This window comes from Emys orbicularis, chromosome 2 (genome assembly GCF_028017835.1).
Source record: "Emys orbicularis isolate rEmyOrb1 chromosome 2, rEmyOrb1.hap1, whole genome shotgun sequence".
In the NCBI taxonomy this organism is placed as follows: Eukaryota; Metazoa; Chordata; order Testudines; family Emydidae; genus Emys; species Emys orbicularis.
This window is the reverse complement of record NC_088684.1, coordinates 94,957,709-95,029,797: the sequence shown is the minus strand read 5'-3', so window position 1 is coordinate 95,029,797 and position 72,089 is coordinate 94,957,709. Positions and strand designations below refer to the sequence as shown.

Sequence of the window (72,089 nt, the reverse complement as noted above, 5' to 3'; positions counted from 1 at the left end):
CCGCAGGTTGCCCACCACTGGCTGCCCACCACTGGCCTAGCCAGTTATTCCGCAGTTTGCAGTTGTGCATTTGAATTTTCCATCCTTTGAGAAGTATTTTGCACTTCTCTTTATTGAATTTCATCTTGTTGATTTCAGACAAATTCTCCAATTTGTCAAGATCCTTCTGAATTCTAATCCGGTCTTCCAAAGTGCTTGCAACGCCTCCCATCTTAATGCCATCTGCAGATTTTGTACACACACTCTCCACTTCATTATCCAAGTCATTGGCAAAAGTATTGAATAGTATCTGATCCAAGATTGAAGGACTTCATTAGATATTCCTTCCCAGTTTGACAGTGAAAAATTGATAACTGCTCTTTGGGTATACTCTTTCAACTAGATATGCAGCCACCTTAGAGTAATTTCATCTAATTTCCCTAATTTTCTTATGAGAATGTTATGTGGGACTGTGTCAAAAGCCTTACTAAAATCAAGATGGATCACATATACTGCTTTCCCCCTAGCCACTAGGCCAGTAACCCTGTCAAAAAAGGAAATTAGGTTGGTTTGGCATGATTTGCTCTTGACAAATCGAGTCTGGATATTATTTAACCACATTATCCTCTAAGTGTTTACAAATTGATTGTTTAATAACTTGCTGCAGTATTTTTCCATGTATTAAAGTAAGCCTGACTGGTCTATAATTCCCCCAGTCCTCTTTGTTTCCCTTTTTAAAGATAGGAACTATGATTGCTCTTCTCTATTCTTCCAGGACCTCACCTATCCATGAATTCATGAAGATTACTAATGCTTCTGAGATTGCTTCAGCTAGTTCCTTAAGTACCCTAGCTTGAATTTCATAAGGCCCTGCCAATTTATCTAAACAATTAACCAGTTCTTTCCCTATTTTTGCTTGTGTTCCTTCCCCCTTGTTGTTAATATTCATTGTGCTGAGTATCTGGTCACCGTTATCTTTTTTAGTGAAGATTGAAACAAAACATATATGAAACACCACAGCCTTCTTGATGTCATCAGTTATCAGCTCTCTTTCCCCATTAAATAGAGGACCTACACTTTCTTTCCTCTTGCTCCTAAACTATTTAAAAAACTACTTCTTATTGCTTTTTATGTCCCTTTCTAAGTGTAACTTATTTTGTGCCTTAACCTTTCTGACTGTCCCTATATGCTTGTTATTCTTTTGTGCACCTCCTTAGCAATTTGTCCATATTTCCATAGGATCCCTTTTTGACCCTTTCGGATCTTTAAAGACCTCCTCATGGAGCCCTATTGGCCTCTTACTAGCTTTCCTTTTCAGGATAGTTTGCAGTTGCATCTTTAATATTGTCTCCTTTGAAGTTACCGTCTCCTTTGAACTCCTTTTTCCCCTTAGATTTTCTTCCCATGAGTCTTTACCTAACAGATGTCTGAGTTTGTTAATCTGCTTTTTTGAACTCCATTGCCATTATTCTCCTGTTCTTACTTCTTCCTTTCCTTATAGTCATGAAGTCTATCATGTCATGATCATTTCCATGTAAATTGCCTTCCAATTCACTACCAATTCTTCCCTGTTGGTCAGTGTAGCAGTGCAGGACTCACCCCTGCAGCGCCTCAGTTGTGGCTACTGCCAGTCTCTGTTTAGCCCCCGCGCCCTAGGGCAGACTGCAGTCTATCAGCTGATCATCACAGGCAACAAGAGGTTTGGACTGGCTGCCTTTACTCACCCTCTGGCTGCCCCTCTGCAAGCCCAATACCTAGGAGGCCTAGAACTAGGCCCTGCAGCCTGGGGAGTTGCTGGCCTAGGGTGTCCCAGCTCCTAAGGCCTTTCCCCAGCCCTGCTTCCCTCTAGGTTCCCTGGGTGAGTTCCCCAGCAGCCAGGCCTGTCTCCCTCTCAAGTCAGAGTGAGACTGCTCCCTCTGGCTTCACTGGCCTTCTTATAAGGCCCATTTGCTTAGTTTGGGGCGTGGCCCCAGCTGCAGCCACTTCCCCCAATCAGCTGGGGTTTTACTTCCTTGCCCAGCCCTCTTCAGGGCTTTTCCAACCCCTTCAGGGCTGGAGCGGGTGTTCACCCCGCTACAGTCAAAATCAAGTCTAAAATGGCTGTTCCCCTAGTTACTTCCTCCACTTTCTGAAACAAAAAGGTGTCCCCAGTATATTCCAAGAACTTATTGGAAATTTTGTGTTTTGCCCTATTACTTTTCCAACATATGTCTGGCTAGTTAAAGTCCTCCATGATTACCAGGTCTTGATTTTTTGATATTTTTTATTTGTTCTAGAAATGACTCATCCACCTCGTCTTCCTGATTCCATGACATAAACCCTATTTTTTTTACCCCTTTTATCTTTACACAGAGACTAAACAGTTCTGCCTCTCATCTCCTCTGGACCTGAGAACAAGTTTGTATATTCTTGATATAAAATGCGCCACCACCTCTCTTCCTGAACAAGCTATACCCCTCTACACTAATGTTCCAGTCAGGAGAGTTATCCCAAGTTTCTGTGATGCCAATTAAGTCATGGTTTATTTTATGTATTAATACTTTCAGTTCTTCCTGTCTATTCCCCATACTCCTTGCATTTATATAATAGGCATCTTAAGGTGTTCAACAGATTCTGCCACTGATTTCCCTCTTGTTGCTCCTATTATCCTACCGGCATTTTCCAAAATCTCACCCTCTGTTATGGTTGCTTTTTATGTTTACCTGAGGGCTTTTGTTACATGACTATGGAATGTAATATTACTCACATATAAGTGCCTAGATCTGATCTCATATTGGTTTCCCATTGGTAACTCCATCAGAGTTATTCCGGATTTACACCAGTGTAAGTGAGAGAAAAATCATCCCATCATGATTCATCAGATAAGGCAGAAAAGACAGACCTAGCTGAGGATACTAAAGCTTTAGACATCTTTGAGCCTATCTCATTGATTTAAATGTGAGCAATGATTCAGGCATTTATGTTGTTAGTTTTTACATGAGAAGACAAATTTGAATGAAGACAAAAAGGAACCAAACCCTAAAAAAACATAGTGGAATGTCTCAGGAAGTGCTTTCCTGAAAATCATCTGACAAACAGATTCAAGTGTGTTAAGTCACAGAATGTGGCCCTTCACATAGTTCTGCTGACAAGTGGTGTTACAGTACTAAGTCATATCCTGAAGAGTTGACAGTATTCCTGCAGAATTTGTCCAGTGAGTCAAATATTTTGTAATTAGATTTGCCATTTCTCAACAATAGAAATTGGGTACTGAAGGGAGTGATTTTTGATGTTGCCACTGTGGGGTTTTTTTTTTTTAATCATCAAAACATTTATGTTAAGGACATGGTGTCAGGCTTTTTTTTTTAAATACACAATGCACAAACTATCTTCAAAAATATCTAGTTAACAGAATACTTAGAAGAAGCTACAATTCAAATATAACATTTTCTTACTTTAGTTTGTAGATTGTACTTCAAGCATTGACATAATTGAATCTTTAGAGTCCAAGCATCTGTTTGCTAAATTGATTTCTTGATTTGAGATCTCTAAATAAAATTGCTGTATTTACTGAATGACTGTAAAAGTGAATGTAGTTTGTCATAATATTCAATTTGCAGGTAAAGATTTCAATTTTTCTTCAGCTTGGTAGCATCCAGCTGCAATTTGATTTAAATAGGATTTGGTTTTATACTAGTGTAATCTGTGAAGGAGAGCAGGAGATAATTATTTATTAGTCAGTGTTAGAGATAAACGCTATTTTTAATCAGAAGTTTAATCAGATGCATTAAACTTCTTACCCATATTTTAATATCTGCTGGCAAATGCTAAGTAATCCAAGGGGATTTGGGATTGAGCTCTTCTACAGGTATATCATAAACTCTGCATAATCTCCTTTGTGTAACTGCAATGATGTATTGCTCCGATCATGGTGATGGCTTGGAACAACCTTTTAGTTTTCAGGTTTAAACTCCTTAAAACAAGTATTTGAAATCATTGGAGCAACAGTTCTTTAATTACAGTATAAAAATACTCCTGATAATGAGCCAAAAATAGTATTATTTCTTTTTTTATTAAAATCAGACAGTATATATTAAACAATTATATATATATAAAACCCCAAGCAACCTCATTCAAATTAGATTATTTCAATTGCTTATTTCAGTCTGAGGGCCCAGGCTCTCCTCTGCTGCTGCAAGCAGACAGTATGACGCTGGCATTGCTTGGGCTAGGAAATGCAGAAGGAGGGGCAGCCTCCACAGCACTTCCCTAGAACCTGTGTAAGCTCCTCCCTAGTTGTTCCATGCAGAGCCCTACTGGGAATTTCAGTAGACTCCATCATACTCATTCAACTGTCCTCTATTAATTTCTTGTGATCTCTATTCATTTTTTTTAAATAGTCTCTGTTGGTTTCAGTTGAAAGACCAATAGTTCTAGGAACTAACAGGGAAGGATTACGGAAATGTTGGGACCTATTTGGCCTGACCCGAATATAAGCCTGCTTTCAGCCTCACCCCCCTGCAACTCACAGTGTGAGTTGAACTCTCTCTATATCTACTCTATATGCAACCAGGATGCATAGGAACTACTGCTAGAGTAGAAGAACCATTATTGCCATAGAACCCACTGTCTGTGGGGGAAGGACAGCACCCTCACAGAGCCCTTGGATTTGAGGATGGTCCTCTCAATGTCCCTCTCCCACGTACAGAGCCCTCTACTCATGGGGGGTGTGGTATGGATGACATGTCTGTCTGTTTGGATGGGGAAGGCAGTCTTCATAGAGCTCTCTGTTCAGGTGGAGGCTGAAAAGAATGGCAGTGGTGGGCTACTGGACCCTGTTCTCCTGCATGTTGACAGAAAAGCTACAATCGTGGCATCTGCCATTGAGGCAAGCTGGGGAGGAGGGAAGACTGTGGCTCACACTGAGTGACAGGCCAATCTGTAGAGAACACCCAGGATCTGCATTCTCACTTGTCCTCCCCAGAGCCACAGCAATGGCAGTAGAGGCAGTGGCCTTGGCTCGGTGGAAGACAAGCATCAGAGATAGGCTAATGCTCCCATAATTTAGGTGTGAAGCTGATACTGCTTCTGGGCCTAACAACTCTGAGCCTAGGACTTAATCCAGTCTCAGGAACATATAGCCCCAGGAACCAGAAGACCAACAGACCAGTTGCTCTGTACCAAAAAATATGTTGGCCAAAATGAACTGGTAGGAACATGTTGGAAATTATCATTTGGAATTTGGGTTGGAGGGGAGGGGCACAAGGGGCCAGCTACTTTATGCAGCATATTACCATATAGACCAACACCATCGCAAATGACTGAAGCCTGAGAATAAATGTTTCCAAAGTACTTAAATGAATTAGGGGCTTAACTCTTTGAAAGTCAATGGGACTTAGGAACCTAACTGCTTAAGTCAACATTGAAAACAGGGCATAAGTACTTCTGAAAATTTCACTCCCTGCCCCACCACCCTCTCCCGAGCTCTGTGGAATCTCCCTCCTGCAGGAGATACCAGGGAATGAGGGAGAGGTACTGGACAGTATTTTGGAGGGAAGGAGACTCAGTCCTTGCCTGAGGAGGATCTTAGGGACTTGAGCATTTATTGAGTTAAATTGAAGTGTTAACACACCTGGCTATGTGATAGAAATGACAACAAGAGGAATACAATGTAAATGGTTGCACTAAAAGGCAATTGTATTTGATAGTGATTTGCTCCTGACAATATTAGTCTCCCTGAGTCCTGATTCTAGTCCCAAGAAGTGTCCTATGCCTTTCTTTATGTTTTGAAAAAGCAATGGCCAAGCAAGATTTTGAGGAGGAAGTGTCCCCTCTTACAACACCACACTATATTGTCTTTTAGTAGTTTTCCAAATTTGCTTTTCATTCTCAACACTTCCACGTGTAGGATTCAGTAGGAAATGCAGCCTGACAACAAAGATGCTGATTCGTCTATCCTATCTAACATTTAAATCAGGTCCTTTAGCTTTTGCTATTGTGACCAATTCCTTGTGTATTTTTAATGATCTGTTCAGGGAGGAGTAGGTAAGAAGTAATTATCAATAGGCTGCCCTGCAAACATACATTTTGGGACATGGTTAGAAGGGACTAGTAACCCCTTTTCAGGGTTATGTTGTGCCTAGCCTCTTTCTTCCACTCCTCCCCCTAATCATGCACTAAAAAGCAACAGAGGGTCCTGTGGCACCTTTAAGACTAACAGAAGTATTGGGAGCATAAGCTTTCGTGGGTAAGAACCTCACTTCTTCAGATGCAAGGGAAGAAGTGAGGTTCTTACCCATGAAAGCTTATGCTCCCAATACTTCTGTTAGTCTTAAAGGTGCCACAGGACCCTCTGTTGCTTTTTACAGATTCAGACTAACACGGCTACCCCTCTGATACTAATCATGCACTGTGATCCTGTCCCCATGGCTGCTATGCGTGTTCTTGCAGCGGAGTGAAAGAGATGGAAGTCCTGGGCTCCAGCACACTGTAGTTGTTTGCACTATCCTAAGCTGTAGGGCAGTGATTGAATTCTAGGCCTCAGGAATGGTCTACGTTTTGTTATCACATAAGCAGATGCAAATCCAGACAGCTGGAATCAAAGGAGCTACTTCAGATTTGTGCCTATTTAAATAAGGGTTGATTTGGACCCAGATACATTAGTTATAGACCTACATAAATATTATACGTATTCCAGGCCAATGTATATTTTGACATTTGAAATAAAACACATGTTGCACCTAACTAAGATCTCAGAAATTAGATTTATTGGTAGGAAATAAAACATGACAGTAGTTAATGATAACTGTAGGTATACAGAGATTGTGACACAGTCGTCAGACAATCATTCAGATATGGCAGTGTGCATAGGAAACAAATTACATGAATACAGACATCAACATTAGTCATTCTCAGGTTGGCGAAAGGCTTATCCATACTGGTATACCTCTCCATAGAGGTGGCAGGATTCATTCTCTTGAGGAAGAGATGCTTAAAAGTTATCCATACAATAGTTTATTTTTTTTAAAAAGAGAATGTCAAAGTGGAAAACAGGAGAAATGGTGTAAATCTAGAAATATTATGCAAACATTTCATAAGCTAAATGAGATAGGCCTCTTCAGCTTTGTTACAGAAAAAAAAAGGGGGGGAAGATACCTTACATCTTTCAAAAACGTTCCTCTCTGACAACTCACAGGTCAGCCTGATAGCACCCTTTGAATGATGCCCGAATCCACCCATGACAGACATTGTATCACCCTATATTATCCCAGATGATATCAAGCTCTGCAAGGACACAGCACCTGAGTAGAGTAGAAGAAACTGTGTCCTCATTGAAACAAAAGTTGCATTTAGGGAGGGTTAAGTAAACTCCATCTGGCTACACCTAGCTTTTACTCAGCCATTTCAGCTGGTCATAACACAGCAAAGGGCAGACTAAGTGCATGCAGATAAATGAGAGAATACAATGAGACACAACAATATGCCATACAAAATGGCACATTTACCTACTCATTCCGTAGGTCTGCTTATTATAGGGCAGCCCTGGTTGAAACGTATCTCCAATAGCTCTTGCCAGCTCCAGAGGGCAGAATTAAGGTTGTGGGGCAGGCTGGAGTGTAACTTGATTCTGTATTTCCTGGTTTTCAGAGGTTTAAATATATTGATATTCTGGCAGGTACAAGGCATGGCTGGTCAACCTTAACTCTGTGTTAACAAAGTTTTTGGCAGTGAATATTACAATTCACTTGCTCAGACCACCTTACAAATATTAACTAATTAATCCATGGAACACTCTGGGAAGGTAGATATTAGAGCTGTTTGGGAAGTTTAGTCAAAAATTAAATTTCATTAAAAAAAGTTGTAAACTTCTGCAAAATTTCTAATGCATCCCCCCCTTTTTGGGGGGAGGGGGAGGTTAGCTCTAATAAGCATATTAATCACTGACGTGACTTACCTAAGGCCAAAAAGAAAGTTCAGTGGAGCCAAGATTAGAATTAAGGAATTCCTTATTCCCAATGTCATACTCATTCCACTAGATCTAGTGTATTCCTTTTTCTAGTGTAGTATGCACAGTATTATTAAAAGAACTAAAGAGTAAAAAAGTTACATCAGACTATCCTTCACATAGGTTCCAAAAATATAAAGCTATAATTAAAAAGCAGTGAATAATAATAAAGAGGTTCTATCACACCAAGCCTGCAGTAATTGGTCTCTATTTACCATCTCGGTGGAATTCAACAACAGAAGTAGTAAGAATGGGATTATTCATAGACTCCAAGTAACACGCCTGCTCTGTGATGATTCTGCATTTACAATTACATTTAGACCTGTCCGCTAGACAATTTTTAATCCATTTAATGTGTGCTGTGTTCATTTTATCTCTTTCTAGGTTTTCATCAAAATACTATGTGGTACCAAGTCAAACACATTAAAGAAGTCTAAAAATATTACATCAACATTACTACCTTTATCAACCAAACTTGTAATCTCATAAAAAGGTATCAAGTTAGTTTGAAAGATCTATTTTCCATAAACCCTTGTTGATTTGTGTTAGTTGCGTTACCCTCTTAGTTCTTGATTAATCAAGTCCCATATCAGCTGCTCAATTATCTTGCAGGAATCCATGTCAGGCTGACATGCCTTTAATTACCTGGGACATCACATTTACCCTTTTAAAAAATTGTCATAACATTAGCTTTCTTCCAGTCTTCTGGAACTTCCCCCGTGTTGCAAGACATACTGAAAATCAACATTCATGGTCCAGCAAGTTCCTAAACTAGCTCTTTTAAAACTCTTAGATGCAAGTCATCTGGACCTGCTGATTTAAAAGAGTCTAACTTGAGTATCTTCTGTTTAATATTCTTCAGCAATACCAGTGGAATGGAAAGAGTGTTATCATCATATAATGAGACTATATCATCCATTGAAAATACAGTACACAACTATTTAACACTTTTGCCTTTTCTGAATTATTATTGACAACTCTACCAACTCCATTTAGTAATGAACCTATATCTATCTATCTATCTACGCTGGCCATAGATTGCCACTTGTGTCACTTTGCTTCACTTATCAATTTTCTATTATTCCTAACTTGTGATTTACATTCATTTTCATCAACTTCTCCTTTCTCCCATCTGTGTTGAGAGAGAGAGAGAGAGAGAATGCACTGTCTTCATTTTTTCGACTAAACCAGGTCAGTTTTTAAACAGTATGACCTTTTATGGGATTGTGGCTTTTTGGCCATCTAGTAGGGTGACCACCACTTGGCACACAGGAAGAGAATTAATAATTTCACACCTATTATTGCACAAATGTGTTTTTTTCCATCAAAAAAAAAGTTACAAAGAAAAACAACATACCATATACATTAATTATATAGTTTGATCTATATATGAGTCCTCCCTTGGGAATTACAGAAATAATGAAGATAACATTTCAAATAAATTCCATCCTTACTGGTTGAATCCTAAGTAGCTGGTGGTATACAGTAGCACATTTGCAGAGGTAATCTTTTTTCAAAGAAACATATAACAGCTTACATTTTAATATAGTAAAATTATCACTAGCTTATCATATAAAACAGTGTTTCCCAAACTTGTGACGCCGCTTGTTTAGGGAAAGCCCCTGTTTCAGTAAAACATAGAGAAGGGAAAGGACCTCTGGATCTATTTACTAAGGCCGTGTTTCCCAAACGCGGCGGCCAGCACATCCCTCGGCCCGTGCCGCTTCCAGCAGCTCCCACTGGCCTGGAGCAGCGAACAGCGGCCAGTGGGAGCCGTGATCGGCCGGACTTGCGGACGTGGCAGGTAAACAAACTGGCCCGGCCCGCCAGGGGCTTTCCCTAAACAAGCAGCATCCCAAGTTTGTGAAACACGGCCTTAGTAAATAGATCCAGAGGTCCTTTCCCTTCTCTGTGTTTTACTGAAACAGTCTTTTGTTTCTATTTATAGACAGAGCAAACCCCTGTCTTGTTGTAAAAATTCATTTTTTTTTAACTTTAAGTGGTTTTGATTATTTGCAGTTGCCTCTGATGGTTTTCCATTGAAAGTTTTAGTATTGTGCAAGGCGAAACAAATGAGCCTTTCAATGCATCACCAGCTAACCATAGTGGGTAACAACTCCCTTCTGCCTGAATGGGTCATCACTGAGACACTTTATGCCCTGGTGACTATTTTTTACTCCAAGTCCTTTCAATATAAATACTTAAATAATACCCATATATGTATTTCACAATTGTTAGGAATCTTGACAAGTTATGAGCTTTCTGTATATACATTACATTGGGGTTCCCAAACTGTGGTATGTGTACCCTTGGGAGTATGCAAGCCATCTCTGGGGGCACGTGGGATAAATTGTGTAATGGTGAATTCTATGTATTAATTTCTTTCTTTATTGAATGTTCATAATTTTCATAAGCTTTATAACACTTTGGGCATTTGTTATATAAAATACAGTAGATTATTTACTTCAAGATATACCAATGAGAACAGTTACACAGAGACGCTGACATACAGAGCCCTCACCTCCAATCACTGTACAGCGTGGGTTCAGTTGCCCAGCAACTGTTCAGTGTAACTGAGCTCAGAACTTAGGGTTTTCTTTTTGGTTGTATATGTTGCACTATAACTATATCTGTACGTAACAGTGAAATATGGACAGTTGGCTAAAGACAGTTAGTGTTAAGAAGAACACACAAAGTATCAGTCATGAGAAGGGTAAGGGTATGCAGGCAGCTGCTAGCTCTGGAAGGGTGTATGCAATAAGAATAGTTAGGAAACCTCTGCATTACTCTATATAATAAATATCCTGTAAGACGTGTTTAGGGTAGTGAAAGTTTGGTGTAGTGAGTTTGTCAGATCTGACATGAGAGTTGTTTCCAAAGAAGGGGGACCCTTTGCTAAGGAGCCTCTGTGTCACAAACCCCAGGAATATGACTACTGTGCAATATGATGATCATGAAGCAAATTTCTTCCTAATCCATAGCAAGTTAATCATCATGGGCCCCTAAAATTTTTTAGCCTGTCTAGTATTATTGCAGTTGATATTCCTATTATTCTTGTCAATGTAACAGTGCAATCCAACCCAAGTACGGGACAACATGTAGCCGTATTGTCTGAAGAATAGGGCAGAGACCAGACTATTAAATTGAGATGCACAATCTGGTCCCTGTTTCTCTCTTGCTCCATGTGGCTCCATGTGCCAGCCCTTTTGCTTATCCATCCAACCCCTTCCCAACCACAACCCCCACTTGACAATAAATTGGCTTCTGTTTCTTTTTTTTCCTCATAAAAGCGGATCACTTGTGAGTTTAAAAACTACAACCACTCACCCTCAAAAATCTCACAATATTTTTTTTTCATTTCCTTAGTTTTTTTTTTAAACTGAACTAATATTTTTTTACATATTTAGTGAACAGTATGCAACACCTGAAGCCAAGAACAATTTTTATCCCCCTTAAATTGGAGGTTTTCAATGGAAGTAACTGCAGCATACTGTAGATATGATACTATGCCATGAGTATCATAGCCATCATCACAAATAAGAAATACAGGAGAAATGTATTAATTATGTTCTTTCAATTGTCTGTGATTGATGGCTAGCTGTTGAATGCATTCTTAATGGGTGAGCAATAGCAGAGCAACATAGTCTTATTCTGTATAGTTATTAAGTTGATGTGTATACATACAGTGTTTGTCAGATGAGTTTACTAACAAGCTTCTGTTTCCTTCTGCTTGAAATACTAGTTTATAACATGCTTGAAGGAGTCTATTAAACTGGATGGGTAAGGTGGGTAGCATCAGAATAGATGGTTGAAACACAAGCTAATGTGTAGCCAGAAGCAGGCTAAGCCAGAAGTAGCCTAAGCCCAAGCTGAACACCTGTCAGTTGATTTAAGTCATGATTGAAATAATTTTCTTTATGAATTATCTGAAAAGGCCACTTGGTTTTGATTTTGTTCAGCATGTTTTCCCTTTGCTATGAAATACAATACAATGAACGGTATGTGTCAGATTCCAATGGCTTCTTTGCCCAAATTGAGAGAGATTGTAAGTCACACATCACTGAGGGTGAAATTCACCCTCTGTGAAAAAGAACAGCCCAAGGCCTATGCACTACCTAATTCCTCTGTAGCTTTATTTTCAGAGCTAAAGTGTACCTTTCTATGGCCTTCTCACATGCCATGAAATGAATCCTTAGTGAGTGTTAAGGAATATAAGGGGGAAATTTTCAAATGTACAGAGTGGGTAGGCATCCAACTCCCACTGAAAGTTGATGGCAATGGAACACCTAACTTCAATTCCTTCCTTTCAAAATCTCCCCTATGATACTACAGCTTTAATATGGAAGAAACAGAAGAATGTGAACAAATTTAAAAGCTGAAACATACAACTCTTTATACCTTCCTATTAGCACTTTTTCTTTTCTTCTTGTCCCTCAGCATGTAAATTTCTTCAACTTAAATTCCTTTACACCCACCTAAAAATGAGTATATGACACTTTGCATTATAAGTGAGAGACGTTACAGTTTCTCTCCAAGTAATGCAGCCTTGTGAGATTCCATTCCTCCAGGGCAAGTATGTGCCAGGCCAAGTGTCTTTAGTTTGTGTTGGTATTCATTACTATTGTTATTAATATCATCATGGTGAAGGGTAGGTGAATAGATGTTGTGCCTGGGTAGGTAAGGATACATGACAGTTGTTCATGGTTAAAATTTGGATGTATAGCCAGATTTGTCTTCAGTGCTGGCAACCTCCCTTATATTCTAAGAGCGGACTGACATGGAGTCAACTCATAAAACAATTTTTTCTCATACCTAGATAACCCCATCACCCCCCGAGACTGGATTTCCAAGTAAGGCTTTAACAAGTGTATGTGGCCAAGTATTACAGAATCCTTTATTTCACCTCATAAAGGATGACCATTCTCAGTCAAGCATTGCACTTTATTTCAAACTGACTGTTCTGTTAATTCTGTCAATGCAGGAACCACTCACAACAAATGATAATAGCATACATCTTGTGCAAAGACTTGGCTTACCTAAAGAATAATTTGTGTGATCAGTTAAACTGACTGGTAGAACGCAAGGGCTTCTAGGCTGTATTTTCCTTTTGTCTGTTTAATTGAAAACACAAAATGTCAGAGGAGATAGAATCGGATGAGACAGTTAATTTCTATTGATCAGGAAAGAAGAGATGTGCACATTTTAGCTGCTGCTTCTTACCACGCTAGCTCCTTCGGCATTTTCAGCAGGGTGATTTTGTTGTGATAGGAGGGAGGGAATGAGGAGGTTAAAAACAATTGTATGCACTCCTCCATTTTAGCTGTCAGTCATTAGGATCACTGAGGCTACTTATTCACCCTTCAGGCAGTTCTGTGACTGCAGCTCAAAATGAGCCTTGTCTAAGCAGAAATGTACAATTATACCAATCAAATGATTGCCGGCCTACACAATACAATTATCCAGCTTAATTTGCAGGATGAATTAATTGAAGGATGATTTTCTATTTTGCATAGAAGGTCCCTCTGAAGGGATTTCATAAACAGAAAATTGAATGCTTGACTTTTATACCTTTGAATCCCTAATAAAATACTTCTCTTTTTTAATTAGAAGTTGACTTTGTTCTGGTTCTTCTCTTTTAGGAATAGGAGGAATTTTTAATAGTAAAAATGATCTGTTAGATTAACATAGAATCAATATTTGTAAGGGGCTGGGGAAGTGCTACTTTGTAAAAGCTTTTCTTTTTTTTCCCATCCACAGATGAATATTGACTGAAAGGAGGTTTCAGTATGAATTGTTATACTTGGCTATCTCTTCTGCTAACACTTGTTCCGCTATGGCCTTGCCTTCCAAGTATGCAGAACCATAACACCCACAAAATGAACCAACCTTTTGCAACACTTCAGAGAGTGAAACGTGGCTGGGTATGGAGCCAGTTTTTTGTGCTGGAAGAACAGATTTTAACAGAGCCTTTGTCTGTTGGCCAGGTACGTTCTGTGGGAGATACAGTAACATAAAGGGCAATGCTTTGACTTAACAAGTTGATTAACAACTGTTTGCATCACATAAATCTGGCCATGGACAGAGCAATCACCTCCAGAGATTCGGAAGTCTGTGCTCAGAAGCAGGAGGGAAAGTGCACTGGCAAAAAGGTTTGTCAGATGTCTGCACATTTGCCCTTATTATAGTCCTAATCTTACAAACAGGAAGATCATTGGAGGGTCGGAGCCCTACATATGCCAGGCTTTTACCAGTGCTACAATATAAGTCCTTCACCTTCCTCAACACCAAATTCATTATGCAATTAAAAGTAAAATCACACACAGTAGATGTTGACATGAGACTTTAAATTTCCCTTTTATCTTCTGAATGAAAGCTAAGGACTCATTTATCAACATCTGGCAATTTGCTTATGCTATTTTTGGCACTGTATGGAAGCAGCCATACTGAGTGCAATGCAGTTTACAAACAGTATTTAGCATGATTTTCTATTACACTAAGTAGCAGGTGATTTACCCCTCATTAATTTGTAATGAAGCAGATTAATACTAAATCCTTTTACCACTGAGAAGCTATAGGAACCTGCATGGTTCATTAGATTAATGTAGCTTTAGCACAATGAGCAATTATTTTTCAACCTCTTTTAAAATTGTGCATTAAGATAATTTTCTTAATGAGATCTCCCTCTCTGCTTATTTATTTTTATTTATTATTATTATTATTTTATTATTATTATTATTAATTTATTTGCCTTTTTTTAAAAACCAGAAATAATTGTAATCTCTAGATCTGGTGTCCTTTTCTGTAAGGCACTTTCTAGATGAATGAACTGAAATAAGTTTAACCACTAATTAACTAGCACTAAAATTTAATTGGGCCCAAAGGGTGAAGTGCTCAAAATTCATTAATTACTTTTTCACAGCTCTTTCAAAGTAACTACTATGGAAGTATGATGTCTCACTTCTAAAGGAGCAAGTGTAGATACCGCATATGCTTTTGTGGCTAGGAATTTAGTTTCATGCCAAAAAAATGCTATGATTTCCCTGACCCTTAATATAATTCTTATATTCTTTCCTTTTTGTTCTTCACAGTGCTACAGGTAAATTGAAATGGAATTTTAATTGAGGATTATGATTAACTTATTGCTGTTTAAATCAGCCACATTTACTTGTGATTTTCCACCAAGAAGCACATGCTCTGTTGTCAGTAGGGAAGTGACAATCTAAGATCAGCCAGTGACTTTTTAGTAAATAAGGCCCTGCAGGGAACTGCATCAACAAGAGTCCAAAAACAGACTGTCTCTGTTATTAACTGTCACTTGTTCCAGCTCACAGCTCCCTTGCACACTCTGATTGTACAATCAGAGCTTATGTTTCTGTAATTTCAATTTTGAATCAGTCCCTCCTAGATTTCCAAATGTAAATGAATCTGATGAATCTCTTTGCAGTGATCACATTTGTGAAAAGATATGTGTCCATCAACATCACATTTGGAACTATTTGGGGGATGTTCTATGGCTGTTTTATGCAGAGGTCAGACTAGATGATCACAATGGTTCCTTCTGGCCTTCTTGGAATCTATGTATCTATAACCCCAGATATATTCTTAAACCAAGTACATAAAACCTTTTGGGCCTAATTCTCATTTGTAACACAGGACCATTTACTTTGCTGTTATGCCCCTCTGACTTAATATAATTTACACGTACTCTAAAGTCCTTTTACATCACCAGGGTAGCGCAAAGAGATCTTAGTGTAAATAAGAATTAGGTCCTTTTATGTATCTGCAATAAATGTTCAATATAAGAAGTCTCCTATTTTTATGTAATACGGTCATGTCACCTAACACAATCTTTTGGTTACAAGGATGGTAGTACAATATTGGTTAAGGTTGAGACCAGCTGACTGTTTTACAGATGATTTTTCTAAATGGTATAAAATCCACCTGCTTACGTGGTTTGTCTTGAAAATCAGTGTATCCCATGGGCATCTGGGGGTAAGGTTAGTGGTAGAGCTAGTTGGAACATTTTCATTGAAATTTAATTTCATGAAAGCTGAAGAATTTCATTGCGATATTCTGATTTTGATTAAGTATTTGTTGGGAATGTGAGAGGAGAAGAGAGAGAAAGAGTCTCTCACACTCTATAGCTTGGTGGTTACGGTACTAGCCTGGGATGTAAGAAATCTAGGTCCAAGTCTCTATAAGGTTCATACTGATCTGGGATGAAGGATTCTGCTCAGAAACAGGCAGAACAGGCACTTAAAACTGAGTCTCCCATATCTCAAACCATTATCAACAAGATCTGGTTGTGGTCCAAAACCAGACATTTTGAACCAATTACATTTCATAAAAATATTTTTAAAGTTTTGGATTTGTTCCAAGGTGGAATGAAAACAAATTGTGAACCCTCAAAAGTTGCCACAAAACAAAATGTTCATCCTGTGATCATGTCTAGTTAATGGTCTAAATGTGAGGTTATTTAAGCAAGCTACAGCCCCCGCTAAAATAATCATGTGACATCAAAATGTTTTGGTTCTTATAACACATTTTTTGCACACACCTGTAGCTCAAACTATTATGCTGATCTTCTTCACACTGACATCACCTACCCAGGATTGATCTCAGCTAGTGTCTGGCACCTGCTGTCCTTGTGGGGAAGCAATATTTAAAAAGTCATTACAGGTAAAGGTTGGGTGTACACTGTGTCTAAAGCCAAGGTTATGCTCCAGAGTTATTTGTACATGTGCAGCAGTGCTGTTATTCTGTTGCAAGTTAGTGTTTGTAGGTAACCTGATCTCAGAGTAAGTGTGTGGATCAAGGTGACCTGCTGTAGTCATTGAACCTGAGCAACTACCTTGAAACCTATTCCATATGCAAGGCCAGTTAGACCAGCAGAACTGCAGGGTCACAATGTGTGGATGAGATGGTGGTGTTCAGAGAAGGGATTTGCGTTTATTAAGAACTAGGGAACCTTTGGGGAAAAGAGGATCCTATGCAGGAAGGATGGGCTCCACCTAAACCAAAAGGGAACCAGAGTCCTTGAATGTAAATTATAAAAGGTCATAATAGAGTTTTTAAATTAATGGCTGGAGTAAAGCCAATAGGTGCACACAAGCACACATTTTGGACAGAGACATCCGTTAGGGGTTGGCTTATTAAGGGGATACTCTATATCGAAGTAAAGAGAAAGGACAGAAGCTGATAAAGTACAGGAAGGAACCTGAAGAGAAACAGTCACATGAAAAAGAGACCCACTCAGTTATATCACATGAAGGCAGACCACTAGATATTGACATTTTTTTAAGTGCTTATATGCAAATAGTGGAAGACTTAATACCAAAATGGGATAAACTTGAGTGCCTGGTATTAAATGAATATATTGATATAAAAGGCATAATAGAAACTTAGTGGAACAATTGTAATCAATGGGTCACAGTAATTCTAGGATTCAAAATATATAGGAATGACAGAGTAGGGTCGTGCTGGTGGGGGAGTGGCACTATATGTGAAAGAAAGCATTGAGTTAAAAGTTGTAAAACCTTAAATGAATGTGGCTGAAAAAAAAAAAGAAAAATCTGAAAAAGTTAAAATGATTTTTCAATTCAAAAGGGCTTTTCATTTTGAATTTTTCTCGCATTTTATTTTTTAAAGATAAAAAATGTCAAAATGTTTAATTTTGGATCAAACAAAATGTTTAGTTTGACCTTAAACATTTTTTTGAATCTGTTTTGCTGAAAATTAAAAAAAAAAAATGTAGGTTGGCCCAAAACTTTTTCAGGTCAGCCACTGAACTGACAAATTGGTTATTTGCACATATCTACTCACAGCCCTTCAGTTACCGTCTTCCTTCCTCCCCATGGTCATTTCAGCTCTATTGGAGCCATAGAGAGGCAAGGAGAAAGGCCAATCTGATAGCTGAGTTGCAATGAACTGTTCTCAGAAAATGTCCATGTGCACCCCAGAGGTGCACCTCAGTCATACCCTTCTCATTTCCACTGTTTCCCCCCGAAACAAGGGAAATTCACAAAACAAACAAAGCTCTGAAAACCAGAAAATACAGAATTAAGGTTCACATTATTCCCACCTGCTTAACTCTGTCCTCTTTGAGTGATGCCACAATCTGCCCCAACAGACATTGTAGCATTCTATCCTTCCATATGATATGGAACATTGCAGAGCACACAGCATGTGGGTACAGTAGGAGAAACTGTCAGACCACATCCACACTAAGGCAAAAGTCACATTTAAAGCAAGCTTAGTGAAAACCAACTGGCTCTGCCTGGCCTGCACTCGACCACTTCCCTACACTGAACAAACCACCCATTAGTCACCAGATGTTACCACCCTTTGGCCATTGTACTAAGGACTTTCTGGAACATCACCTGCACTTATGTCTGCCTTGTAGTGCACTGTCACATACACAACCAGACTGTTACAAATTCCCATGACTAGAACTCACTATTGTGCTTCTCTGCTTGCACAGCCAACATAACTCACCACTGAAACCAGGGGATTGTGATCCCTTTGGGAACATTTGCTCCTCTCCTCATACCACAACGTGAACTATGTCATCCTGCTGCAAGTAATCCCTGAACCAGTCAAAAGAGCTGTCCCTAACTCAGCAAAAGACAGATCAAGTGCCTGCAGATAAATGAAGAAATACAATTGTGTGGGACACAACACATCACATAAAGTGGCACATTTACTTAGTCATTTCTCATGTCTTCTTATTATAGATAGGGCCCTACTAAATTCACAGCCGTGAAAAACATGTCACGGACCGTGAAATCATACCTTCCCCTCCCATGAAATCTAGCTATTGGAAGGGGGTTAGAGGAGGGCCCCCAGCTCCAACTGCTAGTCCCTTCTGGACTGGGGATGGACAGGACTTACTCTTCCCCTGAACAGATCAGACCCACTTCTGGGTACCTACCCCAGCTGCAGGAACTTGCCAGAGGTGGGTCTGATCATCCCCATGCTGCGGGAGTGCCCCAGCCAGGGGCTCCTAGCTGCTAGTCCCGGCTGGGCTGGGGAGGCACAGGATTTGTTCTTCCCCTGCATGGCTGCTCTTGGGGGGAGATCAGACCCACCTCCAACTCTGGCAACCTCCTGTAGCTGCAGGAAGCTCTGAGGCTGCTTCCCAATCCCAGAACTTCCTGCAGCTGTGGGAGGTACCTGGAGGTGGGTCTGATTTCCCCCCAAGCATGGCCATTCAGGGGAAGAGCAAGTCCTGTGCCTCTTCAGCCTGGCCAGGACTAGCAGCTAGGAGACTCCGGCTGTGGTGCTCGGTGCTCCCAGCAGCATGAGGGAGATCAGACCCACCTCCAGGAACCGCCAGGAAAACTCCGGGGGTGCTGCATTCAGAGACCAGGTTTAAAGTCAGTGCAGAAGTGAGGGTGGCAATCCTGTGATCTCCTCCTTACAACAGCTTTGCAACCCCTCCCATGACATCCTTTTAGGTTGGGACCCCCACGTTACAACACAGTGAAATTTCAAATGTAAACATCTGAAAATGTTAAAATGACTAATTTTCATATCCTATTACTGTGAAATTAACCAGAATGGACCATGAATTTGGTAGGGTCCTAATCATAGGGCACCCCTGGCTGAAACATACTTACAGTATTACCCCAGTGGCTCTTGCCAGATCCAGAGGGGGCAGAGTTTAGGTTGTGAGAAAGGACAAGGCTGGTGTGTACCTTAACTCTGTATCCTGGTTTTTAGAGGTTTAAATATGGGTACACTTGACATTCTGGAATGCTACGAGACATTGCCAGTTAACAGTAACTCTGCGTTAATGACGTTTTTTGGGCTGTGAATACCCACAATTACAGCCTACATGAGGGACTATCTCTCTGCTCATGGTACACCAGGGCCGCCCAGAGGGGCGGGGGGGGGGGGAAGTGGGGCAATCTGCCCCGGGCCCTGCAAGGGCCCCCACGAGAGTTTTTTGGGGCCCCTGGAGCGGGGTCCTTCACTCGCTCCGGGGCCCCTGGAGCTTCTTCCGCTCCGGGTCTTCGGTGGCAATTCGACGGCGGGGGGTCCTTCCGCCCTGGGACCCGCCGCCGAAGTGCCAGGTCTTTGGCGGAAATTCCCCACCCTAGGCCCCCTGAATCCTCTGGGCGGCCCTGTGGTACACTGCCACAGTAGCAGTCAACAGAGGCCCTGATTCAATATCCCCCTTGATAGAAAACAGAGGGGGATGGCTGGCAGTTCATTCTTCACAAGGCCATGATGGAACTCTGACATGCCTTCTTTTCCCTAGTCCCAAATAGCGTGGATCTGCCAACTTTCAGGGAGTGATATAGAGCCCATTTGTTTCACTGGCTTTTACAAGGAAGCAGGGAACAGTGAAGCACTAGCTAATGGGTTGAGATTTGTATTGGAGGGAGCTTCTGCTTGATAGAAGGAATGAAATGACTGAGACTGGATTTTTAATTTTATATAATTGGCAGTGTGCTCAGAGATTGTGTATGGGCACTGTTTATGATTCAAAATCAAAAGGAAATAAATGGAACACTATAAAATAAAAGACATGTTGGAAATTGTTGTTCTCATAATACCATAATTATAGATCTTTGGCATGTTAGAACTGCATAAATGGTGACAAAAGTGCTATTAACTGGTGTTAATACTAAGAAAATAATAATGACAGCATGAACAAATCCGGCTGGACCAAAATGATCTCTGTGGCTCAGCCTGATTAGAGTAAACCTCATCATAAACCTAGTCTTAGCTACAGGAACATAGACCACCACCTTGTAAAGAAATGGGAAACAGCAATCAATTATTTCAAAATAAATAGCACAGAATTACTCCTCCCACCCTCCTCCAAATGGCTTTGTATACATTTACTATTACTGTATAGGTACAGTGCCACTCTTGCTCAGATGTAGATTTACTATTGTTAATAGTATAGTATAAGAGTATAGTATAATAGTATATATTACAATAATATAAGAGTATATAGATAAATATATATAATATATATAGAGAGAAATAGTATATATATATTATATATTTCTCTCTCTATATATATTATATGTTTATCTATGTACTCTTATATTATTGTAATATACATATATATATCTATATATACATGAAAAAAAAAGTTGAACAGTTTTTCACCCCTTCACTATCCTGTTACATAGGTATATAGGCCCTGATTCGGCAAAGCACTCAAACATCAAACGGTGATGTCAACTGAACTTAATCATGTGCTTAAAGTTAAGTAGGTGCTTAAATGTTTAGCTCAATTGTGGCCATAAATCAACAACAACTACTGCATGGTTGGATGGATATATCACAATACCCTGTAGCCTCAGCTTAGTATAAGACCCTAAGAATGCTCACTGTTGACCAGACTCATATAGGTCTGAACAAAAAAAGCTATAATTTTTTTGATTTGTTATCCAGAAAATAAATAGTTATCTTTTTCCCTTGTAGCTGAAGTCTGATTCCGACAAACTTGATGGCACTTTCAAATACATTTTGACGGGGGATGGAGCGGGAAGCATTTTTACTATCGATGAGTATACAGGTACAATTCATGTGACACAGAAGCTTGATCGAGAAGAGAAACCTTTCTACACTCTAAGAGCACAGGCAATTAACAGGAATACCCAGCTGCCCGTTGAACCTGAGTCAGAATTTATCATCAAAGTTCAGGATATCAATGATCAGGAACCAAAGTTCTTGGATGGACCTTATGAAGCCACTGTTCCAGAGATGTCTCCTGAAGGTAAAAGAAAGTCAAGAACCAAACTCTTTTTTCCCACCTTGCTGGACGATTATATTATTTTAAAATATTTATATCCTATTTTATAGAGTGCCTTTCATTCAGAAGGGCTCCAGAGCATTATACCAAAGGGGAGCTCTAACCCTGCAAAGACTTACAATGCAGGCTTAACTTTAATATGTGAGTAGTCCTATTGAACCCATGGGCATGTTTACCTTTAAGCATGTGGGTAGTTCCATGTGCATAAGTCTCTGTAAAATCAGGGTCGAAATGAGCAGATATATAATTATGGATACATCCCTTCATACACCAATGAAACCCAGCCAACTTCTAGGCTTGAAAATAGCAGCTGTTAAATATCAGGATACAGCAACATTACATTTCAAGACAGGCAGAATATTGTATCAAGTTGAGGTTGCAAAGGAGAAGTGAGGGAAACAGAATGTAACATTCAAATTTAAAGTTGGCTAAGACACCACTCCTCTAATCTCTCAAAAAGTGTCACATATCATGTTTACTGGTCACAACCTGTCTGTTCTTCAGGCTTATATCCATGGAAAACTAACACTATACATTTAAACAGCAAGGGTCTATAACCTCTATTGACTCTTCTAAGTACATAAATGTGAGCTCAAACTAAATGAAAATTACTTAATAACCTCTTTCAGGCTACTCTGAGTGTGTATGATGATTAAATCGTAAGCTTTTATTATACTCCATGTAACACACCATGTACTGTAAATGGAACAGAAGAGTGTCATTCACATCATGGGTAGTCAGTATTTTCCCCCTAATTTAGTTCCAGATTTCAAATTTAATAATCTGGTCTTTGTTGGGAATTGTGTGGGGATGCAATAGGGTGGCGTGGAACTGCACTGACCAAAGATACAATTCCTTCTTTCTGGCATGCAGTGAGAGTGTTCACACTTCACCATCCTTTAGACTGGTGACACTTGTTCCCTAATCCTCACCCAGTCAGTTTCCCTCCATTCGGGATGAATTATGCTCTGGAGGTGCAATAAGGGAAACACCCCTGTATTCCTTAAGCATGGAGATGGAAAATTTCCCTGCCCCTTGGATAGGTTGCACTAGAGGAGAGGGGTCTTGAAGGTAATTTGTATTCCCTCTCTGACCCTGCATCCTTATGTTAGGGCCAGACAGAATTTGGACCATGATTTGGAATATGTCTGGAAGGTTGGTACTGAAGGTAACAAGTAAAGATGCCCTCCTTTCAAAAAAGAAAAATTAGGAAAAGAAAGCAACTGGCACAAATGAGCAGGTTATAGATAACTCTCATGTCCAAATTGTCCTGAAAGACAGGAAAAAATGGATCCTTTAAAATTTACTCAACAGATCCCTCTAGTCTCTTTAATTACTACCTTCATCTACTTCAGTTATTTCCATTGCAAATAATACTGAAAAGAAAGTCAAGCATTGTGCCAGTTAAAACTGTGTGAATTAATAAGCTCATTACCTCAATAACATCAGTGATCATAAAAGCTAATAAAAACTATGTATCATTCAGCATTACCCATTTACTGTTAGGGCAGCTTCACTGAATCTGTCACAGCCTCACAGAGAGATGTAAACTACAACTTCCTGTGCTGGTCTGGATCTCAGCTACCAAGCAGGAGAGATTTAGTCCAGAGGCCAGGAGGCAGTGCTTCCCTCATGTAAATATAGTAAAGGGATTCGACCCAGTATTGGGATATATGATTTAGAGTGTGTTCAGGGTGAGTGCACTGTCATTATTCAATATCTTCATTAACGACTTAGATATTGGCATAGAAAGTACGCTTATTAAGTTTGCGGATGATACCAAACTGGGAGCGATTGCAACTGCTTTGGAGGACAGGGTCATAATTCAAAATGATCTGGACAAATTGGAGAAATGGTCTGAGTTAAACAGGATGAAGTTTAACAAAGACAAATGCAAAGTGCTCCACTTAGGAAGAAAAAATCAGTTTCACACATACAGAATGGGAAGAGACTGTCTAGGAAGGAGTATGTCAGAAAGGGATCTAGGGGTTATAGTGGACCACAAGCTAAATATGAGTCAACAGTGTGATGCTGTTGCAAAAAAAGCAAACATGATTCTGGGATGTATTAACAGGTGTGTTGTGAGCAAGACACGAGAAGTCATTCTTCCGCTCTACTCTGCTCTGGTTAGGCCTCAGCTGGAGTATTGTGTCCAGTTCTGGCCACCGCAATTCAAGAAAGATGTGGAGAAATTGAAAAGGGTCCAGAGAAGAGCAACAAGAATGATTAAAGGTCTTGAGAACATGACCTATGAAGGAAGGCTGAAAGAATTGGGTTTGTTTAGTTTGGAAAAGAGAAGACTGAGAGGGGACATGATAGCAGTTTTCAGGTATCTAAAAGGGTGTCATAAGGAGGAGGGAGAAAACTTGTTCACCTTAGCCTCTAAGGATAGAACAAGAAGCAATGGGCTTAAACTGCAGCAAGGGAGGTCTAGGTTGGACATTAGGAAAAAGTTCCTAACTGTCAGGGTGGTTAAACACTGGAATAAATTGCCTAGGGAGGTTGTGGAATCTCCATCTCTGGAGATATTTAAGAGTAGGTTAGATAAATGTCTATCAGGGATGGTCTAGACAGTATTTGGTCCTGCCATGCGGGCAGGGGACTGGACTCGATGACCTCTCGAGGTCCCTTCCAGTCCTAGAATCTATGAATCTATGAATCCCCTCTCTCTAATAAAGTGGGAGGAGAGGAAGTGACAGTTGAAGGGGAAGAGTGGGATGGTGGAGGGACAGAGGCAGGCTGGGGGGAACCTGAGAGAGAGACAGAAACAAAGTCTGTGAGTAAACTGAGAGAAACAGGCTGAGAGGAAGAGCGGCCACATGGACAGAGGGAAACCAGGACTGAGAGAAACCGTGAGTGAGTGGAGAAGCTGAGGTTGAAGTGCAGGAGAGGGTCCCCTGAGTTCAATGCTGGCTGGTCAAGTCAGTGTGTATTTGATGGCATGTTCCTGAGCAACCGTTCCTGTAGGCTCCTGAGCATCGGACCTGGTCATCTCCTTTCATTGATTCATAATGTCCCAGAGATCTGGAACAAGAGAACCAAAGGTCCTTCAGATCCCATGGGTTTGGTTTAATGTGCATCCCCACAAGTAAGCACCACTGGAGTCAAGTCCATCTTTTCAGGAAGTCACGAGAGGCACTTGGGGCTCAAAGATTAACTTGGGTATTAGACAGCACCCAGTGAGATATCTGGGGAGAGGGGAACCTAGAACTAATAATAATAATAATAATAACAATAACAATAACCTATAAGATAATAGCCTGTACATACTGAGATAGATATAGTTTTTTTTCTTTATTTAGAGAGTTATATTTAGTTAAGTACACTTAGTAGTAAGTTAAAGTGTGTGTGTTTATTCAAACAGTTATTTTTATTATATATATTCTTCATATATTTAATGTTATTGTAAGTAGATGGAAAGCAGTTCCATTTGTTTCAATTTAAATAAAATCTCTGTTGTGTTTTTTTTTTGACAACCATCTTATCTATCATTAAATAACCATTTATCATGGTGTAACACCCACACCCTGCCCCCATCTCTCATCTGCTGAATAAATTATACCATCACTATGATGGATCATTACTAAATCATGGTCAGTGATTTTGGGATAGGGTGACCCTTGGATGTATTTCAAATTCTAACATGATAAACTACTCCGAGAGGCCAGTTTACACTCTTTGGGCTTCCCATAGAGCAGGGGTCGGCAACCTCTGGCACGTGGCTCGCCAGGGTAAGCACCCTGGTGGGCCGGGCCAGTTTATTTACCTGCCACATCCGCAGGTTCAGCCGATCGCGGCTCCCACTGGCTGCGGTTCGCTGCTCCAGGCCAATGGGGGCTGCGGGAAGCAGCGCAGGCCGAGGGATGTGCTGGCCGCGGCTTCCCACAGCCCCCATTGGTCTGGAGCAGTGAACCGCGGCCAGTGGGAGCCGCCATCAGCCGAACCTGCGGACGCAGCAGGTAAACAAACTGGCCCGGCCCGCCAGGGTGCTTACCCTGGTGAGCTGCATGCCAGAGGTTGCCGACCCCTGCCATAGATGGAGCATGTTCATTCTACAGCCAGGGATCCATAAGACTGCACTAGCAGATGCCACTTGCAGATCCACTTAATCAGCATATCTACTACCACCATACCCACGTCCTGACAGTGATGACCACTTTGGGGCCTGTTCTGGGCCCTCCACTGCCACAGAATTCTGTCTTGGCAGACATTTTGGCCTTAAAACCCTTCCATTTAGGTTTGCATGGAGACAGGCATAAATCTAGAATTGGCCCTTAGTCTATGTAATTGTTGTTTAGAATTGACTATACACATGATACGAACATTGAATTAACATAAAAATAGGAGCATAAACAGGCATCAGTAACCCATGAAAAATGGTTTTAAAATGTTAACCTTCTAGAAAATACCACAGTGGAAGATGAATTAATAAGGAAATAATGGCTAATCAAAAATGTTTCACTTCCCTCTGTTTTCCGAATTTACATTTATACATTAATATTTTGTGTGTTACTTATATATTTATTTCCATTAATTATGTGACAATTAAATTCTTGTCCATGAAAAGTGCTGACTTGACAGCTCAAGAGATTGTAGGGCAGATCCTCAGCTCAGTGGAGCAGGGCCACTTTACACGATCTGAGTTTTGGATCAATATTTTTCTATGATCCTTCAAAGAGCTACAACATGGGGTGCAGTTGTGAAAGCTTTCTTGCTCTGTCCTGCCTATGAACCTCAACGCTGAGGGTTATAAGGTAGTTACATCTCCACAGGAATAAACTCGGGCCTTGACCTCTTGGCTGAGCCTGCCAACAAGGGTGCCAGTTAGGGCCAATTGTATTGGTGGTGTGTGTGTGTGTGTGTGTGTGTGTGTGTGTGTGTGTGTGTGTGTGTAGACCTGTTCCCTAGGAACTTTTTTGAAACCATCAGCTTATTTCAAATACTCCAGCAAACTGCTTTTAGATGATGCTAAAATAATTAGTGACCGGGGATAGAAATTGACCACGTAAAATGAAAGGCTCAAAGCCCTATATCCAATCCCCTGAGTCATTTATTATATATTTCCATTCTAATATATCACAGAAGTCCAGAATAATATGACTTAAATATTCCATCTGGTTAAAGGTTTCTTTTAATCTAAGATATTCTTCTAAAATCATGTAAGAGGTACTTGTACTTCGACAATTACAGATCTAGTGCCTATATCCTCCCCTTAGCACAGAAAGTACAGAAGTAAAATCCCCCAACCTTACCTGAATGGGTGATCTCTGAGAAGACTCTCTGCATGCTTCCCTCTTGGAGGGACACTTGGTTTACAGAAGTGATAGATTCATGGTCTTCTGATCATCCCGAGTCATGAATATAAATCTAGGTGAAAGCCTGCAGATCTTGAGACACCCATATGAAGCAGCTTTCTCTGGGTGCACCAGGGTGCGGGAACCCCTGCAGCACTGACAACATGGTCATTTCAAAAGTTATACTGCTACAGACAACTCCCATACCCACACTGGCTGAACGTGCCCCTTTACCCACACTCATACTGTCATTAGAACAGAGGCCTGGTCTACACTGGAGGGGAGGAGGGGAAAATCGATCTAAGTTACATGACTTCAGTTATGTGAATAACATGGCTGAAGTCAACGTACTTAGACCTACTCACCACGGTGTCTTCACTATTTATCACGTCTAGACTAGACGCGATAAATCGATCCCTGCTGGATCGATCGCTGCCCGCCGATCCAGCGGGTAGTGTAGACATACTCTTAGAGTGGTGTTAAATACTGGCTACCAGTTGCTGCATTGTGTGTAGAGACTGCACCCTGAATCTGGACAAAGGAAGTAGAGACAGGCCAAAGACCTTAGTTTCTCGGCATCCTAAAACATCAATTCCAGTAGAGGGTCCTCTAACCTACCAGCAGATGGAGACTGGAAACAGCAAAGCTTTGTGACATCAACCCCATGCCAGTTCAGCACACCAGTTCTTTCTTCTCTGCCAGCAGACAGAATTCCCCTTGGCTGAGTTAAGCATGTCCGTTTGCTTGTATCTTCTAGCTTAGGTTACCTTCAGATCTGGGCATCACCTAGTGAGCAATCAGCACTACAAGGCTCCGTGCTCATCTTCTGCCTTTGGGAAAGAGTTCTCTGCTGGCAGACAAGCACAGACCAAGGAAAATAAGGTGACAGCAAGCACTGCATAGTCAAAGACAATAATGCATTGCTTTCCCTAGTGTGCACACAGAATGCCTCTGACCCCCGACACACATTGGAAAATTTAGCTCAAAGTTAGGTTCAAGTACCAATATTTATATTAACATAAATGCAAATTAGTATAAGAGTTAGTATGCTTTCTAAGCTCTCCCTTATCTGCTGCATTTAAATTTTATTAGGATTTTATATGCAAGTGTCATAGTAAATGAAACATGTATCTGTAAATGGACTCTTCTGGGAGTACAAGACTATGGTTTTCCCTTAGGCATTTGGTATGATTTTATATAAAGTGCTTCCCATAGTGCTATTAAACTTCTACAAATGCAGTACATCTTATGGAATGGGTAGGAGTCAGATGCAATGATATATCAGTATGTAACATGTTTTATCTATTTGGGGCCCTAGTTAGAAAAACAAAAGGATATTTCCCATATGACTGTCCTGTAGCTACCTAATATGTTATAACAGGTAAATGACACTGATGTTTGCACCATAGGAGGCTCCAATAATAAAGAGAACAATTTTATTTTTAAAGAGAATGTACCAGAAAGCAGTGTACCCAAGTTAAATGCTAGCGTAGTATCATAAAGAAAGTGTAAATAGATTTATTATCTAGATCTACGTTTGAACACATAAAACACATATTTGGGTCTGAACTGTTTTATGAGTATTGTGTAATCCAACTGTACTGTATTCAAAGACACAAGTATGTGAAAGCTGATGGGTACGTTTGAGTAACTTGCATCTTTGGCATACCAAGGTCAAGTTCATTGTCCTTTCCAAACTTCCATTCCTGCATAAATGATACTTCCGTAAATGGTATCATAATTCTGAACAATACCAATTAGGCCATCAATTATGTCATTTTTCTTCTGGAACTTCAGAAAATGGCTTAAAAATGTGTGAGCCCATTAGTATAAAGTATAACATTTGTATTTGCTGATTTATATTTTTAATTCCAAGCAGGAAGCTGCAAAAATTGTTTATGCTATTGTTTCAGGGATGCTAAGAGCATATTAGCAGTTGCAACTTTTTATTATTCAGGCATAACTGCCCACGTTGACATGTTTAATGAAGCACTATTCCACTGAGGTAACTTCTTGCTTTTGCTAACACAGGTAATACTCAAACAGAAAAATCTTCCATCTGAGGTGAGAAATTCAAAATTGGAAAGGAATCTCTCCTTGGAGAATGTGTAGTGTTGGGCTGCCTAGTACCACATCCATATTTAACCCATGATGTGGAATCTCATTCCTTGGGAGATGTGAGAAGACAATCCCCTCAAAATAAAGCTCACCCCTTTCAAAAATATATTCCAGATTTTAAAATGGAAGTTCTCTTCCATCTGAGGTTCAAGCAGGAGAGGAGCATTTACCCTAACCTTGAGACTGGACTCTCTTTACCAGATTACCACTACTTGCTTACTTCTCCTTTTAGACCCTGCACCAGGGCCTGGCAGAGCCCACCTGTAGGAGCTCCATGCTCATTAACCTTTCCTTGTTTGCTTCTATACCTCAGCAGAGCCAACACAGAACCAGAGGGATTGGACTGGAGCTGCCCAAATGGGCAGCACTACCAATCACAGCTTCAAGTATTCATTTTTTAATAAAATGAGTAGAAAATAAAACATGGCTTTAACTGAATGAGACCCAATAGGCTGTAATCATCATATTGCAGTCACATAAGCAATCTCTTTTTCTGTGTATCTATATCCCTGATCTATTAAATATAATCCCATAAAACAGCACATTTCTGAGCTTTACTGTTTGTATTTTGGTTCCTGTTTCAGAGATGGCATCAATCATACACTGTATCCACTGGATTATCCACAGTGGTAGCTTTTGTCAATATTAATACTCAGTTACTTCAAAAGGGCTGCATTATTTTCATGCTTAACAGTGATTTTCGTATGCCAGGAGTGGTTCAGTGAGACTGATCTCTGGTGACCTTCTGTTTCTAGATCACAGTTTGTTTTGAGTTAACATTTATGTACTTGAGTGTACTTACTCGTCAGTCATATTTGAGAACAGTGTTGCTTCTGAAGTTGTAAGCCTCAGATGTTCGTGGTTGTTGAAGATTAACCTGTCAATTTATCTTTGAAATTTCTTGCCAGCAATAGAGATATATATATATCACCAGTTTGATCAGTGGCAGAGCCAGATTTTGCAACTAGGGGGATAATGGGTTGAAAAAGTGTGGTTGATGCATCCCTTGATTTTGACTGCACCTCCCCTCTGCCTTGCACCATTATAGTGCTCCCCATCTGTTCCCTGCAATGCTTCATGGTTTCCTCCATCCCCTGAGGCCAGGGACACACTCCACATTGAGCCCTTGCAACCCTGCCCCTGGAGCTGCTCAGCTCAATCACAATGGGGCCCCTTGCCTGTCTGCCCATACTCCACACCCCCGGCCCCCCTCCCTTGCCTGGCCCCCCCAGCAGCAGTAGCATGCGCCCAGAGTGGTGGCAGCAGCAGCTGGGGCAGCAAGATCCACAGAGACTGGGTGCGGAGCAGTAGGTGCAGGCTGGCACCAACACAGAGCCGGGTGAGTCACTGCACTTGTAGCCAAAGCCCCACCCTCAGACACAGGTGCTGAACAGCTCGGGGCTGCTCCTGGTAGTACCCGTGATCTTATTCTCTGGGGGTGGGGCGAGAGTGCTTCCCCATCAGGCACAGCCTATTTGGGGGATGCTTCCTGCTCATTGGAGCCCCTGAGAAAGAGGCAGGAGCACTTCCCCACTAGTGCAGTAGAGGGCCATTTTTTGCTGCTCAGAGCCCCAGCCACCCCCTGCACTGGGCAGCCCCACCATCTTCATACCCCGCCATCACCACTGCCACTTATACCATTTCTGCCCATCGGAGGCCCCCAAAATTTGCAGCCCTAGGCAGCTGCTTATTCTGCCTATAGGTAGAGTGGATTCTACATAACATGCTCGAAAAAGTGCCACATATACACCTAAAGGCCACGTGTGTGTGTGTGTGTGGGGGGGACTCTCTCTTCTCTCCACTCCCCACCCCCATTAGTTTCACTCTGAGACTGATATTATAGGCATGTTCTGAGGGTGGTATTCTATACTTGCTCTAGACATAGAACTGCTCTTGAAGTCAACAGCAAAGGAACAGCAATTCGCTCCAGACTAGCCAAACTACTGCTTTTTCCAGACTACTGAGTCTTTAGTCTGAGAAGTTTCTAAAAGAGTATTTTAATATCCAGAGAGTGGCCTCAACTCGGATCAAGATATTTTGAGAAGATACTGTATTTTACACTAGTGACCCCAAACCTTCAGGGTGTTGCTGACTTAATTATCAGAGAAAACATGCAATGGAAGAGACTGTCTTATGATAAGATGTTATAATGTGATCATATGTCAGAAAGTCATGGAAAGTGGCTCTGGGTCTTGTTTTTCCTCAAGAGAGGTAGCTATTTGTATTCTTATATAGAAGTCAGGTAAGAAATAAGATAAAAATAACCATTTTATTATAAAATGATGATGCTGAGGAATATTTCTTTGCAAGGATATCCTCATGGACGGCCCATGGGGATGTTGTCAATTTTGGATCTAGGACATGACTGACTCCCAACTAGAGATGAAATCGTGTTCTGCAGATTGATTTTGCTATCTCTTTTGCAGTAGGAAAGGCTCATTAAAGGCCTCAAGGATATAAAATGCTATCAGAGTCTTGTTCTATTTCCTGGCTGCTTTGCTTGTTAACAGTTTATTTCTATCAGCTCCTCTGTAGGTTTTAAATTAGAGGTTCATACAATATTTGTCTTTTGTTTTGGTTTGTTTTTTATATGGAGCACTTTAATAAAACATCTTAAAACATATTCAATGGAAAATAAATCTGAAAGTAGCCCATTCACATATCATAAATTAGAAAAACTGAGGACAATATACAGTATTTGCCAATATAGAGATAAAATCCCACTGGAAAGTCACAAGTTAATCTTTTGTTTTAATATAAATTGAAAAGGAGAATGGAACCAGTACAGAGGCGGAAGAAAAGAAGAAATATTAAGCCTTCTATTGAGCCTATTTTTGGAACATACACTCTACCATTCTCTCTCTGCACTGTAGGATGACATAGCTGGGTACATGAAATGGTTAGAAGTCAGGTACAGTGTACTATTCTATTCTAAGTTACCATATATACTCGTTCATAAGCTGAATTTTTTTAGTAAAAAGGGAAGCACCAGAGTCGGGGGTCGGCTTATGAACGGGTATAGAGAGGGAGAGGTGGGACACAGCCCCTCCCCACAACAGAGGGAGCAAGGAGAGGCAGTACAGCCAGCAGAGCCAGAAGGGAAGAGGCGGGGCCAGAGTCTCTCCACTTCTGGCCACACTGCTCTCCCCCCCGCCTCCGAAGCAGCTGCAGCTCTGGGGCTGGCAGGCTGCAGCTGTGCTGCTCGGCCCCACCCCCCAGAGCAGGCTGTGGCCGTGCTGCCCGGGTGTCGGAGAACGCTTCGGCCGTGCCGCCCGGCCCTGTCCGCTGGAACATGCTGCAGCTGTGCTGCCCAGTCTGCCGGAGCAGCTCCAGCCAGGTCAGAGACATCCTTCCCTGGCCCTCCCCAGATAAGATGGGAAGGGATGGGATTGGGAGAGTGTGGTGGTCCCGGGCTAGGGGTGGGGTCATGTGGGGGGTGGTCACCAGGGTTACTCCCCTGACTCCCAGCTTCTCCCCCCCCAAAAATTTCCCCACCAGTTGCTGTCCCGGCCTGTCAGGGTAAGCAACTGGCGCGCCAGGACACTTTGTTTACTTAGGTTTACCTCCGTGCCTGTGGACGCTCGAGATAAACAAACTCAGACCACTAGTGGCTTATCCTGATGGCCCGGGAGCCAAAGTTTGCTGACCCCTGAATTATAATGTCGGCTTATGAATGAGTTATAAAAATTTTTACTTATCCATCTGGGGGGGGGGGGGGTCAGCTTATAAACGAACCGGCTTATGAGGTTTTTATACCACACTCATCACCATAGTACCTGAGCACCTTCCAGTAGTGCAATAATCAGCATGACTACATATCTATCACAGGTTTGTTTTCTCATTTTCTCTCCAGTGAGAGAAATATGTGCAGTGGAATGTCTTGTTTTGGCAGTGTGTGGCTTATATATACACATACTGCTGCTATGTAGTTCTGATAGGAGAAGGCAAGATCAAAGAAATGAGCCTTGAACTTGGAGCAAAAAAAGTGATGAGGTTTGTAATGGTCCCTACTTCCTCGGGGAGTTAATTCCACAGCCTTAGACAGTCTCTGGAGAAGATGTTGTCTCCTGCACAGACAAGATTTACTCTTAATGTTGAGAGTTCAACTGTGCCACAGGAACATAGTTGTCAACCACAGTCTTAGACACCCTGGGCCCAGGCCATGTAGTGCTTTGAAGATAAGGACTGAGACCTTTAACTTGTTTTTAAATTATGTGGGAAGCCTATAGAGAGTGGAAGGTGGGTTTGATGTATTTGTAGCAGCCTGTGTTGCTGAGGAGATGTGCTACAACATTCTGAACTACTTGGAGTTTCCTAAGTGCTGAAGGATGCATGACCAGTTATAGTGAATTGCTGTAATCCAGCCGAGAGGTGACAAAGGCCAGGTCTTCATGCACCAAGATGGAATGGAGTTTCCAAGCCAGATGGAGATGGTAGAAAATCTTATTTGTAGATGCTGATATGTAAGAGCTCAACTTCAGAAAGGAATGTAAGAGTTCTCCTTCACAGACTGAATTGACTATGGACTGAATTGACCAATTGTGAGTGCACTGTGGTTGCAAACTCTTCGAAATCCTGTCCTCTGCCCACCAGCATCACCTCTGTCTTGATCCGCCTCAGCTTCAGCTTCATCAAAGAACTGATCTCTTCCAAGCACTGGGCCTTTTTGGTGGTGGTTGCGATGTGGTCATATTTGTCGAAGGATAGGTACAGTTGTGTATCATCAGCATATTGCTGTCATTTAAGTTTTGATCTGACCAGTTCACCTAGTGCAGGGGTCTCAAAGTCCCGGCCCGTGGGCCATCTGCGGCCCGAGAACCTCCCCACTGTGGCCCGCGGAGGAGAGACGCATGCAGCCACATTGCTGGCAATGTCTGCTGTAAGCGCCACCCCACCCCACCCCGCAGCTCCCATTGGTTGGGGGAGAGGGAAAGAGATACCATCACTTGTTGCCGGGCAGAGTCAGCCATGGAGGCAGCATCACCTTTTTCCACAATGAATATAAACAAGTCAAAATACCGAATACAACTATCTGATGCACACCTTGCTGCAATCTGGAAGGTTTTAACTGCGGCCAAACATCAACAAATTGACAGAACTGAAGCGTTGCCAGGTGTATGGTAAAGATTAAAAACTCTCTGGCAGGCGAAGGATTGTATAAAGTTGTATGACAGTTTTATTATTTCTAAGAAATTCAAAATAAAAAATATAATATAAACATTTTCTTTTCTGATCACCATCTTCAGTGACATTATTGGCCTGCTGGGAGGACTGGCACTGGCCCTAAGGTAAATTGAGTTTGAGACCCCTGACCTAGTGGTTGTGTGTAAATCCTGAAAATAACCAGAGAAAAAACAAATTGATCCTTCTGGGACTGCACAAGTAACAGGTCTAGTGGTGAAGGTACAGTTTCCCATCATTACTCATTAGGTGCATCCCTCCAGGAAGGACTCAAACCATCTTAGTGCATTACCCTGAACTCTTGCCACCTCTCTCAGGTAAGACAGCAGAATCTTGTGGTCAACAGTGTTGAATGCTGCGGAGAGATCCAGGAGGATGAGAATGGATGTCTGTCCTCTATCCATTGACAGCAGAAGATCAACCATCAGTGCCATTAAGGCAGTTTCAGTCCCAAGTCCTTGCCTGAATCCAGATTATGCAGGGTTTAGAATGTTAGCTTTAGTTACATGAGCATTTAGTTGGCTTGCTCGAGAATGAGACGTTTGACACTGGGTGGTAGTTGGCCAGTACTAAATATATTCATGCAGTATGAATTGATTTATATTAAATGAAATGGGTAAAAAAATAGATGTAGACAAAGACGAGACAAGAAGAGAGAATCTGACACTGGTTAAAAGCTATAGATATGCCAAGAGAGAGTTATATGTTATTTATATGGCAAACAGTCATTTCATTTTAAACAAATATATATAAGAAATTTCTTATTTAACTTCTTTTCTTTTCAGGTACTTCAGTGATACAGGTTACAGCTACAGATGGAGATGATCCTGCTTATGGCAATAGTGCCCGACTGCTTTATAGTATTTTGCAAGGACAGCCCTACTTCTCTGTGGAGCCAAAGACAGGTATTGTTAGATCTTCCTATAACCCGAGCTTCATTCATGAACTCTCCTAAAATATCTGTGTGTCAGGTAAAAATTACAATAGATTGTAATCTTATTTTCTCAAGACAGCACAAGTATAATGTCCTCAGATCAAACAATCTACCTGCCTATCTAGCACCCACACCTGTAGTATCTGAATGTCTCCTGATTTAGGGCTTGATCCTGCTCCTGCTCAAGTCAATGGAAAAAACTCCCATTGACTTGACTAGTGCAGGATCAAGCCCTTAGGGCCCAATTTGGAGACCATTTAAGTCAATAGAATGAGTTTACTTCAGTTGTTTTTGGATGGTGCCCATAGTCACTTCATTAAATAAAATGGAATATATTTCACATAAATCTAAGAAAATTTCAACCTGTGAGACATTTCAGATATCTCCCTATTTTTAAGACATATATAAAACTGGTTCAAATAATAGTCACGATGCAAACATTAAATTCCAGGACATATAATAATAATACTCCCAAGTCTATAAGATTTTATGTTTAACACCTCAAACAAAATTTAATCAACATAATTTATTTATACCTCAATACTTCTCTGAAGTAGGGAATATTATTATTCTCATTTCAGAGATGAGTAAGCTGAAGCACAGAAAGTTAAAGGACTTGCTAAAGGTGAAAGTGAGACAGTGGGATATCCAGGAACATATAAAACAAGAAGTCCTAACTTCCAGCACAAGGCCACATGTGCTATGAACTAATCAGTGTGTATATTATTGGTTGTGGCCAAAGACTTAAAACTTGATGGCATTTGTCTGTTAGTCTGTCTTTCAATTTGTATGTAACAAAACAACCTTTCAAAACAGCATCTGATCAATTCCAAAACTTCGGGGAATATTCTAGGAACCAATGAGCAGAACCGTATTGATTTGGGGGATCATGGGGGACATGTGTAGCTCCCTTTACTCCGTTTAACCCAGCTTCAGGTACCTATGCAACTGTATAATGATTAAACCACTGGTTGATAGCACCAATTAATGCCTTTGAGCATAACAATATCCCATTTCTGTCCATCCTCCCAATACAATTTAACATGGCATGAGCAGAGGATGGGGGGCATTGTGTGGGAGAAGGGCAAATGGGAGGGGCACATAGAATCCCTAGCATGGGGTAATGGGGATGCATATAGAGCCAGGACATGGTGTAATAGGAAACTCTGGCATGGTGGGAAGGAGTCACACAGAGCCCGTGGCATGAGGGAAAGGATGGAGGGTGCAGGGAACCCCTGCAATAAATGACAATGGGAGGGTGTCAGATGGGTGGGAGTGTGGGAATGGAAGAATAAGCTCAGCCTACAGATGTTATGAATTGTGAAACCTCTTAGTGGTACTGAATCTGATGCTTCTTTTTGTACTCTTAATGTCTGGTCAGATATTGTAAATAATGTGCTTAGCTAACTGTATCTTCCAGGGGTCATTAGAATTTCTTCCCAAATGGACAGAGAAACTAAGGAGCAATACTTTGTCATTATCCAAGCCAAAGATATGGTTGGGCAAATGGGTGGATTTTCAGGAACAGCAACTGTAACCATCAACCTCTCTGACATCAATGACAACAAACCCATATTTCAACAAAGTGAGTAAATGGCAAGAAGTTTTATTATTACACATTAGACTGTGGGGAAAATTTAGTACTAGTGCAATGTCAGTGAGTTCAGTGGTATACCCATTTACATCAGATCTACATTTTGCCTTTTATATCAAATAAAAGATTGATAAACCAATAACTTTTCCACACAAAAAAAGCTTGGACTAAATAGCTAGAGAGCTTAAGCCAGTGTTATGTTTTGTTATAGTTTTGAGATAACAAGATACCTACCTTTAGGGAAGTTAAATACAAAAAAAGTATTTTTTTTCTCTTGGGGTTTAGAGCATAATTTTTCTTTATTACTGTTAATATATTGACAACTGTAAAATTATGTTTCTCGAAGGATAAAAATTCTCTTTCAGGACTTACTAATTAAACGATAAATACAAACTGAACTAGTAGGGAAGCCATGCATTGCCACTGCTATCTAGCATGCAGCTGCATTCAGGAGAAATAATCACACTATGCTGGTTTAATACAGAAATCTATATTTTAATGGCAGTCTTCCCAGAGTGTGCATATGTAGAGAGGAGGTTTCACACCACTGGTTTTCTGCACCCTGTGGTCACTAATCTGAAATAAAGATTAATTATAAAAGTGTGGAAAACAAAGGTGGTTTCAGAATGAAGTGGTGGGAAATAATTCAGATTTAGATACTTTTTATTCAGAAACCTATCGTAAATAATAATAATGTTGCAAGTGCACGCCTTACAAATGCTGTAAATCAGTTGGGTCCAACTATTCAGCAGTAGAATTAAATTTAACAGATGAATTCCTAGTCCCACTGAAGTTAATGTGAGCTTTGCTACTGATTTCATCTAAGCTAAGATTTCATCCAATAGTTTAAAAAAGCCAAAGAGCCACAATCAATCTTCTATTTCCCTATGCTCAGGCATAGGCAACTGAGCTGCTATGCTGTCCTCCCTATGGATCCCTCAATCTAGCAAGGAAACAGGCAGTGTAGAACCTTAATCTTCTCTCTCCTCCCTTCCCTTTGCCAGGAGACTGAGCTGTAGGCAGTTAGGTCTAGTGGTTGGAGTGGGAGTCAGGCCTAGTGGTCAGAGTCTGAATGCCAGGACCAGGAAGCAGAGTCAAAGGTCAGAACTGACTTACTAGGAGTAAGGGAATGCAGGAGCAGGATTGGTTCTGAGACAGGACGGGGACAGGAGGGGAACAAGGCTTACTACAGGGCAGGATCTGGACTGGAGCTGTGGAGGAGCAGAGGAGGAGCAAGGCTTAGCGAGAGACAAGCCCTGGGAGAGAGAGAGAGAGGGTGTGGGCATTGAGCAGCCAGTGAGCTATGGCTGCTGCTGAGCTTAAGAACTGGCCTGTTGGCTTCCTCAATAAATCAGGCAAGGCAGTCCATCAGGCAGCCCAGCTGGCTTGTTAGGGTGTCAGGAGTGCTGAGCAGGTGCAGCTGCAGCTACAGGGACTTACTCTAACAGTACCTCTCTCATGAAGGGCATCTTCTAGGTACCCCCAGGCCTGGTTTCTGTGAAATGTCCAGAACAGATCCAGGGTGTGGATGTGATTCAGTAGTGAGTAACCAGGCCTGATGAAAGAAGCAAGCCATCGATAGACTCCACCAACTCCAGGATGTCTTTGTGTTAGGTGGGAATCTGGTGTATTCATGCAAAGACCTGATCCATGAAGTTACCTGAGACACTCAAATCCACAAGTGACTCCAGGTGGACCTTGGAGATGGAGAGGTGTCAGACTTGTAGAGGAAGCTGGAGATATGTCGGGACCTGCCTGCTCATTGCCAAGATACCAGCAGACATATACTAATGTTGGGTACCAATGAGAGGCAGAGAGCAACACCCCAACCCAGACCCTACTATCAGTGGCTGGGGTTTGGCATTCCCTGACCAGGGTGCCAATTGGACCTTAGCAGGGCAGCCTGACACAAAGTGTCCTGGTCTTCGACAGTATAGGCATATCCCCAATGCCCAACGCTGCTTTTTCTCTGTGTCGAGCTGTGTGGGATGGGCTGTGGGGAAGGTGCTGAAGGTTGGTGAGCCAGAGATGGCAGGGCTGGCAGGAGTCGGGAAGCTGACCTTCTTTCTTGGCAGCGTTCCATCAGATGGTTGACAGTTTTTATGCTTTAGGTCAATCAAGACATCAAGGCATCCAGAGTCGGTGGAGAGTCCACTTGTGCCAGCTCTTCTTGATGTCATCATTTAGGTCGAAGTGGAAATGATAATGCTGTGAAGTCTCATTCCATTCAGTATCTGTCCTGGTGCAACACTCCCAGGGTGGCCGCAGCTGTACACTTATAATTAGGGTCACTGAGGACCCACATCCATGATTTGAATGAAGTCTTCAAGCTGGCCCAGGATTGGGCTTGTTTTCTCTAGGAGTGTGGATGTCCTCGCCAGAGCCTCCCCAGTCAGCAAGCTGAGAATCAGCTGTACCCTGAATTGATCAGTGGGGAATGACTGCAGGCACAGCAGAAAGAGGAGCCAGCATAGATTGAGGATCCCCTGAACCATGCCCCGATCACCGTTAAACTTATCAGGCAGGAGAATCTTTGGCTCACACCAAGTGGGAGGCAGAGTCAGGGGTGGCATTGCCTGCCTGTGCAGTGCTACATTCTGTGCCTGCAGGACAGTGACGTTGGCTTGCAGGTTAGCAACTTGGGCTTCCAGGATCTGTAAGGCAACCCCTATCTTTAGCAGGGAAAGATTGGCTGGGGAGGGATCCATGCTACCCAGTGCTCTGGACCCCTTGTCAGCCCAGTTTCCCTCTGTTTTAGTTTCAGGCTGCTCAAACTGTCAGGAGAATGGGTTGTAGGCAGCCTGGCCTCGTGGTCGGTGTCCAAATGCCAGGGATCAAGACAGAGACAGAACCAAGAAGCAGGGCTGAAGTTCCGAAATGGAATCAGAGTCTGAATGCCAGAGCCCAGGGTTGAGACACAGTTGGAGTCAGGAATCACAGCCGAGGGTTGGAACCAGATTACCAGGAGACAGGGAAAGCAGGAGTAGGGCTGGTTCTGAGGCAGGAGCAAGATTGGGACTGGGTGGGAACAAGGCTGGGTGCAGGGCAGGAGCTATGGATGAGCAGAGCAGGACTTGGTGAGATACAAGAACAGGGAAGCAGTGAGGGTGTGGGCGTTGAGCAGCCAGCAAGCTACTGCAGCTGCTGAGCTTAAGAACTGGCCTGCTGGCTTCCTCAGACGATCAGGGCAGGGCAGGGCAGTCCATCAGGCAGCCTAGCTGGCTCATTAGGGTGTCAGGAATATTGAGCAGGTGCAGCGCCAGGGCCTTATCCTGATACCCTATCCCTACCCCTGCAAAGTAGCAGGCTACCAATAGGGTCACTGCTGAGCAGCTGTAGCAGGAATATGACAGTATCTGCTCAGAGAGCTCCCAGCTCACCTCAGAGCTGTTTCTCAGGCAGCAGGGGAGCAGTTGTGATGCAGTTATGGAGGTGCTGCCCCCTAGTGCCTCCTCACAGGAATGAGGTTGGTTCAAACACTTCCCTTTGATACTCACATTACCCAGCTCAGGAAACATATTTTCAATTTATATTCAGGCAACCATTTTTTCTTAAATAGTCACCCCCCCATGGCCTCAGGTGAGTGTTTCAAAGGCCACTACTATTCCCCAGGCCAAAGGTTGCACACCACTGCTTTCAACTGTTATAGATCATTGACAAAGTTGATGTTTAATGTGATGGTACTTGGCTGTTTCTTTAAGAGTTCTACTACATGAATATCTCTGAGGCGGCACCAGCGGGCTCTACCATAGGCAAAATCATGGCAGAGGACAGTGACATAGGGGAGAATGCAGCCATGAATTATGTCATCGAAGGAGAGGAATCACTTGTTTTTGACATCATTACTAACAATGAGACTCAAGAAGGAATTGTTATATTAAAAGAGGTGAGACATTAAAAAACCCACTAAAATGAAACATATCATTAATGTTTTAAAATAATAATAACAACAACTGCTACTAAAACAACAACACTTCATGTTGTTGTTTCCATGTTTTTTTTCTATCTGGCTTCTTTAAGCACTAATAATCTGACTGAAAATAGGATCTGGAATGGTGTGGGGAAAAACAACCTCACTAGCTTAGAAAGTAAATTGATATTTTTGGTTTGTGGCTCAAGCAATCGGGGTCAGGATATCTGGGTTTTATTCCCAGCTTTGCACTTGTCTCCTTATGTGATTGTGGGAAAATGTCTTAGCCTCTCTGTGCCTTGTTTCCTCACCTGTAAAATGGGAAGAATAATAGGAGAGGAGTGTTCTGAGGCATAACACACTGTTAGTAAATAATGTTAAGATCTTGAGATGGAAGGTACTTCTGTGTATAAGTGAAAAGTGTTATGATTTCTTTAGTGAAACACACTCAGGAAGCTTCAGTTGTATATGGGACTTATTTTAGCATCACATAGGGAGAAAAAGAGTTAGCTACTAGAACTGAACTGATGACAAGGTTTCATTTTAAACCTTGCAGGGGAGGGAAAAGACAGAAAGTAAGTTCATTCAGTTGGTTACCTATGTTCTCATGGTATGGGAAGCCAAAAAAATATTCTGTGATGGAGCTAGAGAGCACAGGGTATTTACTCAGACAATGTCAGCACTTCAGTGAAGTATGGGAGACTAAAGAATTTGATGTTGCTGTCTTTTGCCCATTTGGAACAGTTACAAGGAAAGGAAGCTATTTCGCTAATATTTCCTGCTGTAGTTTGTATTACTAATCCTGACTAAACAAATGGTATGACAGACAGTGTGGTCAGTGAGTTATTTTCATTGGTTTTCTTAAAGGGGAGGCAGAGTTATTTTTTCTGAAGACTAAACTGTAATAAACTCAGTTTGAACATCTGAAAAGTAATTAATTCCCCTTATTCTACATGAAAATTCATATGGTATATTGTATAGTGTTAACTCTACATGTGAAATAAAGGCATTAAGAGCATAACCTACATTAAACATAAGTGACAAAATAAAGTAAGGTATCCATTACAATACTATTAAATCATAACATCAGAGCAAACCAAGGAAATCAATCCTTAATAGTGAAATCAAATTAAAGTAAGACACAGATTAATAATTAAACTGTTATTGCAGTGTGTATATATGTGTGTGTAACTGCTTTTAAAACATTCCCAAAAGAAGTGTACCACTATTTCTTGTCTTTAATCTTACATCAGTCATTAATGTATTATTAATTTTCAAATTCTACAAAAAAAAAAAAAGGAATATTCCACTTCCCACTTTGTTTGTCTACAGAGAGTGGATTTTGAGAGCAAAAGGAGATACAGTGTTAGAGTAAAAGCTATCAACAGGCAAATGGATGACCATTTTATGAAAGAAGGGCCCTTTGAAGACACAACCATTATCAAGATCAGTGTGGAAGATGCTGATGAGCCTCCAGTTTTCACCTCACAGAACTATGTGATGGAAATCGCTGAAGGGGCCACAAATGGCTCCTTTGTTGGTGCTATAACTGCCAGAGATCCAGACAATGCCAACAGTCCCATCAGGTACACACTGTAAAATGTAAATAGGTATGCTAGGAAGAAGTGATTTAAAAACCAGGGCTGAGATTTTCAAAGGGGCCCCAAGACTATTTAAGTGAGAAAAATTTCCAGGGGACTCTTTTCCATTCCACAGGTCTATGCTTCATGAATGAACTAAAGTTCACCTACGTTGTGATAGCCTGGATATCCTTAAAGCAAATAGTCTAGAATAGTAAAATGTCATTTCCCTCCCTCTGGGCTTAATCCTGACCCCTGCACAAAGCCTGAATAAATGGGTTTTGTAAATCAATTCTTCATAGTACCCAGTGGATGGAAAAATAGATCAAATAGTGGCCCTGTAGAGGATATGGAGCAACAGCAGAACGGTGGTGCCATGTCCACAGCTAAAACCTCAGGTCTGCAGTAGCACAGATGTCACTGTGTTCTGCATAATTGCTGATCCACTGGCTATGCCCCTATCCCTACTCCAGCCTGCTCCCCAAAATCTCCTTTACAGAGGGGCAGAGGGAAATATTGTAGTGCAGGGCTATGTTTTAGACTTGGGTTGGAACAGTGTCCACTCCCACAGCCGGGATCTAGCCAGCTCTGTGTAACATAACTGTACCAGTTCCCTTCTCTTTCAGCCTTCCAGGATTGATATTTCCCCATAGTGAAATGTTGTAGTCAACAATTCTACAAACTATGTATTTCACAAAATAGTTTCACTGTATCTTAAGGCAGGACACAGTTGATTCATCTTTAGCTATGATTTATAATTAAAATAGCTTGTAGAGTCAATTGACATAATTGAACACCACTTAATTTAGACAACCTAAGGTACAGGACAAACTAGTGTGGTGCAAAATAATCCACTAGTGTGGATTAAATTATCAAGTTCGTAGTAGCTGATATACTCTATTATCATCTATGCTTCAATAGACTATAGATTTCCATTTTTTTTGGTCTTTTTAAATACTAGTTTCCTATTATATTGACTTAGCCTGGGGTAAAATTAAGTTAAAAAAGTATAAATATATGTACAGAATTTTTCAAAACACTTGGTTTTTTTGCTTAGAGAATTATAGCATCTGTACCAAAACATGTAAATACTGTGAATATTTATAACATTTGTATAGTATATTTTTTCAAAATAAAATATTTCTCTAGGGGTTGCTGTGATGTACATGTGTGTCTATTGCCCCAATCCAGCAATGTTTAAGCAGGTTTGTTGCACCTTAGACTTCCTTTAAGATGGAACATTTCATTTCGCAGCATGCATCAACTATGATTTTAAAACATATATATGTATGTTTGGGGGAAAGTATATGCATATGCAGCCAATTATTCAACAATAACTCAGCTGTCAGTGTTTTCTTATCATACAAAAACAAAACAAAACAAAACCAGGCCTGATTGCCATTATGGACACCAGTTTGCAAACAGCAATATATGTTATAATAAATACAGTTTATTTAAAACAAACAAATGTCTGAAATCAGAAAAAAACAAAACAAAACAGAAACAACAAGAAAAGATTGTGTGGGGAGGAGGGATGAGAGGATACTCTCATAAATGAAATATGTTGGAAGCTGAATTATAAATCCATGAAATAAGAGTTTATAAAGGAGACATTGACAAGCCTCTTGCTAAACTGAAGTGAACAGATGATAATCTATTATAGTAGTTCTCGGATTTAGTATCTTGCTGATTTTCACGCAGGCTGCATGGTAACTATAAATTAAAAGTTAGAGAGTCGTCCAGTCACTGGCATTTAATAAGGGCTATCAGAGAAGAGTCCTAAGTGTCAATTTGTAATATAAAGGCTTTATCAAGCAAAATGAAAGCTGGAGAAGAAGAGGGAATTGTTAAGTACAGGTATTCTGAACAGGACCAATGCAGACTTTCTGAGTATGCGCAAATTTCACTTCCAAGATAGAGCCACCTACTGTGCCTTATGAATAAAGCCACATATTTAGTTTTATCTTATTTTTTTAAAAAAATCCAATAATTTAAAAATCTCTGCCATTCTAATTTATATATTTGACTTCACTCTCTGCCTTTTTCATAGTCACTCATATGTGGCCAATGATAAGAATTTAACTATCATTCCACCTGCATTTTGTATGTGTGCATATGAACATTGCATGCAGAGCTTTTCAAATGATGGTTATTGCAGTAGCGCTCCAAGTTGGGCTCATTGCAATCATTTCTCACTTTTGGATTTTGTACCTGGGGTTAGCAGACATCTCATTATAGATAGTCAGATGCCTCTCTTTTTCCCTAATGCTCATTCCTTCGACATCATAACATGTCAGCAACAATAAAATAGATTTACCATTATACCTCTACTTAGTTGCCAGTGTTATTCATTTCACAAGTGGCATTTTTGCTGTTTCTTTTCAACCAAGTCATTCACCTGCTGTGAGACCGACTTAGAAATAAGAATGAATAATGCATTTTAGATTCAGTTCACATTAATATAGATCTGAGGCATATTTAGTTTTATGAAAAGAAGAGCTTTGATCTTGGCAGCAGTGAATTTTAAATGTTTATAAGTGTACATTTTTCATAATTTCTGAGTTCCTGCTGCACACATTTATATGGATATATCCACAGCTCTGTTTTCTCGACTGACAATAGCTTTATATGTCCTTGTTTCAGATGGAACATTTCAGTATTAGGCAATCTCTTTACTTTTTTGGTGCAGGTATTCTATTGTCCACAGCACGTATTTAAAGAGATTGTTCAGCATCAATGCACACAATGGAACAATCATTATAACTAAACTTCTGGACCGAGAGACAGCTGCTTGGCACAACATAACTGTTACAGCCACAGAAATGAGTGAGTAAGAATTTAAGGAACACTATGTTTTATATCCTGCATGCACTTAGTGTAATTATCATCTGAACATCCCTTCTTTTAAATGGAGAATACATGCTACTTTCTCATTATATTGCTGTTTCTTGTTACATTAAGGAGCATTATTAAAATGATGAGTTCAGTGGAAGCAGGATGTTTTTGAGCTCCAAGGTCTTGTGCTCTTTCATAAAAGATGACCTTATAAAAAAAGAAGAAGAAAAAAGAAATTGTAATGAGATGGAGACTCTTAACACTTTCAAGTTATACTGAAGCATATGAATTGCTCCCCTGGTGCAAGATCTTATGTTAAATTAGACCCTGGTTAATTTCACACCAGATTTTTGACTAGTGTAAAATTAGCCAGGGTCTAATTTAACACCAGTCAGAAACCTGTATTTCAAATTAATGGTTAATGTCAGGCCTAAATCAGCTAGACTTCTCTACAGTGACAATTAAATCTGGGAAGCATCCTTTATATAGATTTCACCTGTCAGTTTTGTCTGAAAGTCAAATGCAAATTGCTTCTGTTTGTGCTTTCAGTTATCCAGCTGCCCTATCTTTGGGACAACATTATGGAAAATGCTTGCTTGCTAATTTGGAACTGGATGTGACAAAATGTGTTTCTTCTTAGTTAAAATTAATCACATCATCCATAGGAAAAGACAAGGTCAACAAAATAGGAGGATATCAATGGATCAACTACTTATTGCCATGTATTTTTAACAACTAGCATGTGTTTTAGACATTGTGTCATATACATTTGTTTTTTATGATGACTATTTAGAAATATGAGTAAGACAGGGTGGGTGAGGTAATATCTTTTATTGGACCAGCTTCTCATCTCTGGTGAAAGAGACAACCTTTAGAAATATGTTAATCCAATATATTCTCCATAAGAAAGCATTCCCCATATATATATATATCAGAATAGTAGATGCAATAGTGAGCTTAATATAGTGAAGTTGGTAGCAATATTTACTGCAATCCTCATTTTATATTTGTGAATTGATAGTCTTGTTTGACTTCTTGGTTTATCTGTGAGTTTTTAAACACAAATGTATCTTTTTTTTCACTTTGTTGGACAGCTGGCGGGTGATATGGTGGAATGGAAAGCATCTCTGGGATATTTTTGTCATACCTTGAATAGGTCTATGGAAACATTGCAGGATGACTTCAGTCTAGGATTATGACTTTTCTGTTTAGCTAAACACTAAAAAGGGAGAGAACCAGATGTTACAATTGAATAATGTCTCCTGAACCAGAAGAAATGCCAAGACTTTCAATGTCAAGAAATATTAAGATATGTATTGTAAGAGGAGGGAGCCCTTCTCATTTTGCTATATTTATTCTCCAGCTCTTTAATGATAATAAGGTCACCATTTAATAAGATGATATCCAGAGGTGTTTCACATTGGTTTGGATATGCTTGAAGATGATTTACTTTATCAATCAATAACATTTAACACCTGAAATATAATCATCATGTCTATCCTGTGTACTTAGCAATCTTTTCTTGAAAAACAAAGAAACTATGCGTGAAATTCTGGCTCCATTGATGCCAATGGCAAAACTACCATTGATGACAGTGGAACCCGGATTTCATCCCATATGGGCCATGTATGGTTACAGCTCCTTTGCACCAACCAGGTGGCATAAATCCAGCTTCAAATCCCATAAGTGTCCTGGCATCTGCACCATAGTCAGGCCTCCATCGGGTCTGACCTTGAGATTTTCAGAGCCAGAACCAGCTGCTTAATGACGCTTCCTCCGTCGTGAGCTGAGTGGAGTTCCAACTCAAGAGCGAATCAAACCCAATATTTTCTGTCTCTTGGTAGGTGTTAATCTGCCTACATAGAGTACACAATCCAAACAGAAATAATAGCACTCTAATAATGCAAACAGAACAAGAAAACTTGAGCCACCAGACTGACTTGAAGGTGATTTGTTCATTCACAAAAGGAAGGTAATTAGGGGCCAAAATGTTTTCTGCCTCCTCTTTCTGTCAATTGAAGTATAAATCTCCATCAAGTACTTCTGATGGTAACAGCTGACTGAAACATGGGACAACTTTGACTCTAATTTGTTATTTCTTTGGATGTCCAGAGGTGTGGTTCACTACCAGCTCTAAGTAGTTACCAGTAAGAGATAGCAGAAAGGACCATCTGTCCTGAATAGTTCAGCACACCACACCTTTTATACTGAGCTTCAGAATTTTCTTTTGACTACAGAATTCACAACTCTCTTCAGCTCTTAAGCATGGAAGGTAAAGGATTTAACTCACCACTCCAGTTTTGTCTGATAAGTGTGATTTTATCGATTAGCCTTTCAGTTTATATACAGTTCTTTTATATTTTTACCTTTTAGCATTACCATTCAATACTTCCTTCCTGCTCATCTCCACTAGGAAATGAGGTGGGATAACACACAGTCACAACCTGGCTCAAGCTAATCAAGTAAGTGATCTAATTTTTTTTCCATTTAAATTTTATTTACAAGTGAGCTTATTGTGGGGGGGAAATACTCACTGCCTGGTTTCTCTCTTTTTGTCTTTTAGGTTTCCAAGGAATTCTTTTCCCTGATGGTGCACTTTAATGGATTTCTCCCAGCAATGTTCACATTTCACTACCTGATTCAATACACAGTATAATTATTTAGGTCAATATTTTCAAAAATGGATGCTTACAGATATGCTCCTATGTTCATAGTTAGGCCCCTAAATGCATAGCCTGATTTTCAAAAAGGCTGAGTAACCAGCAGCTCCCATTGAAGTCAATAGGAGCTGCTGGGTGCTCAGTATTCCTAAAAGCCAAGCTACTCAGACTAAGTTTAGGCATCTTCCTATAATTCCAAATACATTTTTTTCCCATTTAAATCACGCTTCTATCTTTGAAACACTCTCCGCTCTCTCCAGCCCAATACTCAGCATGAAAACCTGGCCCTATAATTGTCAGTGGGAATTTTGCCATTGACTTCAGTCAGGCCAGGATTCCATCGGTAACATTTTCTTTGTTTTTTATTTTAATTAATGCTTTTAGCCCAACACTGTTCTGTTTGCTTCCTATTACTTACACACACACACACACACACACACACACACACACACACACACACACACACACACCTCACTCCTCCCAGTCTGATAAAAAATGCCACTGCTAACACATAGGATGACTCCAGTCAGTCACAGCAACAGAGAGGATTCTGGGAAGTTTTACCCATATTGCTCTTCTCTTTCACACTATTTCTGGCTCTGGAATGACTCTGGACAATAGTGGACATCCTCTTTCAGCCATGGTGTAGTGCATCTCTGTGCTACTCTGAAGCAAGCCCACTCCCTTTGCTTTCGCTAAATTGTTACAATCCATCACATACTCTTCCCAATGAATCAGCAGTGTCACAACTTTGTTTCACTCTCTTTCTTACAGATTCTGTTAATAGCAATGAATTACTTTGAAATCCTTTTTGGTTTACACAGAGATGACTCAGGTACCTTTACTTGGTTATGTTGAGTATAAATGACTTATTGTTTTCCTGAGAGCCCTCTGTTTCTTCCCAAGTGCATATTCTTCTTGGCATCATGATTAGTCCTAGGGTTTTTTTCTCCTACCTCACTTTGGATTGGCCTTTGAGAGTCCAGAACTTCTTTAGTTCTCTGCACCTATTGGATAGGATTTTATCACTAGGGGCAATCACATTATGATGTTAGCAAACTTTGTTTTGATTTCTGCATGATTTGACCAGTTTGGTCTCCAATAATTACTGCTACAACCTTATTTTTTTCCTAAAGAACCTTCCTGGACACCAGCCACTCTGTTACTGTGGATCTCCTACTGTCTTGGAATCTAGCTGTCTCTCAGCTTTCTCTTTCTCTCCTACAGACTGTGTTCTGCTTAGTTAATGTTCTGCTTATCGTATCATAGGAGCTGAGTAATATACCTATGCTCAGATCCAGATATCCTCATTTTCTTGTGCAAGGGATAAGTGGTGAGACAAGAGGTGTGTCTTTCTGCATAGGTATTGAAGCCTTTCCCTCACCACTCAATGGTCTAGCCAGATGCCACCTGGCCAGTGCCTGGGACTGCAGAAGCAACTCTGTGCCCCCTGCTACCTCAATTAACTTGCCCTGGACATCTATTACACAGCTGTGACAAATAATTCAATAGTACAATATTTCCTTTCAGGAAAAACCTCTTCTGTTCTCTGAGGAAGGTGAGAACTAGCTAGCTAGCTACTTCTGGCTAGCTGCCAAACTGCAAAGTGGGATGGTGCTGGCCAAAAGCTCAGAGAGAAAAGTTGGGAATCTACCAGTAGAAACAGAGAAACGCCTAAAAACACCCAATGGAAGGGTAACTAACTGGGAAAAGAAAACAGGTGTGAATGGTAGTTCATGGCCAGGAGGAGCAATATAAACTTCCCACACTCACATTTGCAGGCCAATGAGGTGCCCATGCAGCCTATAAATGGGCAAATCAGGCTCTGAGGGCAGGAACTAAAATTCCCCTAGTCCATTCAAGCTCTGCCCATGAAGCTGCCAGGAGGGATGGGGGTGGGGGAAGGCTATTCCCTCCCAAACTAGCCAGGAACTCAGAGATATATTTCCTCTGCCATCCCAACCAAATCTCCTCACCACATACCTGTAGCAAATAGGGTGAGGGCTGCAGTGTCAAAATTGTATTTAAGATACATGATTATTTTTTTCCATGCTTGTATTATGTAAAAAAAAATAGCCCAACCAATTTTATTAATACATTGTGGATCAATTCTTATTAACATTAAGCATGAGAAATGTCATCTCAAAAAGAAATATTTCAAGAAAGATATGAAGGGGTTAATATAAAGAGTTATCATGAACTTTGATGCCTCCTATTAAGGCTTACCATAAATCACCCCAGCTCCATTGGTTTCAATGGGGCTCTGCCTCTACTCACCAGATCAGACCTGATTTATTTACAGTTGTTATTTCTGATACCATTCCCTCTTGCAGAAGACTCAGAAGTAATCAGCTCAGATTCCAATGTTTGTTGTAAGAAACTAGTGAGCTGCACATTTAAAAATAGGTTTTTGTTTGTTTGTTTGTTTGTTTTTGCTGTTGATCCATTTGACTCATTTTCCTGAGTAGAGGAAGCAGCCTGGTGGGAAGGCTGGTCAGCAGGCAGCTTATGCTAGCACACAACAGTTTGCAATGTCAACTTGTGTGAAGGGTCTTGCCAATATCAATCATGCTGTATAGACAGACCAGGTTGTGCCATTCATCAACAAGAATGTACTACAATGGTTCTATTAACTGGAAAATATTATGCTTAAGCTCCTGATCCCATAAAGCACCTGACTTTAAGCATGTTAGTATTCCTGTTGACTTCAGTGGGACTATTTATGTGCTCAAGTGGTTTGCTGTATTGGGGCCAAACTAGGTATGTTTATTAGGGTACCTGTGACATGTACGTTTTTGAGTACGTATCTTTCTCTCAGTAGAGGTTTGATCCAGTAATGTGAAGAGTGCTTCCAAAAGTTGTTGATCACCCTCAACTGCCCCGCTCTTATTGACTATAGGAGACATGCTGTGAATCTTTTAATAAATGAGCAAGAATATGTCTAGGTCTGATTTGCATACAGATTGTGTACCAGTATAACTATTTTGATTAGGGTGTGATTTTTTTTACTGGAATAGTTATACCAGTACCCTGTGACCCAGGAACTTCTTTGTGTCAACTGGGTGAGGGAATGGGAGGCAGATCTATGGAGTTTTACAGGGATCCCCTGGGTCAAATATATGCACAATAATTCACAAAAGTATGGCAGGTGAGATTTCTACTGAGAGCCAGTAGCTCACTGGGCATCATAATTATCTCAAAACGAATGTACAGATAATAGCTAAGGAGTTGGGTATCTATACTGGAAATTATGTTCTCAATGCATTGGAGTTTAGGTGAACATGGTGACATGCCTCATACCAGTTCCTTCTAGGCAGAGGATAATAGACGCTGTCAAGGTTCCTTCCCCACTCTGAACTTTAGGGTACAGATATGGGGGACCTGCATGAGAAGCTCTAAGCTCAATTAACAGCTTAGATCTGGTCTGGCTGCCACCACTCCCAAGCACTAATTCCCTTCCCTGGGTAGCCTTGAGATACTTCACCAATTTCCTGGTGAACACAGATCCAAACCCCTTGGATCTTAAAACAAGGAGAAATTAACCATCCCCCCTCCTTTCTCCCACCAGCTCCTGGTGGATCCAGATCCAACCCCCTTGGATCTAAAACAAGGAAAAATCAATCAGGTTATTAAAAAAGACTTTTAATTAAAGAAAAGAAAGGTAAAAGAAAACCCTCTGGGAGAGATTAGCATACCAGCTACTCTCACAGACAACAGATTCCAACACAGAGGATGTTCCCCGGGCAAAAACTTACACAAAAAATACCCAAATACCCAATTTGACTATTCCTCTAATTGCACAAGACAGGTTACAAAGAAATAAACATAAACCTATTTATTTCCTTCACTAATACTTACTACTTAATAAGAGGCTGAATTCTGGAGCTTTCCCACTCTGGTCCAAAGTGAAAACTCAACAGACAAAGGGAACTTCCCTCCTTCCCTTTGAACCAACTTGTCCTCTCATTGGTTCCTCTGGTGAGGTGTCAGCTAGGCTAGGTGAACTTCTTAACCCTTTACAGGTAAAAGAGGCATTAACCCTTAACTATCTGTTTATGACAGACGCTATCTCACTGGCTGGGAATTGTGTATTGTCTGCTTCACAGTATAGCTCTATTTACATACTGAGCTAAAATTTGAAGCAAGAGATTGTGAACTATACGAGAGAGGATATTTACAGGAAGAAATAAAGCAGCAGGAGGGAATATTGTTTGAGTAAAGACAGTGGATTATTGGAGTGTTTCGGGGGAGCAGAGGTACCCCCTGGCATCTTTCACTGAGGAGGCAAACTGGCAGCGTGACTTATCTCATGAATGGAAGATCAACCCTGGTTGAAAATCACTGCAAGGTCTTTGGGGTGAGCATTGATCTGTAAAACATGAAAGTGGGAAATTAAATAAATCTAAGTTCCAGAATGTGAGTTATGATTTTATTTTATATGTAATCATCATTTGTTTCCAATATTTCTACTCGCTATCATTTGAATCTTTACTTTTTGTTAAATAAACTTTTGCTTGTTTTCACTATGAACATATCTAAGTGCTGTGTGTTAAGGAGAGCTGTGATCTAAGAGGAAAATTGTAAGCTGCTACTTTGGAAATAGCAAATCTGTGAAGTCTGTTTCTAATGGACCAATGCTTGGACGCTCCAGGGAGATGTTCAGAGGGGTTGTAGCAAGCCTATCACTAACCTACTTGGGGACAGTAGAGCCTGCTTTGGCTAGGAGGGGAGTGCTTGTGTTTCCTGTGGCCGATGGAGACAGGGAGGTGACACATGGCAGGCAGAGACAAGGCTTCCTCACGCTAACGGCAAGTGGTAGCGAGGTGTCTCACAACCCTGGTTACCCCCTGGGAAGCATCACAACCCACTAGTGTGGACACAGTTATACCAATAAAAGATGCCCTATACAAGTGAAGTTAAATCCCCTTTCCATACCAGAAAAAGGTATAAGAACAGTTATACCAGTATAACTGTATCCACTCTAGGGGGGTTGTATCAATATAGTTAAAATGGTACAACGTATGCATGTAGACAAGACCTAAGAGTTCATCCTTTTATATGTATGCATATTTTGAACAAAGCTGAATCGGAAGACAAAGGTGCTAGTTCGGGAAAGTTTGGAAATATTCAGGTTTCTGCACCCATATGTGTGCTTGGAGGCTTGTGGATATGTTGTTACCCACGAGCCTCATTTCTCTAGGATACAGTTTCTCAACCTGTGGGCATGAACCAGAGGATGGTGCATCCATCCTGATTGGTTTATGGCTAGAGCTGGCTGGATATGTTTGAAACAGTGGGAATTTTGGTGAAATTTGTTTTTGCCCAAACTTATGAAATGTCAAATAAGACCAGCTCTAATGGCATCCATGGCTGCAGTACTCTATGGTGTTCTGCATGGGCAAAGCCCTGTTACATTCTATGGAGCTCTCTGCTGGTACAACTGTTGGCGTGCATTGACCAGCTTGTAGGATCAGGTCCCATAGTTTCCTTTTAAAAAATAAAACAATTCATAATACAATGGATGAATTAACAAATCCAACATTTCATATAGAAAGCATTGTGGATGATTAAAAAGAGCTTTGGAGTTAATTGCCTTTTTTAAAAACATGGTGGTTTGTGGGAGGGTGTTTTTTAGACAATGAATTAACAGAATATAAAATAATAATAATAATAATTAATAGAGATTCTGCTTTACAATTTTGGCTGCTTCTCCAAATGACTTATAATATCAGAAATTCTTCTTGGTTGTAGCTACAATCTTATAATCAGAAGTGTTACCTTGCTAAAATAATTTTACAGCACAATGGATTGGAATACCCCAACCAATGTTATATTTTCAGCAATATCTGTGGGCATCAGTAAGGATTTCCTTCTCAGCTGAAGATTGTCATCACTTAACAGAACATTTTAATAGCCTTGTTTCTTGAAAATATGCAATGGGTTAGACTGTAACTATTGATTCTTAATGTCCTTTCCTCTTTTTATTTAGGAAATCCAGAACAAGTTTCTGAAGTAACTGTGTATGTTCAAGTTCTTGATGTTAATGACCATGCTCCAGAATTTCCAAAACACTATGAGATTTATGTGTGTGAAAATGCAAGATCTGGACAGGTAGGAGGCTGAAAATTTGTTGTGTAACCATATTGTTTCCCTTTACAGTGGTCTAAGACATTTGGCATAGGGTATTGCTATTTGCTTTAACCCAGTTTATTTCGATATTACAAATGCAGGGTAATAGTATAGAATATAATATTTCTTTACAATAAGAGCAATATCCCTGGCAACCAAACAAGGAAATAATCTTAGATAGGTAGAGAAGGAAACTGCTAAAAAAACACCACAATTTTAATACAGTTTAATGTCACAGAGACAAAATCCTATTGGGACTGAGATTCGCAGCAATTGTGTATAGCATTTTGAGAGGATTATTCATTGTCTTTTGGAATACAATTAGGTCTAAATCTTTAATTATGAACCCTGATCAGAAGCCCATTGAAGTAAATTGAAGTCCTTCAGGTCTTGTTGGCATATTTTAATGCTTTAACTAAAAATGCAATGATATCATTGTAGTAAATAATATAATGTACAAACAAAGATTTATATGATCAATAATTTTTTAATTTGTTCATAATTCAAAATGACATTTGTTTCCTTTTCTAAAGTTACTACTGTTGCATAATAATGTTGTGTGCTGATAAATTGCTGTTGTGTTTTGCCCCAAAGATGACTTCTTTTCAGGAGTAGGTGAAGAAATCTCTGAATTTACATATAATTTCTAAGTGATCTGGAATCCTCTAGGAAGAAAGGCAATAATACACATTAATGAGTGAAATCTCACCACACCTATCTGAAGTAGGAAAATATTATTTGCCATATTTTACAGATGGGAAAACTATAGAACAGATTTGTTAAGTCACTTGCTCAAAACCAAACACTCTTGGAAGGAATAATAAGAAATTGTTACTGAAATGCATAATTATCACAGTCAATGATTATGATGTTTTACTTAGCTTAATGGTATAAAAAAGAGATTGTTATGGCTGATGTGTAATATAAATTTTACCTTCCTTTACTTTTAACAGACTGTTTTTGTAGGCTTTCCAGATAGATAGATAGATAGATAGATAGATAGATAGATAGATAGATAGATAGATAGATAGATAGATAGATAGATCACTGAAATCAGTAGAAAGGTTTCCATTGATTTCAGTCGAGTTTGATCAGTCAGTCAAATACAACCCCTCTTTTTGGCCATCTTTCCGCAACTAACTCTATGATGGCCCAGGGTTGTCCACACGTTGTCAATTGTAGATCAGGACTTCTGGGGCCATCATGATAAGCTGGAGTGCTTGAGGTAGCTTCCCCCCATTTATGTCTGAAAAAGGTGTTGAGGGGTATTTTCAGTGAGGGGCTCCTACCTCTGGAAATTGCTTCTTTCCTTAGCCTGGCAGAGCTGGAGTTTGTTTACTTTCATGGGGCACTGCAAAGCTTACCTATATTCTCAGGTTTTTCAGGATGGGGAGGAATTATTGAAGGGGAATAGTTCCTTATGCTGTGGGATTTAGGGGATTTTATTTTTGACGCCAGTCCAGTTTGTAAGTGAAAACAAAAAGCAAACATATACCAATACATTATTTGTGAATGATTAAAGATCATAAAATGGCCATATTTTAGAAAACGAAGGAACTGTAACAATAAATAAAATAAAAATGCCCTTTTGCTTAGCCAAACTCAAAGACAGTGGGATGATACTATAGCTTATATCTAAGAACAATGCTAACCTTGAATTACATTTTCTTTTCTTTTTGCCAAAAAAAACCCCACGATTATTAAAAAGTTCTCAGCCTATTTTTAGCAAATTACTTTTGCTCTCATTTTTCCTTTGTTATGTTTTGTTTCCTTGTGAGAGTTACAGATGTCTTTGGTTTAGCCCCTGGAAGTGGTTCAAATAAAAGAATTGCAGTTGGGTCCTTGGGACTATCATCTGAAAAGATAGCTTGACAATAAAAATGAATGTAAAAGAAGATGGATATTTTTGGCTATGGTCCAAATCCATCCATCAGGTTTATCAGACATTTTGAATGGATTTTTCATTATCCATTTTATGTTATAGTTCTGCACCTTCCTATAATCCACACATCAACTGCATAGTAGGTAGGAAGGCGGCTTCCTTTTGCACATCGAGAAACCACTTTCACTGCACTGCCAGTATTAAATCCATTACTTTCAAAATAACTTGAGCATGAAAGGTGCTATATAAAATAGAATACTATCCTATTATAGCTATTTCTAGCATCAGATCTAATAGAACAATATTAGTAAACCATGTAGCTATTGGATTCTCTTTGGATTCACATTGGATCTCTTTGACCTTACAATTATACATATATGAATCATAGGCTCATCCGTTTTAGGAACTTGTTGACCACAGTGTGACGGTTTTCCTTTATTGCTTTTATTACAGTAGTTACAAACTCTGTTGAATTCTATACCAAAATCTATAGAAATGGCCAGTAAGCAAAATGGACCAAATAGATTCCTGGTGTAAGACCACAGATGTCATACCAAGAATGAATTTGGCCCAGCAAGTCTTATTTACTGGGCATTAATGAATTGACTCTAGCTCAAAACTGCAGCTTGAGAGCTTTAAATGTACTACATCAAATGACTTTCTGGGATAGCGTAAGTGAGTTGAGCATCCAGAATGTGTCCAGTTATATGTGACTCCTAGTCTTTCTTCATATCAGGCAAGAAGCAGATTTCAGCTGAAGACAAGCTGCACTGAGTTCACCTACATTTTGAATTAGTGCTGTCTTCTCTAATGTATATTTGTTTTGCATGAATTCCTATAATTTTATGGTCACATATGAACTGACTTTGATGTTGCAGTTTACTTTGTAATTTTACTTATTAGATCCAAAAGCAGAGACTATGTAATCTGCACTTTGAGTTAGAGCTCAGAAAAAATCCATGCATTTACCCAACTACTTAGCATATAACAAAATAGCCAGCAGTTACAGTGCAAGTGAAGAGAATTTATGTGATATTAGCTCCCTATAACATGAATTGTTGCACACACACACACACACACACAAACCCCTCACAAATATATACCAACTTGTATATAGAACTGGATGTACATGATTCAGGTTGAAAATGAGCAGTTTGCAAAAATAGACATAACAAGCTATGTTTTAAAAGAATTTTTGAAATCAGGAGAGAGAAATTAATGAGTAAGACCACATTTATTATTTTACCTTGGTATGTCTATTGATCATGTACAAGTAGCACATAAAGAGCAGTGATAAGAAAACAGGGAGGAAGAGAAATGGGGATATCTCCATAGAGAATAAAAGAAAATGGAAGTAGTGTGTAAGGATTTAAATTTCCGCTTGCCCTAACTGCATCTGCTGATGCATGGGAATCCAGCTTCTGGTACACCTCTACCCTTATATACTGCTGTCCTCAGGAGCCAAAATATCTTACAGCATTATAGGTGAAACCGCATTATATTGAACTTGCTTTGATCTGCCGGAACCCACATCCCTCCCTCTCCCCCCCCCGCCCCCCCCGGAGTGCTGCTTTACTGCGTTATATCTGAATTTTATATCCGAATTCATGTTATATCGGGCCACGTTATATCAGGGTAGAGGTGTATTTTAAGAGTGTGTGTACTATGGACCAAGTTGCCGTATTGTAATTATGGTTAGCTAAAGCGTGAGCTTTTCCTGACCACATTGTTGAGGCTGATCTGGTAGAGTGTGCTCATAGAAGAGTTGTCCAAAAGTGGAAATAATTTCAATGAATTTTAAGGATGCAACTTGTGAATAATTTCAAACAATGAATACAGTGGATAACTGGTTGTGAACATTTAGCAAACTTCTGGAATGCCCATGGTTTACCCAAACTGACAGCTTCATCTACCTCCGACAAATTTGGCAAAAAGAGCTGAACTTTTGTGTAAAGAATCAGTGGGCTTGGCCACTCCAAGGAAAACCCCAAACCGCATCTCTAGGGGAAGAAATAATGGATACATTTCAGTTTAATAACAAATGCACATTTTCAAATTGGCTCCTAGATTATTAGAGCTTCCAGATTAATGAGCCTCGACGTAACACATTTCATGGAAATTAGATTTAAATCCAATCAGTTGATACAACCTTATAAAAGCAATACCTAACGTCCTTATCTTTTTTTCTCACATCAAGCACATAGGCTTTGTAGACCTTGATTCACAAGCAGTTAGTGCAGAACTGTGACGCTGCCTTTACTGCACTGCACTGAGGTGCCAGCCTGACCCAGTTTAGATGCAAACAAGTCTAGGGAGACGGGGAAAAGATATCTTTTTTTTTTCTTTCTGGATCATTTTTACTTCACACTTAGAAAAATCAGAGCTGTCTGTTGCACTCATAATCATTTATAGACTTATATGGTTTATGCTGATTCCTAGTAGAAATGACCCAATAAGAAATAAAGATTAAGACATTTCCCTGCCTATATGTTGACAGTATTCCTTCAGTTCTAGGATGAAACTCACAAGGTACATGCATATGCTTAGAATAGTCATAAAGAGGCAGGTTTCCCATTTTCCACACCTTTTTTCCCTCTCCTTTTTTTAAAATAGCACAGACATAAACAAGGACAAAGTCAGCCTGTTATTATTCCAGACTGAAAATGAACTTGTCAAAGAAGTATTAATTTTGATTAGTTATAACTGATATTGTGTGGGAAATATATATATATATATATATATATACAGATGCACACATTTATTTATATATTATTTATTTATCTAGTTATCTATACATGAATTAATAGTGAAATAGCAAACCAGCTCCATTGATTTGAAACTGCAGATATTTTGAGAATTCCAAACATGATGGATTTGTAATGTTTTGGTTCCTGATTAGATGGCTATGTTACTAATCAGCACAATGCAATTGCAAATTGAGAGTATCACAATCAAATATATAATTAATAGTTTGTGTGATGTTGTCAATCTTCAATGAGCTCCACGTGACCAGACTGCATTGTCTGTGTGGAGCTCACCGCTGCATCAGTATCTTGGTTAGCTATATAGTTAGCCAATCATGGAACTAAAAGAATGCCATATGACATGATAACTAACTAATAAAGCACAAGTTGCTAATTATGAGGTACCAATTTTACAATCAAATAGTCAAACATTGAGGCTCAACTTTCATTTTTCTTGAAACTCACATTAATAAAGTTCAAAAATCAATGGAAAATGACCATGAAACTGCCATGAACACAACCGAATTGTAATTTGCTTTTGAATTTAAGCAAATATTTGTGGAATACACACAGCCATACAGTTTTGTCAGCTATAGGCATTACCATCAAACCTGCTGAAATAGTCACTTTAGTTTGTTGAGTAGATGATAGAATAGCACGGGAAGCTGGACCATGGCTTCCTGTACTGGTTATGTGCATAAGCAAAGGGCTTCATTCTCTAGTTCTGTCAATATTGCACTGTCTGTGACAATTACATTCACTTTTTAAAAGATAATCTTGCATCTATTCTCATAGTAGTATTGAGGGAGCAGCTTTCCCTGCTATGATTGGGGCTAGTTCTCACTCTCCCCTTTCTGCATATTTGAATCACCTAGGATACTCTCTAGTTCTGAGAAAAGAGGAAACATATGTAGCGGACACCCTTTTGTCTGATGTGGGAGACATCCCATGCATTAGCAATCAGTGCTCTAGCACTGCCACAATAAGGCTACATAGGACTTCTCTTTCTCCATGGGATCTTTACACAGATGGAAGATGGCTTCCTCACATGAACAAGAGGGAGTACCAAGAATATGGGGCACGCACAATAGCAGCATATCCTGTTGCTTTCCCAATTGCCTCATTGTACATTCCTTAAGTATCGTGGCACAAAAGGCAGATATCATGATACTCCCATGATTATTATCTTGCCTAAAAGGAAATGGTATTTATGTTTACTTAGAACTTTGAGTGGAAAATATTTGTCTGGGGGGAGATTTTCAAAGACAAATGGCAGTTAGGTGCCATTGGCTAAGTCTTTGAAAATCTCCACTGTAGCACCCAAACCAGTGAGGGTCTCTCAGCTTCACTGTGTTCAATGGGAGTTGAGTGTACTCAGAGTCCTGGAGGCTCAAATCCATATACAACATGAAGACATAATGACTGATAACATAGAGTCACCTTATTCAAAATGGACATGACATTTTCCAAAGTATCAAAGATTCAGGTCTGGATTTTTGGTTTGGGTCCTTATCCAATTAAAACATACTTTTAAGAAACCCGTCTCTGCTAATGAAAGAAACAAATTGGCTTTTGTAGAGATCTGTGAAGATCTTCATTGAATGTTGTACTTGATGATGCATGCTTCACTGAACTGATAATAGTGATAAATATTTGCTCTTTGCAAGCAGAAATATTGCTCATTATATTAATTTCAACTTGGTTGTTTATTCATGAAGATGGCAGATATTATTTTCAGGGCTAAGATGTTAATTTTGACTTTGTTCTCTTGCAAATGACAATCTGCTTTGACACATTTGTAAATAAGGCCTATTTTGTTTTCTTGAAAACCAAAACAAAAACTTCCATAATCAGTCTATCATAATTTCCAGAATCAACAATTCAACACATGGATTTGTCACCATCTCTCACTTACTGCCACTATAATACATCAGTTGAATGATGCTGCTGTGTTTGTGGGCTGGAAGGAAATAGCTTTTGCACTGGAGGGCTGGTTCAAATGGAGAATTATATATTTTTCACCTTGCGGGAAAAAGGAAAGGGCAAAATATTTTATATATGATTCTTGTTTGTGTATGAAAACTTTATTTACCCTTTGCATTTTGATTCTGGAAGCTATTTACATTATCCTAGGTCTTTAATGCTTATCTCCCTCAAATCAACATAAAATCAAATGGCATAATGGCAGGACACTAAAAATACATTAGAAAACCAATAACCCCAACAAGATTGCAATTATATACATTTATTTGCTGCAGAATTTGTAGGCTCAGCAATTCATTATAATGTCTGACATGTATTGTGTTAAAAGAAAGTAAATAGTGTTTATTCTTAAACAGTCATGTATGTCAATGTTTGTTTGCAGCTAATCCAGACCATCAGTGCAGTGGATAAAGATGATTCAGTAGAAGGCCATCATTTTTACTTCACTCTGGCTCGGGAGGCCACAAACAATTCAAATTTTACTGTCAGAGATAATCAAGGTAGTGTCATTCATGTAGCTTTTTAAAAATCCCTTCATGAACGATTCATGCTTTAATAGTGCTCACATCACCAGTTTTGTATACTTGTCCACCCATATAGAGAAATGTTTGGTGTTAAGTTTGAAATAGGGCAAAAGAGTTATCATGAGCAAACTTTAATAATAATAATAATTCAATAACCTCATGTAGAATAGTTCTTTTAGAATCCAAATAACTTTAATCAACAAAAGATAGTATTACAGAAGAGAGAAAAATACTTAGCACAAAATCAAGAAAAATAGATTTATATTGCTTAATAGATAGTTAAATATAGCATGTGTTATGGGACATAACTTTAACTCCTAAATTGTCACATGTTGGTGTTAAGGGAAAAAAAAGAATGTTTTGCAAATAAAATAGAGAAACGCTGTTAATAAGGGTCCTCTCCTTTACTCAGTTCAGCAAAAATAGAATTATAAACAGAAGCACAATTCACAATTATGTAACTTTGCATCCTGATACATTTAAAACTGTATGCATTGATTACTGATGACATGATATGAATGACTTCTCTGCATATCCTAATGCTGGACCATTTTGGTATTGATCCAGATGCTTCAAAATAATGGTCTAGGGGGTCACCAATCGAAACTAATCTGAAGGGAAAACTTAAGTTTAACAGCTGGTGATATTATAAGAAAGATGACCAGTTAAAGTCAGTCTTCTGAGACTTAGAAGAAGAGCTTTTTCAAACTCAACTAAAATACACATTACTTATATTGGCTTTGCTAATTATTTTAATGGTCTGGCTAGGTGAATAAATCAATGGGACTAACTTTTGGAAAGTTCACTCTATAGGAAACTAGTTTTTTTAATGTCTCCAAAAGGAAAGGCAACGTTTTAATACGTATTTAAATTCCTGGTTTTCATTTACCTCTGACCCACTGCCAGGAGGTGGAATGCTATGTAGGGTTGTCAACTTTCTAATCACACAGAACCAAACACCCCTGCCCCCCTGCCACCTGCCCCACATCTTTTTCCAACAAGCTACGTAGTTAAAGTGTTTCTAAGCTGAAATGTTCCCTGGCCAAAGTAGCAGGAGCACACTTGGCTCCTGTTTTGAGGTTGTGGATGCTCACAACCAAGTTTGTCTGTCTCCCCCTGCGCACACACATCTATCAGAAAGCCATCCTTTGAATGTTGAACCTTTTGATTAGCCAGTTATACAATATGCTCTACAAACAGCTGGATAGGATGGCAGCTGGTTGCATGGGTCCATTTCAAAGAATCAGTTAATCAGTTTGAATATGGGCTAGGTGTTTTTTTCCCCTTTCGGGTTTGAACATTAAAACAAAGTCCCTTGGTCGAATTCTGCCATCACTTCTGGAGTACTTTCACTGAAGTAAATGGAGTTACTCTGGATCTACTGATGTAACACAGAGCAGAATTTGCCCTCCCCCGGTTAGGTACCAACAAACACAGATATGTGGACAAACAAAACTGAATGTTTGTGTGTGGGGGTAAGGGAGTGAGTGGGGTTGTTCATTTGTTTTGCATACTTAATTGAAAAGCTGGTTTTACAAAACTGAAACTGGGGGTTGTTTTGATGAACCATATCAATATTCCAAATATTCCAATATTCCAAAGTTCAGAAGGTTTGGATAAATGGCTCTATATTAGGCCCATGTTTATATTACTAAAAAAATATGCGGTATAAACAGTCATGAGTTGTCCCTGGAAGCTGATTTGCATGGTGTATTGTAACTGATGCTTTTTTAATCTATCAAAACTGAAATGCCTCATCCCGCTCATCCCGCTCAGAACATCCTGCATTTTACCTGGTTTTGCTGATTTAACACCCATTTAAATCAGTAAATTCCTCCCCACACTTCTCTTTCCTCTCCAGTGACATACACCCTTTCAGAATGTCATTGATTGCAAATAAGGATAAGTTATTAGCCAGATTTTTTATTTATTTATTTTTGTCAAAGTGACAAATATCTGATACAGATGCTTCATCTTCTAGATAACACGGCTGGAATTCTTACAGCAAAAAATGGCTTCAGTCGACAAGAGCAGTTTGCTTTCTTCCTGCCAGTCCTAATTGTGGACAATGGAACCCCCTCACTTACCAGCACAAACACCCTAACTGTCAGCGTCTGTGATTGTGATACTGAAGCTAGTGCCCAGTCTTGTCGATTTGGAGCTTTCATGTTTTCCATGGGTCTCAGCATAGAAGCATTAGTTGCAGTTTTGGCCTGCATACTAGTAATATTAGGTAAGAAAAAAAATATTTATGTGTCCTACTGCCTTCTTCTACTATATGCTAGACTTGATCATTTGAAGAGAGGTTCCTTGAATTGGCTGAGCTATTTAAGCTGTTGTATTTATTGTGTTTCACTGATTACAAATCAAATCGGTTCGGTTTACAAGTAAAAAAAAAAAATGTCTTTGTAACTGCCAGCCCTGAAAATCTGGCCAAAGTGTAGGTGTGTTCCTGTATGCACATCTATCATCAGCTGTCATAAAGATGTGGAAGGCTAAAATCTTGTCTTAGCACACGTAAAACTAAAGCAGAATTTAGCCTTACCGTTGAAATTTAGCTGACAGTTCTACTGATGATGCATGAGAAGGAATAGAATCCAATTCTCTCCATCATAACTATGTGGTTCTCTAGAGCTAAGATAATTTGTTACTGTTTCTTTTTATTTATTTTTGTCATAAAGGAGGCAGCTATGACTCTGAATACAAACAGAGTTGATCTGTTGAATAATAAAGTGATATATTTACATAGTCACTTCTTCAAATACAACCACTCTTATGCTACTCTTTCCCCTCCCCTCCCCCAACCCCCCCCGTGTCGATACAAATTTAGGAAGCACAGTGCTAGGCTTGTTGTCACATATGCAGTCTGTGCACCTAAAATGTTTCCTCCATTTAGATAGATTCTACTAGTTTGAGATATATTCCCTGTAAATATAGGGATAGAGTATGAGTCACCCCTTATGCCTGCACAGGGATGAAAGTTCAAGCAAGAAACTTCTCCTTTGGCATTGCTGTGAAAGGACTGCTCACAGTAGCGGGCTGTGCACTCCTTGCACTCTGAGTGCAGAAACTGTTTGCTCTCTTCTCAGCCCAACCCCATTCAGAGTAGAGCTAAAACACAAAGGGAAGCAATCTGGTCCATCCAAACTTTCAGTGTGAGTTTGAGCAATACTCAAATCCAGACCTTCAGGACTGTAATCAAGTGCCTTAACTCACAGGTTGCCAAATTGTGATGCCATCTGCCCCCAAACATGTCTGAACCCGCTCCACAAACACTGCATCAGGAAGCCCCCATTTTGATCTACAAAATGGAGGCCTTCACACAGCATAACCTCATGCATACAGTGCGTGCGAGGTCATGCTGTGCAGAGGTTGCCATTTTGTAGATCAGAATGGCAGCCTTGCAGCATGACCTAGCATATATGATGTGTGTGAGGTCACATGGTGTGGAGACCACCATTTTGTAGAGCAAAACAGTGGCCTCTTGGTGCAGCATTTGTGGAGCAGGTTCAGACACATTGGCTGTGTGGAGATTGCTGTGCGGACACCAATTTGGCCATTTGCACCATGCAGCTGTGCAAGTATCCATTTGAGGGACTTGAATGCAGAAAATCCTTATCTGTGGGTAGCAGCCTCATCAAGAGAGCCTCCTGTCTGCTTGAGCTAGTAGGAACCTGTGCTAGTCTTTTCTGAGATGGGAATCTGCACTAAGACGAAGTCCATATTTTTTTTCATGCCACCCTGAGTACCCTTGTCATTTGAGGATAAAGAATCATTTTGCTGTCCTAGTATCACCACACAGGGCCTTCCTAAATCCTGGCCTCATTTGCTGAAAAGTGAATTCCTCTTTCAGATTTGTGGTAAGAGGCACAGAGGACTCAATTTTTACCCAGAGTATCTGCTTCAGCCTCCAGCAGTGAGTCTAACGGTGCAGTTATGAACAAAAAACAAGAGTGCAAGAAACATGCTTGAAAATATGATGAGGCTTTCTTTGATTATGACTTCACCAGTGATTTCATCAAGAAAGATGAAAGGCCAAAATGCCTGCTATAACACGGTGTCACCTAGTGAAAGCATGAAGCCTAATAAACTTAAACCCTTCACAAGGAACACATAGAAAAACCCTTCACAAGGAACACACAGAAAAACTAAGGTTATTTTTCCAGTATCAGAAAGAAGAACTTTCACGTCAACAATTGCAATTCAAGAGAGCCATGTCCATCTCTGACCATGCTCAAAAGGCATCATTTGCAGTGAGTTACCACACTGCACAGGCCAAGCAGCTTCATACAATTGGAGACACTTTGTTTTTGCCAGCTGCAATTGATGCGATGAACATAATGTTTGGGGAAACTGAAGCAAACAAGCTCAAAGCCATACCACTCTCCAACAACACAGTGAAGTAAAGGATCAAAGTGACAGCAGCAGATCAATAAAACACACTGATGGAGTATCTGAAAAACACAGATTCTTTTGCTCTTCAAGTTGATATGAACACTGAGGGTTGTGATGCACACTTCTTGGCTTTTGTGAAATACACATGAGATGGTGCAGTTTTTGAAGACATTCTGTTCTTCCTCTTCCCGGACACAAGATGGCGCAAGATGGTTCAATGTGCTACACAGCTACATGCAAAACAAAAATGTACGGTGTGATTGCTTGGTGGGCTTTTGCACACATGGAGCTCTGTCTATGGCAAGCCACAAAGCAGGTGTGCATGCCTTGGTAGAGACATTAGCTCCATTTGCTGTGTGAACTCACGGCATGATTCAAAGAGAAAAACTAGCATCTAAAGCTCTGAGTCCAGAGCTATGTGAAGTTTTGCAGAAGGTCTCATCTATTGTGAACTACATCAAGACTCAGCCTCTTCATGTGTGTCTCTTTGCAAACCTGTGTGAAGACATGGAATCTGATCCTGATGTGTTGTTCTTTGACAGTGAAGCTTGTTGGCTCTTGAGAGGAAAAGTACTGGGATGATTTTCTGAACTGAGAGACAAGCTGCGTGCCTATGTACTGGATTGCAAAAAAACCTGAGTTCATTGATTTTTCTGGGTGACCAAAGGAAGATATGCCTTCTTGCCTATGTCACAGACATATTTTGGAAACTGAATGAATTGAATACATGTCTGCAAGGAAAGAACACCACATACTTCAACTGAGTGATCACAACACAGGAGTCACAAAGAAAATTGTTTTCTGGAAGAATAATTTGCTGAAGACAAACTATGAATCCTTCCTGAAGCTTTGCAAGTTCCTGGCTGACACACAGGTAATGGCTGAGTATCTCAGATGACAGAAGGACCAGTTTGTATCCTTTTCCCCCGACTTGGACATGACAAAGTATGATTAGGTATGAAGCCCCTTTCAGTGCAAGGCTGATGCCATTGGTTTGCCAGCAGCTGAAATCAAACAGCTCAGAAATTTTCTGTGATCGATTCCTGCAAGGAACATATACTCAATGTTCTTTCCCAGAGCTCTGTGTCACTGTCATGAGATAAAAGGGAAGGTCCTCTCATGGAACTTTAACTGGTTAAAAGATAGGAAACAAAGGGTAGGAATAAATGGTCAGGTTTCAGAATGGAGAGAGGTAAATAGTCCCCTACGGGTCTGTACTGGATCCAGTCCTATTCAACATATTCATAAATGATCTGGGAAAAGGGGTAAATAGTGAGGTGGAAAAAACTGCAGATGATACAAAACTACTCAAGATAGTTAAGTCCCAGGCAGGCTGCGAAGAGCTATAAAAGTATCTCTCAAAACTGGGTGACTGGCAACAAAATGGCAGATGAAATTTAATGTTGATAAATACAAAATAATGCACATTGGAAAACATAATCCCAACTATACAGACAAAATGATGGGGCCTAAAGAGAAAGAGATCTTGGAGGCATTGCGAATAGCACTCTGAAAACATCCACTCAATGTGCAGCTGGAGTCAAAAAAGCTACCAGAACGTTGGGAATCATTGCGAAAGGGATAGATAAAACAGAAAATATCATATTGCCTCTATATAAATCCATGGTACACCCACATCTTGAATACTGCATGCAGATGTGGTCTCCTCATCTAAAACAAAAAAGATATATTGGAATTGGAAAAGGTTCAGAAAAGAGTAACAAAAATGATTAACGGTATAGAACAGATTCCATATGAGGAGAGATTAATAAGACTGGGACTTTTCAGCTTGGAAAAGAGACAACTAAGGGGGGATATGATAGAGGTCTATAAAATCATGACTGGTGTGGAGAAAGTAAACAAGGAAGTGTTATTTACTCCTTCTCATAACACAAGAACTGGGGGTCACCCAATGAAACTAATAGGCAGCAGGTTTAAAACAACAAAAGGATGTATTTCATCACACAACACAGTCAAACTGTGGAACTCTTTGCCAAAGGATGCTGTGAAGACCAAGATTATAAAAGGGTTCAAAAAGAACTAGATAAATCATGGAGGCTAGGTCGGTCAATGGCTACTAGTCAGGATGGGCAGAGATGCAAAACCATGTCCCTATCCTCTGTTTGCCAGAAGCTGGGAATGGGTGACAGGGGATGTATCACTTGATGATTACCTGTTCTGTTCATTCCCTCTGTAACACCTGGCATTGGCCACTGTCAGAAGACGGGATACTGGGCTGACCCAGTATGGCCATTCTTATGTTCTTATGTATGGTCAAGAATGAATATCCTGCACTCTCAACATGCACCTCAGAACTGGTAGTGCCATTCGCGAGTATTTCTGTGAAGCTGGATTCAGCACGCTTGTGTCCATCAAGTCTCAGTATCGATCTACCATTGATGTCACATCAGAGATGTGTAATTTCTACCTCACTGCCGGACATGAAGAAGCTGTGTCACAATACGCAAGCCCATGCATCACAGAGAGCATTAAATAATGTACTTAATGTGAAAATTCCTTGGAGTCCTTGGCTGCTGTGGTGCTTTGTTGCTATCTTGAGTCAAAGGACACAATAAGCCTCAAAATAGGCTCACACAGGCAAATAATTTATGAAACCCTGTGTTAACCACTCAGCCATTGCACCTCCATCTAAATGTAGTGCACAGTAATCCCTGCTAGCACTAGAGTGTTCATTTAGCATTCCCTTAGAGGGATGCATCAACCCCAGTGAGCTTGTTAAAGAGCTTGTTTCTTATGGTAACATTGGCATAGCACATCATTTGACATGCTACACTTTCTGATAGCACTACATGGCCAAAACATCATCCATCATCTAAAGATGTGGGTCATCAAAAGCAAGGACAACTTTTTCAGTGCCTCCTTATCAGCTACTATCAGAACTCTATAAATTCACCAGCACTAGAGTTATTTCACAGATGGTGTGATTTAAAAGTCATAAGTTAGGCAAACATAATTGTTTCACTGGAAGTGAAATTTTAATTAAAAAAATGAGTAGAATCTCAATTTAAAATTGATTCCACTAGTTACAAAGGGCATGATAATGAAGAGGTGTTACCGTTCTAAATCATGCAGCCATGGCATGAATTGTACTTGTTCTTCAACCCTTCAGAATTCTTCCTAAGAAAACTATCGCCAAAGATGTAAAATCAGAAATGAGAAAAATAATTATAAAAAGTTCCAATGCATTTTTTAAATTAACAACCCAAACCTGTATGGATAAATATTTTCTAATATTTGAACCAAATTTGTCAATCAAAACTGTATTCAGTTTCCAGCTATAATTAGTTACAAGCTGAAATCATGCGTCGTTTTGGATCCCATTGTGTATTTGAAATGGACACTTCGGTTTGGGATGAAGTGAGCCAGGGTTTGGTGTGGGGAGGTGGCAGGGGGGAATGAATGCTTATTTAAAAAAAATAAACAAATGAAAAATCTTTTCTATCTGAGCCAGTCGTTCTACAATCCAAGCTTTTATGTCAGTTACAAACAAGGTATTCTTACAGATAGAGCTTGTTGGTGCACAGATATGAGGTACAACATCCCCAGAAATTCTCAAATGTGCAAAACCAATTACTAGAAACTATTGGACCAGTTCCTCACTTGCTTAGCTTAGCTTCATTGAAGTCAAAGGAGTTGAACCAATTGACTCCAACTGAGGAGGATCTAACCCAATAACATTCCTTTTTTATTTCCCAGCCCTTCCAGTGCTTTTGATCTGGGAGAGGGAAATGAAAGTATGAATGGAGCATTGATATATTATGTAATAAAACAAACTAGTTTCAAACAGCACAAGTAACCTGTGATTCCCTCACTGCTCCAAACTCTCATTGGCCAAACAAATTGCTCCATTTCCTTAACCCATTTTATAAGTCCCTTTGTAGCCATTTCCCCACCAAAAATACTACATCTTACAACCATAAATCCACAAAAAAAATCACAGCTCTACAAATCCACCTAGATTGCTTGAGTTTGCACATGCTTCAACATTAGGAAGTTTTACCACCCTTAAGACTTTCCAAACACATAAAAAGTCTCTGGTTCTTTTCTTTTTTCTTGTCAGTGTTTTTTTTGGCAATGCTGGTTTTAAGGCAGCGGAGGAAGCAGTCCTTATTTCCTGACAAGCCTGAAGAGTTCAGAGAGAACATTGTCAGGTATGATGATGAAGGAGGGGGTGAGGAGGACACAGAGGCTTTTGATATTTCAGCACTCAGGACTCGTACTGTCATGAGAGAGCGCAAGTCTAGAAGAAACATCACAACAGAAATCCAAAGCCTTTACAGACAATCTCTGCAAGTTGGTCCTGACAGTGCTGTGTTCAGGGAATTCATTTTAGAAAAGCTTAAAGAAGCTAATGCAGATCCTACTGCTCCGCCATACGATTCCCTTCAGACATATGCATTTGAGGGGACTGGCTCATTGGCTGGATCCCTCAGCTCTTTAGGATCAAGCATGTCAGATGTGGATGAGAATTAAGATTGCCTTACTGAGCGGGGCTGGACTTTAAACAACTAGCATGCATGTATGACCCCAATAAGAGTGCAAGGGATTAGCAGCCACTAGGGGCCACATTTTCAAAAGTACTCAGCAGCCAAAATCAAGTCTGTATTTGAAAATGAGACCAATTTAAGCATCAAAATAAGTGTCCAGGTTTCAAGAAGAGCAGTTCAAAAGGATGGTGGATGCTGAGAACCTTTTGAAAATCTGCCCGTAAGTGTCACTCTGAGAAGTGCTGAATGCTCAGCCCTTTTGAAAGTCAGCTCTTATTCAGGTGCTTGAATACAAGCTGTGCTCTTTTGAAAATCTAGTTCCAATGGTGGGTGCTTAAAACAGGTCCCACAAGGACAGGATAAAACAAAACAAAATAACTATGGTTCCTGGAAATATTTGACCTAGCTTAGGCTTTACAACTATTTCCAAAGTTAAGGCTGACTTGGTTGGGGTTTTTTGTTCATATTAATTAACCAAAGTTAAAGCTTGCATATTTGTATTATGTTTCATAATATAAATACTATTGTGTAAAAAATGTAGACACCAGACATATTTTTAAAGGATTGTCAAAAACACTTACAAAGTCTTCTATTTATTTTTTTAGGATAAAACTAAAGCAAATGCAGTTTTTAGCCATGTAGAAATAAAGGCCTGTTACAGTCAACATTTATTCACTATTAAATTTGAATTTTTATTAAACTGTTGGGAAGTGTGTTAAATTCCTAATTAATTTCTCAGTTAATGCATTCAAAATTTTTAAAGGACAAAAAGTATTAGATTCAAGTTTGAATCAATATTCAACTTAAATACAGTAGTATCAACCATGTTACATTTTACTGTGCATAGCGTCAAATACAGTTCACGTCTGGGCTTTTTCCCTTTTATTAAGAGCTTAAAAGATGACTGATTTCCCAGCACAGATATTTTTTATTATGGAATATAAAATTAGCTGCAGTACTCAATTTTATTGTAACAGTATTAAAGATCTTTAAAATGCTAAGCTGGTGGATATAAAACTTGATGTATAACATTAGATAATAAGATAGTAAAACACTTTAATGTTAATCCAGTTCTTCAGAAAATGATCCCACATCATTCTGAAGGAATCGAGTCAGACTTCAAAATTAATTTCCCACTGTATTTTTTTACACAGTCTGTACTGAGTATAAAATTGTCTCAGAACTATTCCCTTTCACTTATCTGTATGGCGGATCAACAGAAATTAATGTTCTAAAAACCATCAAATATATTCAAATGGCTGGCTAAAAATGGAAGGGTCTGCCTTATATTTATTCACCATTTTTCCATTAGCTGTTTATTTTACAGTATCTGCAACATGTAATCAATTGAAACATTTCAACAGCTGAAAGCTGGCATCAGGATAAGGAAAACAGAGCAATTAGCTTTTTTATTTAAGCTCTCAGGTAAGCTCCACTGAATTACAGAAGACTAGACAAATCTTATACAAGAAATGAAAATGCATGAAGCATAGCAAACATCACAGAGCTTGTAAAATTATTTGTTTATTAAAGAAAAACAAGGGATGTTGGCTAAGCAGAAAGATGCCAGTACAGAGACACTGTAAATGCCTGCAAGTTAAAAATAAAGCACACGAGAAAGTAAGGGAATTAGGACACAAAGGGGTGTGTGTCAGAGAAGAAAAGCTACGGATGCTATTTGTTCTTGAAACAATATTGACAAGCATGTGATTAGTAGCCAATGAACCAACACATGTATAATGGGGAAAAGTTTTTTTTTTTTGTGAGAACAATGCTAAGGTTCCTCGATAGAAGAGTAGCCACAGAGTAACTTTAAAAGATGCATGTCAATGAAGCATTGCAATGATAGATCTAATGCTTGTATTCAATGGCACTCAGACAGATGTGACAAAATGGTTTCTAGTTAGATAATATTGTGCATATCAATCATTAGCTCCATGGAAAAGAATAGGAATGAGACAACAAATGAGCTTGTTTGTTTGTTTTGGGGGATGGGAGTGTGACGGGCTATATACAACCCACACAGATGAGGAAAGCACCAGAGTCCCTGTGTGGGGAACTAGTTCCATCCCTTGGCCCTC

At 39.9% G+C, this 72,089-nt stretch overlaps 1 protein-coding gene across 1 annotated transcript; it reads left to right on the top strand.

The window, feature by feature from the left end:
- Positions 1 to 13,749: 13,749 nt before the first annotated feature.
- On the top strand, positions 13,750 to 69,994 carry CDH19 (cadherin 19). The gene is made up of 11 exons (XM_065399893.1): positions 13,750 to 13,947; positions 21,407 to 21,701; positions 35,116 to 35,235; positions 36,685 to 36,849; positions 40,560 to 40,744; positions 42,101 to 42,354; positions 45,038 to 45,174; positions 53,833 to 53,954; positions 60,964 to 61,081; positions 63,087 to 63,338; positions 69,582 to 69,994. The coding sequence occupies exons 1-11, from the start codon at positions 13,750 to 13,752 to the stop codon at positions 69,992 to 69,994; spliced, it is 2,259 nt and encodes a 752-aa protein (XP_065255965.1).
- Positions 69,995 to 72,089: the final 2,095 nt, after the last annotated feature.

Coding starts and splice junctions, on each gene's coding strand:
- CDH19 (XM_065399893.1), top strand. CDS start 13,750: ATGAATTGTTATACTTGGCTATCTCTTCTGCTAACACTTGTTCCGCTA. Junction 45,175..53,832: donor TGTTACAGCCACAGAAATGA/GTGAGTAAGAAT, acceptor CTTTTTATTTAG/GAAATCCAGAACAAGTTTCT. Junction 63,339..69,581: donor CTGCATACTAGTAATATTAG/GTAAGAAAAAAA, acceptor TTTTCTTGTCAG/TGTTTTTTTTGGCAATGCTG.